Source organism: Phocoena phocoena, chromosome 7, assembly GCF_963924675.1.
Source record: "Phocoena phocoena chromosome 7, mPhoPho1.1, whole genome shotgun sequence".
NCBI lineage: Eukaryota > Metazoa > Chordata > Mammalia > Artiodactyla > Phocoenidae > Phocoena > Phocoena phocoena.
In genome coordinates this window covers 40,380,757-40,452,845 of record NC_089225.1, presented here as the reverse complement: position 1 = coordinate 40,452,845, position 72,089 = coordinate 40,380,757, and the positions used below count along the sequence as shown (strand labels likewise).

Genomic DNA, 72,089 nt, shown 5'->3' with positions numbered 1-72,089 from the left:
TTCATAAACACTAACCAGATCTCCCATAGACTTGTGGCAAGGCTAGAAGCTGAAACAAATATTTAGAGTGTAATTTAGGAAGATTAATTCTTAGATAAAGGCAATGATCCAGCTGTTACATAGAAGTTTCTGCTTATAAGCTTACTTGACCATTGTTGAAATACTCAAGCTATTCACAAGACTTCACTTGTTCATTAAAGGAATAGTCAGAGACCATGATTTAAGAATTCTCCATTGGAGAATGGAGATTAAATAGATTTAACTCTTCAATGGGAATAAAATATAGTACAATTTACTATGCAGGTATATATGCCTGTGAATATGAAGAGAATAGTGATGTTCTTAAAGATTAGGTGCCTAAATAATGATGGAGACTCATTTGGGATATATGAATTCAAATTCCGTATGTTCTATGCCCAGGAATTCAGCAATTTTTCATTTGCTGTCTTCTGTCGTTCTCCAGCCCTGCCATCTAGGTAAACCTCACCTTCCTGAGCAGGTTTCAGGACTTTCATTTCCTTCTCATCTCCTTCAACACTTGCATTATATCAGGCTGTTCACTCAACTGTACTACAGCTTTACAACAGTATCCTAACCCTCCACTCAACCTCTCAAGATGTCATCAGATAGGCTGTTGGCAGTTCCATGGGTGGCATGGGCCATGGACCTCCCAAAGGCAAACATCCTATGTATGTTCAGCTACAATCCATGCCTCCAGATAGGTTTACAACTAAAGCCAGAGGGCGGGCTATCTGTTCTGGGAGGCCCAGAGGACTATGCAGTGGTAGGAGAAAGGCCATTGTGACTCCTGACTTAAATATACGCTCTAGTATAAATGCACAACTTATACCTCACCCGCACTCTGCATCTTTCAAACTAATTGTTGGGCTTGGCCCTGCAAATATAGAAATGGATGAGACCTGATCCTATCTTTAAGGACTGTATAGCCCAGGAAATTGACACTCTGAGACAACAGGGTTAGAAAGAAACAAAACAGCACTTGTATTTGAATAGAGAATGTCTCCAAAGTGCAGAAAAAAAAAAAATACTGAAAAATTGAAATGACAATTAAATCAGCTGAAGTAGTTTTTTTTTGCCTATAAAATGACCAAGTCAGACTATAACAACATCCACTCTGTAATAAAAGCTAAAGCTTCACATATATGTCAGCTCCTACAGAAAGGGTAAACACTAGCCTTTGTGGCTTTGACATTCTGAAATAAGGAGGGTTAAAGTAGTTATATAGATCTACAGAGATTTTAAAGTAAGAAATTTCCAGATAATTAAATGATTCAGCTTTTTACTGGCCTTTAATTTATAATCTCACTTGTGAATCCATGGAAAGGCTGATTTAAAAATTAAGACAGCTTTTAATTAGGATAGATCATTAAGCAGGACCATTTGTATTTGATTCAAGGAATCCTTGATTACAACATTGTTACATATTTTACCCTAATCTCAGAAATGTGTCAATATGTATGTTAAAGTAACTTTCACTGTTTATTACTTTTAGACTATCAATAGCATATAACCCAAAATTGTCTAAATTTATGATTTTAATAACTAAAAAAAAAAGTCTCAGAAGCACCTAGGCAGGCTGTACAGAAAGGAACAAAAAGCCATCTTCACACCTGTACAATAACACCTTCCCAAGACAACGGAGAAACATCTGAAGAGATTTAAAGAAAAAAATAACTAAACTATTTACACCTGGACAAGCTGTCTTTCAGGCATCAGGGAACAAGGAAGAAATTCTTAGGTGTGCATTGTCTCAGAAAATAAGGTACCGTGCAGTTATAATCTGGAGAACTCAGAGATGATTCAAAATTAAGATTTAAAAAATGCAGAAGTAGTGATATGAAAGAACTTGCATAGTTTTACTTACATAGTGTGGCCTTCTTTCATTAATCCCATTGAAAATGTGACATCAGATCAGTTCTGCAGACTTGGAACAATCTTAATCTTCAGTGCTTCCCTAATCTGTTCTTTCCTCTTTTTTCTTTCTCTTTTCCAATTACCTGAACATGAATGTTTATTTGCAAGTCTGTACCTCTCAATTTATAATGAACCTCTGTCCGTGTTTAGTGACAACCTAAAATAATACCTGTTGTTCTCCAGTTTTATCACTTGTTTAAAAATGATAAACAACTCTGGTTAATGATTATACTTGTTTATCTCTGATCCTTCCAAAATATCTCACTAAAATAAACATAAAGGAATAAAAAAAAGGTAAAAACTCACAGGAGGAAAAATAATGTGAGAAGAAATGAGTGAAAAAAGGAGGTCAACAAATTTGAAAGAAGGAAAGCAGATGGATGACTCCTGAGAAGGCTTAGGAATATACCAGGTACCTAAAAAGCTGGGAATAGTGGCTGGAATTGAAAATGGAAAGAACAGCCATTAGCCTCTCATATCTTCATGCCACACTACCCAGTGACACAGCTACCCACACACATGACCACCCCATCTAGGGAGCTATCACCCTCCCAGGGAGGTTCTCGGTTTATGGATGGATCTCCTTCTATATTTGGCAAGAACCAGAGATTCATTTTCCAGAAGAATTAAACTATAGGGAACCCACACTAAGACAAAAGAGAATGGGAAGTGAGCCCCTGCAAAAATAGAAAACAGGGGGAATATATGAAATTCCTGTAAAATATCAAGACATCTAAGTTCTATTCCCTGTTCTGTACCTAGAAGAGATCATCAGACAGGAAATTGGAATGTGTGGTAGGCAGAATAGTGACCCCCCCCCAAAGATGGTCCTAATCCCCCAAACCTGTGAATATGTTATGTTTCATGGCTAAGGGGAATTAAGGTTGCAGATGGAATGAAGGTTGCTAATCAGCTGACCTTAAAGTAAGGAGATTATCCTGGATTATTTGAGTAGCCCAAAGTAGTCAGAGTGTCTTTTAAATACGGAAGACGGAGATAGAAAAGTAAAAGTCAGGGTCAGAGTTATAAGATATGAGAAAGACTTGACCAGCCATTGCTGGTTTTGAACATGGAAGGAGGCCATGAGGAAAGAAATGTGGTCAGCTGCTAGAAAGTGGAAAAGGCGAGAAAACCAATTCTCCTGTAGACCTTCTAGAAAGAAAAATAGCCTTGATTTTAGCCTAGTAAGACCTGTTTTAGAATTCTGAACTACAGAAGTATCAAATAAATTTGTGTTGGTTTAAGTCATTGTGGCAATTTACTACAGCAGTCATAGAAAATTAACACAAAGGATCTGGCCCAAATAAAAAGCCAACAATACTGACATTTGGACAGCTAGGTCCCTCTCCTTTCACCCTGCAGCAGTGAAGCCTCAAATCGGCCACATCCCTCTCACTTCACATCGCCTCACTCGCATACACATGCACAGAGCCTCCAATTAGCATACAGAGCTTCCATCTAGAACCTAAGAGACAGCCCACTATCCCCAGGAACGTGAATGCCACCTCCAAAATACAAAATAGGAGTACATATTTTTAAAAGATAAATTTGAATGCAGAAGAAACAGAAATGTGGAGGACAGAAAAATTGTGCTTAAAATGTATAATTAATATAATCAGAAAACTAAGTGACATATTGTGTCCATAAATCAAGAAGAATATGTTATTGAAGAAAAAGAAGTAGAGAGGAAGAAAAGAATAAAAGTTCACAGAAATTAAAAAGCATGTCAGCAGAATTTTTTAAAATTAGTAGAGTGTTTAGGACATATAGTTGGGGAAGTCAGCCAGAGAAAATAATATAAAAGGCAAAAAGATGAGCTACAGGAGAGGAAAAATAAGAAAATCAAGCATGCCAATACAGGAGATACAAAATCAGAACAGTAAGAATTTGAAAGAGAGAGAGGCAAATTGATAAAAAGAAATGATCAAAGAAATAATATAAGAAAATATCCTGTTACTGAAGAACATGTTTCTGCAGAGTTCTTGGTACAATGAATAGAAAAAGACAGACATCAAAGCTCACAATAAGATTTTAGAACACCTGAGACAGAGGTAAGAACTTCCAGAGAGAAAGCGGAGACCACATTCAAGGAAGGGTAACTGCAAACCCAGGATGCCAGAAGAGTGGAGAAATGCCTTTATTGCACCAAGAGAAAATGTTTAGTCTTGAATTACCTACCCACCCAAACTATCAATTGAATGTGAATGAATAAAAATTTGTCAGACAAGCAAGCTCTCAAAAAATGGCCTTCCAGTGCATGATTTGCTCTACTAAATGAAGGAGTACAGTGAAAGAGGGAAGAATCTTTAGAAAATAGTCAACACAGAGTAGTGAGGGGAATCCCAGGACAACAGCTATGCAGAGGACCTGGAAAGCGGTTAGTCTGTGTCCCTGGAACAGGAGGACAGTTGGGATGAGGTGATAGCACAAAAAAAGTAAGCAAGCCAGCAAGCCAGAGGAACTTGATATGTTTGACTCTATTGATATGTTTTTCATTTCAGTGGGAGAGTTTAATTTTTAAAAATTAATATTAAAAATTTGGGGAAGTTAAGTAATGTTAGATGTATAGAAAATAAAGAAAACTTATAATAACAACAACCAAGTCAGACAGTAATTCACTCTGGAAGGCAAAGTTATAGAAGAAAGGAAGTATCATCATAATAAATTACATACTCATCTGTAAACAATATTTATATGGACACAGCAACACAAACAATTTATGTTTATTTAACCAAAAATTGTGATATAATATTTGGAGGATGAGAGGAAGAGTGGAAGATTGCTAAGTACTCATATTCTAGAGTTGAGAGGTAGCAGTTAAAGTTTAAAATCAATAACTATAAATGGCACTAAAAGCATTAGGACACATGCCAGTACAGTCTCTAGAAGATACAGCAAAAAGAACTGAAAGTGGTTATCTCTGGGAAGATGGACTAGAAGTGGATCCACTAGGAGAGGTGGAGCAGAGGACTTCTGTGTTTGTATTTATCTTTTAAAATTATGTGCATATACTACTTTGATTTTAAAAATTAAAATAAAAAATGGCTAAACTATTTACTAAGTTGTGAGCCACACTGAGAGAATTATTACATGTTGAGCCCCTCCCCTCCCCTCCATAAAACAGAGCTACATATAGTAATAGTGGTCACTTTTATTGCTAGGAAGCTTGAGTTATGAGTTTCACATCTTTAAAACTCATATTGATTACAAGTCATTTTTTTTAATTGGGAAAGACTAATAAACCATCCAGTGGTAAATATTATCTGTCATCTAGGACAAATGAGCATTTTTTTGTTAATTATGCTTAAAACATAAGTATAAATACCTTTCCTCAACTATATAAAACAAATATTTGATGCATACTAAAAATTAGAGATGGTATTTCAATGAAATTTCTATTTTTGTCTTACTTTCTGCCATGCATCCTTTCTTTTTACTTTACACTTCTGTATTTTCCCATTTTAAAAACTTGACTAGGGCTTCCCGGGCTTCCCTGGTGGCGCAGTGGTTGAGAGTCTGCCTGCCAATGCAGGGGACATGGGTTCGTGCCCCGGTCCGGGAAGATCCCACATGCCGCGGAGCAGTTGGGCCCGTGAGCCATGGCCACTGAGCCTGCACATCTGGAGCCTGTGCTCCGCAATGGGAGAGGCCACAACAGTGAGAGGCCTGCGTACCGCAAAAATAAATAAATAAATAAATAACTTGACTAGATACTTCTCTTATAATCAAGAAAGGTATATATTAGCTTAAAACTCAATTTAAAATGACATACAAAATTTGGTATATAACAATATACACACACATAGGAGAAAGACGATAACGCTAAATTTTAATGATGGTTATCTTCGCTGGTGGCAATAAGAGCCTTTTCTCCCTTCTCATTTTCTATATTTTTCAATTTTCAATAACAACAATTTAGTACTTTTAAGTATTAAGTAAATAACATAAATAACATTTAATGCTGGAAGCTTCTTTCATTTTAACCCAAACTACTTTAATGCAGGCAGTAAGGGTATGTATAGGAGGCTGCTGTATGCAGGTAGCCAATAGCAAGTATATTTAGGAATAAAGCTATGGAAGGGCCTGTGGTAATTCCTCCAACTTCAATTCTCCTCCAGCCCATTGGGTGGCAGCCTTTTGGTTTTGTTGGGATTTACAGCATCTCCAGCTTTGGGGACTGGTCCTGGCGTGTTAAATTGATTAGGGTAATCCCATTTCCCTTAGCACCGGCATTGGTTCAGGAACAGATGCATCATGGCTGAGCCAGTCAATGCACGGCATTCTCTGGTCATAGTCACTGGCTCAGGGGTGGTCCAAACTCCTTAGGACTGGAATTTGGCTCCTGGTTTTAGGAACTGCATTCCTTCTCACCATGTGGATCTCTCACTATGTGCAGCCACATTGAAGAGGTAGCCCAGAGACAAAACCAAAACAGAGAGGAGGGTAGAACAGAAAGAATCATAGAAAATTAGAGCCAAGTCTGTTTAAATAATACCCTATGCCCAACAAAAGATCTAGACTTTTCACTTATCTGAAACAATAAATCACCTTTATTGTCTAAGCAGGAGTTATCAAACTTTGCAAACTAAAGTATTTTACCTAACAGCATAGGAAGAGAAAATTTTGAGAGTTTCATATATACCAGGCACATTACACATGTTATCTCACTTAATCTGCACAAAACCACTCTGTTACATTTTAAGGTCAGGAAACTAGTGATAGTAATGATGGTAAATTACCCAAGGTCAAAACCCACAATAGTTTTGCTAACTTTGATTTTGCTAAGAACCTTGTTTAAAAGTACCATGTTTTATCACAAGAATTTCATAAAAGGAAGAACATTCCAGTAAAAAATTAAGATAGCCATGGTCTGAGAACAAAAGACAGTCCTTTTCAAGAAAGGACTGTTGCTATCACGACACAAATATTTTCACTTCAGCAGGTGAAAGCTCCGTCATGGGTGGGTGCTGGGCCAGCTGCATAAAATGTCATGTTCTGATTCAGCAGGACTTAAGGTCTGGAAATGGAGTTTTTCCATAGTCCTCCAGGCAATTCTGATGAGTAGCCATGGTGAACTACTCTTCCGGGAGACATAGGTATACTTCAACTGGAACAGGTCCCTATTGCCTGCTTTCCCCACAAGTTTCTTTCCTGTTCTCCAATCTGCTTCTATTTGCACTTCAGGCTGTACACCTCAGCCTGGCAGATCCACGAATCATGTCTCCTCTGGCCCTCAGTTTCTAATAACTAAACATCATTTCTCTTTCTCTTGTTGCCTCAGAGATTACCTTATTCCATTTTGATAATTGTTTTCTTATTCAAAACTGCTCAGGGAAGAAAGGAAGTCTCTATGAGCCATCAACCACAAGCTCACAGAAAGGAAACAGTGACATGCCTATTCCCAGAGACCTCACACCTCAGGTACTTACCTTGGAAGGTGAACAGCAGTTCAACCTGATCCAAAATAATTTATGATTGCAACCTGCATCAATAATTTTATCTATGTCATATTCTTTGGAGGAATGGGATTATACTGCATTTTGAAAATAAATTTAGTGATTCATATGGTCTGATGATAATACAATTCAGGTCACTAAAGAATTGTTCAACAATTGATGCTTTCTCTGTTCTTTTTCCCACAGTTTCCAAGATCAAAGACTTATTGTGTTCATTTCTAGAGCTCAGCTATTGTTCCCTTTCCCTTCCTCTTACTCTCTCTCTAGCCCTTTTTCTCCCTTCTCCCTCCTCTGCACCTTGCCTCTGCTACTGATATTTCTGGCATCTGTCCCTCACTCTGTTAACCTTCCCAAAGTGAGAAGATCTGATTATGTTTGTCTGTCATTACCTAATAAGTTGCATTCCTACTGGGCAGCTTTTGGCTCAGGTACTGATCCCTTGGTCTAATCAATAATGATCACGGTAGCAGGACTGGTTTCATTCTAAACACTCAGCTTCTTTTCTCCAAAGGTTTTAGTAGAGGAAGTGTAGCTGGCAAGTTCTCTGAGGCTCCATAACCCACTGAGTACAGTCTGGCTTAGCAAACACCTGAAAACTTCCCAAGCAAGATTTGGCTAAGGAGAGAAGGAGAGAGCAAGTAATCATGCGTAATGACTGCTCTATCTTTCTTCTTTAAAATGGGGAAATGGAAGTATTGTCTAGATCTTCTCAGCCACATGTGGGGTGAGGGGTTGGGGGGGAAGCCCGGACAGGTATTTATTTGCAAATTTAACAACCTCAGAATGAATTCCTGAAGGTGTGAGAACTTGACTCCCTGCTTTCACTTGTCTTCATAGCGTGATGTGACTCCCGTCAACCTCTGCAGTCTCTTCTCTCACTCTTCCACACATACAGAATGCCCAACTCTAATTATTTGCAGTTCTCTGATTGTTCCATACACTTGCAGAAGCAGCTCCCTCTGCCTTTTCAACCTTTCCAAACTTTATTCACCTGGCCCACTTCTACTTGAATTCCAGATTCAACATAAGCATGATCTCCATGAAGTCTCATGAGTGTTCTTGGTAGCTTCTGTGGGAGACACCATTCCTTGCCAATGAAAGGTCATTCCTCTTTTTATTCTTTCAAATGGAGCCCCAGGTTTGTTCAGAAATCAGGCAACAGTCTCTAGTTCTCAGGAAATATGGCTTCAGCAGCTGGTCCAAGGACTGTCATGGGACCAATTTGGAGCCAAGAAGATGTTAAGAGAAGTCTGTTGAAGAGTTTTCTCTCCTTGATGAGAAGACAATGTTCAAGGATATTGCCCACACACCTCCTGCTTCCTGCATTTGTAACATGCTTTTGCTGAGACAAGGGTGCCAGAACACTTTTATGCTGCAGCCATCATTTGACATTGAGGAGAAGGCCAGTGGCATTGCAGAGATAGCAGCCTTAATGTCATTAAGCCACTGAGCGAAAATGTGTTGATGCCACTTCTAGTTGATTTTTTTGTCACTTGCAGCTAAGAGCATTCCTAACTGCTACCTCCTCTGTGCACATATGCAATCACTGAAGTGTCCCCGTCACCGCCTTAGAATCAGTTCTGCCTGAGAGTGAAAACACCTTCACTCTTAAGGAGTATTATATCAATGATGACAGGAAAGCATCTGTAATTGGGTATATGTGGGCACATGCTTACAAGGCCAATAAAAATAAGGCAGCTACACTGGCAAAAAGATCTCAAGCTATCATTAAGTGGTAGAGTTTAGTATAAATCCAAATTGACCAGGCAAATTATCTTTGCAGTATGCCTGCATACAGAAATATGAGAAAGAAAATTTTTAGCTGAGTAGAAATAAAAAAAAAAAAAATTCTGGTCTAATGATTTTCAAAGTCTCACAATAAGAAGACCAAACCTCACATTATGGGAGCCAAAAATCATCCATCATCAGCTATATATGTTTCTTGGTCTATATTATTTCTGTCCCAGACATTGTAAGTCTGGACTTCTCCCAGAGAAGAGAACTGTCATCCTGTCACATGATTGCAATTGGCAAGTCTTACCAAGAAAGTTTGGCAGATTCTTAGAACAGGACTAACATATGTTTTATATATGTGTGGGTAGGTGTATATATAGCCATCCATCTACATACATATATGTACACTTATTTATTTATAAGTCTTAGTTAAAGTTAGAAAAATTAATTTAGATGCATATGGATAAGTCACACAAATTAGCACTAGTTTAAAAGGAATTAGTGTAAATCTAAAAGAAATCATTCTGATTTTTTGAAGTAAAAGTGCCAATGCCGATTTTAAAAGTAGAACATCATGTTAATAACTTTTATCTTTAGGTTATTGCTCATTTATATCAATGATTCATTCACTCATTCAACAAGTGCTTATGAAATCAGCTACAAAGACACATACAAGACACAAAGTCCTTGCCCTTGAGAATCCTATGGTCTAGCAATAGACAGAAAAAAAAAAGGAAATAGTTCATTCATTCAATCATCCGAGAAATCATTATTGAGGATCCTCTATGTCTGTTACATGTGCTGATAATATGAAGGTGAAAAGACAGAGAAGACACCTGCTTTCACAGAGCTTATGTAATACTGGGGTGAGAAAAACAGTAAACACACACCATCAACATATATACACATAATGGAGTGATAAATGCAATGTAGAGACTTCAAATAGAATAAGATAAAGAGTACCTGTGTGACTACTTTTAAATATGTGGACAGGGAATACTCCTCTTAGAAAACATTTTAGTGGAGGCCCAAGAGACCACTGGAAGAGGATGTAAGGTGAAGTGAGGGTCTTTTTGCTGCTACTGTTGCTACTGTTGCTGTAGTAGAAGAGTAGTTGTTGTTGTTTTGTGTGTGTGTGTGTGTGTGTGTGTGTGTGTGTGTGTGTGTGTGTGTGTTTGAGAAAGGAGTTACCGGAGGTGGTTTATGACAATGGGAGTAATTGAGTGAAGACTGATGATTCAGGAGAGGATGATAGAGAGATAACTGAGAAATCGAGACCCTGATAAGGAGAGGGGGAATGGGATCCAGAGCACAACTAGAGGGGTGTTGCAGTTGTGGCAGCAGAGATGATTGCTCTGTCGTAAAACAAAGCAGGCAGAGGTCAGGCACAGAGGGAGGTAAGTAAACAGTTTTAGGTTGGAAAGGTAAAGGAATTCTTATCGAATTACTTCCATTTTCTCAATGATTTATGAAGCAGTGTTATATGCTGAGAGCATGGAGAGTAAAAGGGGTTAGGAGATTCAAGGAGTAAAGACAAGATATTAAATTATCATTTTGAAAAGTGGGAATGTTAAAGTCCTATAAAAGTAATGTGATAGAACTTGACTACTGCAATAGTTAATTTTATGTGTCAATTTGACTGGTGCCCAGATAGTTAGTTAAACATTATTCTGGGTGCATCTGTGAGGGTGTTTCTGGATGAGACTAACATCTGAATCCATAGACTGAGTAAAACAGACTGTCCTCCTCAGTGTAGTGGGTGTCACCCAATCCACTGAAGGCCTGAATGGAACAAAAAGGTGAGGAAAGGAGAATTCACTCTCCTACTGTCTTGGAACTGGGACATTGGTCTTCTGCCTTTGGACTCTGGACTCAGTCTTGGACTAGAACTTATATCATTGACTTTCCTGGTTCTCAGACGTCTGGACATGGATTGGAACTACACCATTCACTCTCCAGGGTTTCTAGCCTGCCAACTATAGGTCTTGGGACTTCTCAGACTCCATGATCACCTTATCACCCTATCTATCTACTATCTATCTATCTATCTATCTATCATCTCTCTGTCTACCATTGGTCTCTTTCCCTGGAAAATCCTAATACAACTACCCGTCTGAGATTTATAGCCAGCATTTAAGGTGATACTGGCTGACATAGCTATTGTGTCTTCATCAATGTTCAGTTGTTTAGGTGTATGGGGACTATTGGGTGAAACCAGGGTTGCAGCTCGGCCAGGTGAGAGAGGGTGGCAGAAAGGAGTGAAGGGTGTTGTCAAAGAGTGGCTTTAATATTGTATTATATGAATGTATTATATAATTTAAGCTGGGTACAGAAGGAAGAGAGGATCTGGGGAGGGCACATTGATAGTGATACAGTCACAAACCCAACAGCTTGGAACATCTTAATGAAGTCAAAATGTTGCTGTGTATGTGTACCTGGTTTATTGAGCTGTTTAGGAGAGAATGGCATGCTTGAACTTGAAATTTTGGAGATGATGGATTTACTGATGATCACAAGGTCAAAAGTATGACCACAGGAGAAAGTGTCTGAGGATGGCTGAAGAATAACATCATTCTGTCGTAAGGTGGGGAGGTCCAGAAACTGAGAATTGAAGGTACTGGATGTATCATCCACGTGGATGCTGAAGTCAGTAAGAAGGAAGTCTAGGAGAATAATGGTAGAATAATAAAAAGACTGTGATCTAGGTGCTAACTTTATCAAATAACGAAGGCAACTGAGTTCTCTAGAACTCAAAAAAGCGGGGGAGAAGGTGACAAAGTCTGATGGCACAAACTTCACAGAGCTGAGGGTTTGGAAGGATGAGGCAAGGAGAACACTGACTCCAGGATCAGACCTGTAGTTAGGTAGGATGTAAAAGAAAAACAGCCCATGCTGACTACAACGCATCAGAAGTGATTTCAGCAGAGCACATCCAGGTTTTACTTGGAGCAAGAAAGCAAAGAGCTGAAGCTGAGGATGCACACAGGTCTGGTGCAGCTGGACTCAGCTCCAGGTGGCAGAGCAGACGTGATGGCAGCAGAAGTGAAAGAGCAGGTCAGGTGAGTGGATGTACAGAGTCAGATGAGGATGAAGCTCTAGGCTAGGGGTCAGCAAACTTTCTCTATAAGGAGCCATCTAGTAAATATTTTAAGCTTTGCAGGCCAGATGGCCTCTGTCACAACCACTCAACTCTTTTTGTGTGTGAGAGCAGCCACAGACAATATGTAAAGAAATGGGCTTGGTTGTGCTCCAGTAAAACTCTATTCACAAAAACAGGCAGTGGGCTGGATTTGGCCCATGGATTAAAAAAAAAAAAGAAAAAAGATTAGGTAATTAAAGTGAGCTTGAGTTCCTGATGATGTTTGAGGTAAGAGGCAGAAATGTGGGTCAAAACAGGTGTTTGACACCTTCCTAAAGAAGGATAGCCACTTTAAGATGGGAGGTGTGAAGCTACCAACATCTGTTGGCATCTGCAGCTCCCAGGTGTGTCAGCTAGGGATAAGAGAAGACCTTGACATGCAACTGTTGAGATGGGCAAGAAGCATTAGTTTTGGTGGGGAATCTGCTTTTGAGCAGCCCCAGTGTAATCCAAGATGGTAAATGGGTCTCATCTGGAGCTAAAAGCTTGAGACTACCTCTTCTCCAGGATGTTCAGTGCTGTTGACTCCAGTGAGCTGACTCCAGTTCAAGGAGAAAGGGCAAAGCAAGGCTTCATGTAGGTAGAAACACATTGAGTTTCTAAAGAACGAAGATACAATCATTGGTAAATATGGGAATGGGCAAGGTTTTCTTACTCCACTCAGGTCTGTATCCCCAAACTCAATCACTAAGTAGTCAATTCAGGTTCTCCAATGTTCAAAGATGATCCAGCAGCTTCCAAATATCAACCAGGCTTTTAGATTTTGTTAGACATCAAATTGTATTTTTGAGGGCCTGGTGTTTTGCATCAGACTCATTTAGAGTCACTCACCAGTCACTCATTATGACAGTACCTTGAACTCAATCTGTAGAAACAATTTTAAAAGATATCTGGCCTGACAAAAAAAGAATGAAATATTGTCATTTGCAGCAACATGGAATATCATACTAAGTGAAGACAGTGAAAGACTAATATTGTATTATATCACTTATATGTGGAATCTAAAAAACAGTACAAATGAGTTTATTTACAAAACAGAAACAGACTCATAGAATAGAAAACAAACTTATGGTAACCAAAGGGGAAAGGGGGGGAAGGATAAGTTAGGAGTATAGGATTAACAAATAAACACTACTATATATAAAATATATAAGGAATAAGGATTTACTATATAGCACAGGGAACTATATTTAGTATCTTGTAGTAACCTCTAATGGAAAAGAATCTGAAAAAAATATATATATATATATGTATGTATACTGACTCACTTTGCTGTATACCTGAAACTAATACAATATTGTAAATCAGCTATACTTCAAAAAAAAAAATTCCTGGATTGAAGTTGACTGCAATACTAAGTAAACTCTTTACCTAGAGATGGTCTCTTGGATGTTCTTTTTTTGTGTGTGTGTGGTTTATTTTTTTGCGGTACGCGGGCCTCTCACTGTTGTGGCCTCTCCCGTTGTGGAGCACAGGCTCCGGACGCGCAGGCTCCGGACGCGCAGGCTCAGCGGCCATGGCTCACGGGCCTAGCTGCTCCGCGGCATGTGGGCTCTTTCTGGACCGGGGCACGAACCCGTGTCCCCTGCACCGGCAGGCGGACTCTCAAACACTGCGCCACCAGGGAAGCCCCAGGACTGTGTTTTAAGAGCGTACTTCATTTGCTCTTACTGAAGAAAACCACAAAAAATGGTTTGATTCAATTAAAGTACATTAGTGTGAAAACCTTTTTCCTTTATTTAAGCCATCTCTTCCATATAGGAAATATATATTGTAATCAAAGACATTTCATGGTGGATTAAATAAAATTTGATATTCATTTAGCAATTATTATATGCAGAGTCTTGGGAAAACAAACCCTTACATATTCTTGGTTCACAGGCATATTTATATAGAACCTATATTTGAGACCAAGAAAAAATCAACAATGAAGAAATAATACTTGAATATATATTGATATAAATTATGTAAATAATAATAGCAGTTCCCAATTAATGAACCTTTACTATTTCTCAGCATTATAGCAATAATTTTACATGCATTCATTTATTTACTTCTCACTACAACCCTATAGGGTGGATAATGGTATCCCATCATAAAGATAAGTAAATTGTGACCAACAGCTAGTAAGTGTCAGAGCTGAGTTTCAAAACTAGATCCATTTGACAGCAAAGCCTTTGATCTTACTCTGTTTCTCATTTTGCTTCCGCAACACACATTTTAAGCTGGGTAGAATCAATAAGTAAAAGCCTGTTATTGTTGGATATGGATTTTTGCCACTTTTGACAGACAGAAAGATATGATATTTCTACTGCTGGCAATAGGTCTTCAAGAGTTCCTCTTAAAAATGCAAATCTGTACTATTAGAATAACATATTAAAAAAATAAACATTTTTAAGCTCTTAACACGTGTGTCCTTGCAAAATCATAAAGTAATGGGACAAGGGCAGATATGTTTTGATAAGGTTAAGGAGTGATAGGTATGGAGTAAGGGAGGAGCAACCCCAAGCAGGGGTAGCAAGCACTACCTCCAGGAAATAGGCAGCATGAAAGAACTGGTATGTATGGTAGGACTCCTAACAAGGGACAAGATGAGAGAACATCTAAGACAAGATTTTATAGCTCCATAATTTGCACAAGGCCAATATTGCTGCTTCTATTAAAAAATTCAACGGTATGCCATTAGCAAGTATGATAAAATTGATTTGTATGAATTCAAAAACTATAGTAGCTGCTCTAAGCAATGACTGAGTTATAATCGCTATTGTCAAAGAGCTTATAATCAAAGAAGCATTTTTTTCCCTCTTTCACACCTATTTGCTCCACCATTCTTTACACTATGTCAGATTTTACCCATGGTCTCTTGCAACATGATTCTGAATTAGCCTTACACCCAGACCAGGGATGCTAAAAGAATTGATTGCTAATCAGTTCTGCTGCTCCTTTTCATTGCAGTTACAGTCTTAAGTTAGTATACTCGTCAATATATGACTCATTCGCAAAACGTAACTGCAATTTTAGTTAAATACTTAGTTACCACCATTGTAATGCTAATAATTATAAGGATGATGATGATGACAATAATAATAAACTGAAGTGGTTTTAGGGTTAGAAATGTGAGTCTAAAAATGCTATCTTCATGATCTGTGTTTATCCTACATCAATAATTTTGCATCAAATTTGCTCAATTTACAAATCAAAAATAGATTTTTCTGTCAGCAAAGACTAGTCTTGTATCTGAAAATCAAGCACAGCTTGTACATCATCATTAACCATAAAGGCTCTGAAATCAGAACTTAGCTGCCAATTTTGTTGATGATGCATGAGACGAAATCGAGTACAGCTGGCTCTTCTGTCCTATGCTAGCTCTGCAGTACTGACATTAGTGAAAAATCTGTTTGTTTTTTGTTTCGGGAAATTAAATAGCTATGACTAAAATGCAGCAGAGGGAACAGATATATCTGGGTAATAAACAGGTTCTATTTTTATTTTTATTTTTTCCCTTGAAAATTCACTTCGATTACCGCAACACTAATTTGACCAACTGCAATGACTTCAAAGAAAACATGAGAGACTTAAAAAAAAAAAAAACAAAAACCTAGAGGAACCCTTTTTTTAATAAATGGGGACCAAATTACAGAAATCATTTATAATTTAAAATCTGCTGAGTAAATATAATTTTCTCAATGATTATTCCTCCTAATAGAGTGTCTATAGGAAGATTACACCTTAAAAAAATAGATTTATTTGCTGACATGTCAACTGCCTTATCAGAATAGGCACTTCATATGATTTAGGCCCAACTTTAGTACCTTAGTGGTGGAGAAATAAACCAATTTCTAAATATTTCCTTAAAATGAGGAAATGAGAGAATTTTCAATAAGGCAATATTAAGTTAATGGCATAAAACTAAGTTCTAGATCCCTAAATTTATTGGAAGTTGTTGAATCAACGAGATCCTCCAGGCAAGCATTGAATATGGTGTGCCAGCATGGGGTTGAAGTAAGGACTGAACACACACACGTTAACTGCCACTACTTCAGGAAATCCTGTGAAAGAAATCTTAAGGACATGTTTTTTAAGACACACACCCACAAAAAAAAAAAAAAAAAAAGGAGGAAGATAGGAGATAACAGCAACATACTTTTGAAAACTGGGAAATAAGTGAATGAAACCTGAGAGACTTAGCAGAACTCAGAGAGGGGAAACTAAGCTAGTAATGGGGAAAGCTGAGAAACATCTCCATTAATACAACAGAATTCTCCTAAGGTTCAGGAAATAATAGCCCAGGTACTTCCAAAACTGAAAGTGAAGGAGGGAAGGTCAGTGCTACAGGAGTATTCGGTGAAAGCTGACTGAGAAGCAATCATCTCCTTTGATCTCCTTCCCAGCCTGATGCCAGTCGGAGACTAACTCTCCTCACCTTGGAATAAGGCCCCGTGGTTATTTTGGACTAATAAAGGCCAGGCACAGTTGAAGACTTGAATATTCTATTGAAAACACCACCTCAAGCACCTTCCCCACTCAGCTCCCAGGACACTGGCAGCCAAATCTTGACCCTCCACGAAGCAGACAGGTGGACTTTTCTCTAGTACCTGGCCATGCCACCTAGGAAGACCTAAAAGTATTGCTAATGAGGATGCCCAACAAACAGCCTTCCCAGATCACCTTGCAGTAAAGTCAAGATTAGTGAGCTCCATATGCATGTATGCATTCAGAGCTCCCAATCAGCTTGTAGTTTTTCATTCTTAATCGAAAGCAGAAAATCAAGGATTATAAGACATCTGAGAAAACCTCTAATATGGAGGAGCTGGGGGCTTAGGGAAGGAAGGAATAGGAGTTGTTATTAAATGGATACATATTTTTAGTTTAGGAAGATGAAGAAGTTCTGGAGGTGGATGGTGGCGATGGCTGCACAACAATGTAAACGTACTTAGTGCCACTGCACTGTACATCTAAGATTGGTTAAAACAGTAAATTTATGTTATATATATTTTGCCACCATAAAAATAAAATATATAAGAATGTCAGTTGGAAAATAAAGGTGAGGAATTTTCTCAAAAAATATAGCAGAAACGAAATAAAAACAAGTAGAAAAGCGATAGGAAATTGAAGGACCAGTCCAGGAAGTCTAATATATAATATATAATGAATATATCTTCAGAAATGGAGATAAAAGAAAGCATACAAGAGGAAATCATTAGTGAAATAATTCAAGAAAAGTCTCCATAACTGTAAGACATTAATTTCCAAAATGAAAGGCCTATTCAGTGCTCAATATAACAGTTGAAAATAAAATCACATCAGGGCATATCATTGGAAAAGTTTAGAACAATGAAGACAAAGAGAAGATCACCAAAGTTTCCAGAGAGGAAAAAATTGGGTCAGAAATCACAATGGCACCGTATTTCTTAACAGTAAGACCGGAGCAATGCCTTTAAATGTCTGAAAAAAAGTATTTCCCACCTAAAACCGTATTATCAGTCAAACTGTTAATTAGATTAAATAATTTAAAGAGATTTTCAGAAATGTAGGATCTTTAAGAAATTACCTCCTAGATACTCTTGTTCTGGAGCTATTGGAAGATATATTCTTTTTTTTTTTTTTTTTTTTTTTTTGCGGTACGCGGGCCTCCCACTGTTGTGGCCTCTCCCGTTGTGGAGCACAGGCTCCGGACGCACAGGCTCAGCGGCCATGGCTCACGAGCCCAGCCGCTCCGCGGCATGTGGGATCTTTCCGGACCGGGACACGAACCCGTGTCCCCTGCATCGGCAGGCGGACTCTCAACCACTGCGCCACCAGGGAAGCCCAAAGGATATATTCTGCGAGAAAGAGAATGTGTGTTGGCAGGGAGGAGGAGTTGGGGGGAACACTAAGAAAAAGAGGATTACATGTGCCAGATGGAACAGGGACTCCAACACAAGAGAAAGGGGAAGAGAAGCCCTAGATAAAGAGGACAGCATTACAGGCTAACTGTGGTTCACCTTGCATACAGGCCAAACTCCATACTGGACCTCCTTAGACAATTTTTGGTGAGGACAGGGCAAGGCTCTTTATCCACAGCCTTCCTTCCCTCCACACAAAACAGCTAGCTGTGCATAGAGAAAAGTGGTAGAATTAGTTTAAACGATAATGGTATATGAGGCAATAAAAGAGTATATTCCTGACTTAAATTGTTACACTGAATGCTGTCAGCCATATTTGCAAGAGCCTTCTGATCCCTGCAGATGACAAGGCAGAAGAAAATACAAATCTGCCTAAATACATTAAATTCTCTCATATGGACATTCTCCTGCATAGGCGTCTGTACGTGTGTGTGCTTGGTGTGTATGTAAAATCTCTGAAGGGATATACAAGAAGTTGATACATATTTACTTCTGGGGAAAAAAAGTGGGGGGCAGGGCAAAGGGGGATGAAGAAAGCTTACTTTTCAAGATTTATCCTTTTGTTCCTTTTGAATTTTTATCACAATTCAAAAATGAATAAATTACATTCTTTAAAAAAAGTATAGTTTTAAGCAAGAAATTCAATTTCTAGGAGTTTATACTAAAGAAATATCTATCCTTAAACCAAATGATGTAGGTGCAGGGATATCTTTGTGTTAGCAAAACTTTGGAAACAACTTAAATACTCATTCACTTGGTACTGATGAAATAAACTATGTATATCCCTGCAAGGGAACAGTATGCAACTAGAAAAAATAATTTAAAAGCCCTTTATGTACTGATAAAAAACTGTCTCCGAAATAAGTGATTAAGGGAAAAATAGACAAGATACATACTTAAAAGTGTGTGTGAGCTCACATTTGCTTGTATACATGTAGACTATGTCTGGGAGAAAATACAAACATTTTATAACATTAGTTTAGCCTGAACTGCATGGCAGGGGAACAGGGATATGACAGAAATTATTCTCTGTACATAATTTTGTACCTTTTGAACTTTGAGCCATTTTAATATGTTACCTTTGAAAACCAAATTGAATTAAAATTTTGAAAATGTGGGGCATTTTTAAATAGCCTAGATTATTTTCATCTCGATCCTTTCTTTTTTCTCTCTTGCAAAACCAGTATGAGATCTTTCATCTAATGATAACACTCTGGTTGTAGTTCTGCAATGCTTAAGAAATAAAATCTGTTACTCCTGCTGGGATCAGATCAGAACAGTTGTCAGCATATGTGGGCAGCAGTGGGTGAAGAGCTTTTGGATTTAAGGCATATAAACGAAATACCAAAGTTGAATGTATTATAACAACATTGTTGATATAGGAGAAATCTTATACTAGTGTCACTTATGAAGACATCAGTGATGTACTTCTCTATGACACAGATGAAGACAAGACTCTACATATCAGCTTCATGCTATCCATTCAATCAAGACAGACCAAAGATATGAAAAGAGAGGGATAATGGGAGCTCCAGACTGGATTTCAAAGCTATGTCTGGGTCCCTTTTCAATAGCATGACTTACTGGGATAGAGGAGCATATTTTCTGTTTCCTCCTTTCTCTTCTACATATTTATAAACCATCACGCATATTAGAAATGTGGGTATGAACTTAACTCTATAGAAGACTTCTTAAAATGCTAAAAAGAACTAACTTTCAGGAAATTAAGTGAGCTTTGTGTGTAAAAAAGCCCCCGATGTAATGTGATAAAGATAAGGTGCAGTGGTAAAGATCCTTGCCCAAGAATTGGTCCATTTGTATCCAATGGTTCAGAGACCCCACCATGCTCTCTATCATATCCCACGTTACTCTCTCTGGATTCATCTAGGATCAGAAATATTTGATGAGATTATGGAATTATTAAAAAAGCATATCCCACAAGCCTTTAACTATATGAACATTTAACTGACAGATTTTCCCAAACAAAACTGACAGATTTTCCAGGACATCACTGCTTCCACTGTGTTGCCATCTGTCTCAATACTGAAAACTTGAGTAATCTTTAAGTGGGTAAATCTTTAAATGGAATCCTCTTAGCATGATAAATGACTTTAATGGCACCTCTTAATGACTTTAGTGGCACCCCTGCTAGCTTTGAATACCTACGTCTTCAAATGAAAGGTGCAACTTTCGATAGAAATCCCAAGGACAGTAAACAAGCAGAAAGAAGGTTTTTACAGGAGGTTTTGGCCAAGCACTGGGGAAGGTCAAGGGCCAGAGCTCTTTAGAAACACAACCACGGCAGTTATGGGCCAGGCCACGGCAAGGAAGCGACTGGTGACAGGAGACGACATAGTCAGCTGTTGCCAAAATCCAAGTAAAAAATAACGAAAGGTGAAAGAGCAGCAAGGAAATAGATTTTGAGGGGAAGGGAGTGTGGGGATACAGTGTTTAAAAATGGACCGGAAGCTCTGACACCTCTGGCAAAGAAAGTTTTTGCCCCACTCTCCTGAGTTATCTGCTCATTCATAGCTCTTTCAGGGCCTTGGTCTCCTCCACGAGCCTTCAGAGGCCACCACTCACTTCCCTGCTGCTTGTCAGAAGTAGGCACCACAACCCTGGTCTCAGGGAGATGCCATGTGCAGAAGGTTATACTTCCCAAAGCTGTTCTTCTTTTCCTTGATTGTCCCATACACCCACCACTCAAGTCTGTGCAGGTGTTAATAACGACTGAAGGTTAGAAACAAATGAAGGAAACCACAACATAGAGGACAGATTACAAACTGTTCACTAAATAAAACTTCCCAACTGGTCAAAGGAAAAGAGCAACAAAAAAACTTACTACTTACACAGAGATACCCTTAAGAGCATATCCCGAACTCCTAGCCTTTCTTCCTTGTCTCAAGTCCCCCGTCTCAAGGTCCACTGTTATTGACTCTCCCCTTAGAAAATACCTTTCTTCACATCTCTACAGTACATATCTTTACCACCTTACGCCCTACTCATGGCGTTTAATCTCATGGAGGGTCCAGCCCCTTTCCCAGTCAGTGCAACCACAGGATATTATTTGTAGCAACACCTTTCCCAAAGCCTGAATTAGGCAGTATGAAATAATACTACAGAGGTCACTAACAGCACAGCCCCTGTGGAATTTGCATTTCAATCTGTACCTATTGGTAGCAGTGAAGATTTCGCACCTCGTTCTCCTTGCTCATCCACTGGATTCTACACATACATATCTCCCAAAGGCAAATAATAATTATCAAAGACAATTCACATTAAGGAAGAGAAAAATTTTCCTAAAAACATAATCTGCACTGAGTCTACCCTAAATGGAGATAACTGGCTACATTTTTATGCAGAGCTATGTTGATTCTCACTTTGTTCATCCTCCTGCTTCTAACCTTGCCCAGATTCCTATAGGTCTGTAAGAAACAGGATGCATTACATAACCTTTTCAAGTGACAGCAACTCCCTTCCTACACAAAGATGTTGAAATCATGGAATTATTAAAGACTATAGATATAAATGTCGTGTGTGTGTGTGTGTGTGTGTGTGTGTGTGTGTGTGTGTGTAAGTTGGTGGAGGGTCTTTTTCCAATTATAATTAGCTTGGCTCTTTCAAGCATCTGATTTCATTTGCTATTTGAACTCATAGTTTGGTTCTTGGCTATAATAAAATATTCTGTAATCACAAATATTACATAGTTCTGGGGAGCAAACAGACTTGCACAGGAAATAAAATACTTAAAGGAAAAGAAGGTCTTAAATTTGCAAAAGAGAAATTTAAGGGAGCCAAATTAAAAAAATGAGAATTCTTAAATTTTGTAATATAAGGTTATAGTTTGTGCAAGAATAAAAAAGAATGCTATCATATGATGCGTTCTGATAAAATTTAACCTTTGACTCTCTTAAAATGTATCACTTTGCTACTCCTGTTACTGTGGTAAATATTTTAATTCGCAAGGATTAGGTGGACTCTAAGATTCCAGCTCTAAAAATCTGTGACCCCTTCTGCTTCCACATTCATTTATTTCATGTATTCAATAATTTCCACTATTCACAAATAATTGTAGATAGCCTAATGGCCAGGTCCTAAAAATTCCAAGATAAATTAGAGAGAATTCTTGCCCTCATGGAGCTTGGTTTAATACAGAAGTCAGAGAAATGAACAAAAAATTGCATATGGGTCACAACAGAAGGATGGACACAGTGTGACAAGTGATCAACTTTAGAGTATGTGGGTGGGAGGTATAATAAGCAGGGTAGTGTTGGTGTCAGGCAAAATTTCACAGAAGCTAAAGCCCCTTAACTGGGGATTGAAAGGTAGACAGTATGGGAAGTTCATTCCAGCCTGAGGAAAGAGCTAGTACAAAGGTACTGATACATGAAGCAACACAGGTAATCTGGGATTAGTCTAACTAATCCTGTTAGTTGACTAGGACTGGAAACTGAGGCTGAGTGAATTAAGAAATAAAGAGGTGAGAGATGTACAGGGACCAAAAAGGCTGCTGTGTTTCATGTCTCCAGCTTTTACCACTAAACTTTCTGTTGTGGTGGTAGAGGGTTTAATGTCTCTGTGGCAAGAAGAGTCTCATCCTCCCTCAAGGTTTAACCCAAAATGGGCATTCCCATTTGATTTTGACATGCCACTTCCTATGTGATAATATGAAAGCTCTCTCCCCCTGCCTAGTAGTAGTAGCATAATAAATTATATCCTAAGTGTATGCATCAGTATTAGTCTTCAGGTAAGTTCTGTACTTACTATGCCCCAGCACTAAGGCCCTGAACAGGTAGGTATTAGGGATAAGTGTATCAATTAGGAGTCTTTCCAATGCAAATGACAGAAAATTCAATCCCAATTGACTTTAGCTAAAAGAGATCTGATTTACTCACATAACTTGAGAGTCTGATAGGTCTTACTCCAGAAACAGCTTGATCCAGGCTCAAATGTCTTCAACACCCAATTCCCCTCCATCTCTTGGATCCATTTTCTCTGTGTTAGCTGCATTCTCTCACAGACTCTTGCCTGTGGTAGCAGTTTACATCTTTCCATGCTCAAGCACAGAGAACAAAAAATGGGAGAAATCGTTCCTGGTGGCTCCCACACATGTCCTGACCAGTCACTGTGGCTACTTGGGGTGCTGACTGGTCAATGGGAGGAAGAACTAACGTAATCGCTGGTACAGATGAATGAGGTCCAGGTAGTATTTGTGTGATGATTAATCTGCCATGACACACCTGCAGGCTAGAACCATGATCTCAGGGGACTCCTTTGCTAAGTCTACCCTGGATTCTGTATTTCAGCAACTCCTCCAGTATCAGCTCCCAGCTCCTTGCTTCTTCCCCAGGAATCATTGAACATGCACTGTTTCTCTCTCCCCTTCTGCGTGCCTGTGGGTATCCTCTTCCAAGATTCAGGAAAACCCTTTTCCCTCTGAAGGTCCTTCAAGATACTTAGTCTGTGTCCTGAAACCCTCTTCCCTGAGAATTCAGGATTCTATAAAACAAAGCCAGAAATACACATAGATTACTTTTGTTTCCCTTTCTTTTTGCCTTTTCTTGGGACAATGAATACCTAGCAGGAGACCTGCTTACAGAGGTGGGAAGGGAGGAGAGAAGCAATAGCAGAAAATACAGGGAGAAAAAAAAGTGCAGACATAATTTAGATTTCAAAATATTATCCCAAGGACTCACAAACATGGCATTTCAAATTGGTAATACAGAAAGTTTCAGGGTTTTTTTCTTTTCTTCTCTATTTTCCCTTTCTCTCTCTCTCTCTTTGATATGAGAAAACAGAGAGACCACTGGCAAATAAGCTGGTGAATGAGTACCCCTTATACAGGATGCGTGATGTAATTGTCTTGACAAGTATTATATGCTACTCCTCTTTTTAGGATGGAATTTATATATCAGTCACAGCTAAGTATAGCCCTGTTCTGACTAATGAACTGTAAAGCTTATAATATTTTGTGTTTATAGTTTTGAATATTATGACCATGGCAAACTGATTTTTAAAAATGTGTTGGGTTTCTTTCTGCTTTTTTGAGGACCGAACCCTTTATTAGCACTTCTAAATAGCACATTTAAAGTAAAGAATTTCTAGCAAAAGAAAATCAAGGAATAATAGAGTTTTCCATGTATATCATCCAATAATGCCTTTCAATAGGATGTATAGAGTCAGGCTCCAAGCAGAAAAACAGAAACTGCTCTAAGTAATCAACAAAGGGGGAATTTAATTCAAGGAATTTGTAAAAGCAGGTGACAGAAGGGAGAAGAGAACCCCCAAAGAGGACATGGATTCTGAATAGGATAAAGCCACTGTGATTCCTAAGCAGGAGGAATAAAGGGAAAAGGCAACGTTACTGGAGCCCAGGGTCAAGTCACAGGGCATTTGGCAGGAGCTAGAGCAGGGAGGCTGACCTTGCCCATCCTCCAGCTCTCTCCTTTCCTGCTCTTGCTTCCCACTGGTCCCACCCAGCTGGCAGCCCGTTCCTAAGGGAAGGCAGGGCCACGCTGCTTGCAGGATCAGCTCCCCTGTGATATAGACCAGAAAGGGGGAGAGGAGAGCCAGGAATGGATCAGAGAGCAAGCAGCCCTGGGATCCTGAAGACTCACAAAGGATTTTTTTAAATTCACTGTTAACAAATCCTGGTTTGATGTTATAATTTATACAGGAGGAACAAAGCTCTTTATAATGGATCTCATCAAGGAGTTACCAAAGGCTGTACAGCTTGGGGATAAACCATTAAAATCAGGAAAAGAAAATAGAGGGCCAGTTATGTATGTACGTTCATATTTTGAACTGATGTTGGAAGCCCTGTTGATTTTGCTGAATTTAGTCAACCTTCTTTTTAAGAACACTGCCTGCCTTAATTTCTTGGCTTTTTAAATGCAGAAAGCTCCTAGCTCTAAAACTTTGGTTACCCCTTTCTTTTCATTTGAAATACTGAGAATCCACTATCACTTTGTCGGTAGCTTTCTGTTTATCTATTTAAAGGTTACTGAATTTGCTTATACTATAACTTCAATGATATTTTCCAAATGAATTTTCTATCACCAAAACGATACTGCATAGGAAAGGGTAAATGTTTGTGCTCATTTCTTTGAGGCCTCGACCTGGCTGGCACAACTCTCTAAACATAGATCAAGATTAAATGAGTAATAAGGCAAGAGTGCACAATAGTTTCTTTAATAAATTTTTCAATACTGTTACCGTAGAGGAGTCTTTTCAAAGGATTTAACTTCAGGTAGACAGAAACTTTGGAGATATTAATATCCACATTCTAAAACATTCACTGTTTAAAACATTGTAACAAGTTTTAAGGAGATCCAAATAAAAGATTTCCATATTTTCAGTCTCCTATTTTCACAAATTTCAGCATGATTGTTCTGGATTCTTTTTGTTTGTTTGTTTTCTTTTGCTTTGAGAAAACTGGTTGTTTCATTGTACTTCTACTGGTCCTAGAACTAAGCCTTCTTTCATCTCTCTAAAATTGGTCATGTTTCAATTTTAGCCTGGATATTCTAATTCTCATTCTGTTAAACTTTTAAGGGTAAGGATAATGGAGTATGGAATTGGTCACATGAAAAAAAGATAAGAAATAAGGGAAAGAGTTTCAATTTAAAACTATGTGACTTTATTCCTGTCCTGTGGCATGGACATACATACACTACCAAATGTAAAAGAGATAGCTAGTGGAAAGCAGCTGCATAGCACAGGGAGATCAGCTCAGTGCTTTGTGTCCACCTAGAGGGGTGGGATAGGGAGGGTGGGAGGGAGACGCAAGAGGGAGGAGATATGGGGATATATATATATATATATATATATATATATATATATATATATGTATAGCTGCTTCACTTTGTTATACAGCAGAAACTAACACACCATTGTAAAGCAATTATACTCCAATAAAGATGTTTTTAAAAAAATGTGAGAAGTTGGAAGTTTCAGGAAAGTAGCAGTGAAAGAAAAATACCTCTTTATAAGCTACAGAAGAAAGGATTTTAAGACAAAATTAAATTAAATCAGAGATACAGAACATTTTATGGGAAAGGGGGACAGATGTGCTTTTGGAACCGGGAAAATACTGGTTAACTTTTAGTTGTGATCGCACTTTGGTGGTGTCTATGTGAAGCAAATGCTTTGGCTCCAAACTTGTTTCTGCCGCTTTTATGTTTTCTCCCTTCACCAACCTGGAGACAGGAGAATAAGGCAAATTCTGACTCTCTGGTGAGGGGTCAATCAGATGACTTTTGCTTGTCTCATAAATACTGCTCATTGATAAACAATTTAGTGTCTTTCAATTGAAAACTTCCTCCTAAAGACCATACAAGCCAGGTTTGGGGGCAAAATTGGAGAAAGTGGTCCTAGTACATTTTGCTACTCATAATTTATTCACTCACATGGTGAATATGATGTTGGAAAGGGCCTAAGACATCATCAGACTGTAATTGTGTTTGCTGTCATGTGAATGGAGCAAAAACTGACAACTATTTTTCCCTCTTAATATAGTTGTAATCGTGCAGGTGAATTCATTCTTTTTCTGAAGTGGCCTCAATATATCTTCTCTCTGAAAAAATGTACAAAATAAGAAACTGCAAGAAGACTGAATTAGTTATTCTACATTTGGTTATCCTTTTCCCATGAGACACTGGGTATTCACATTAGTAACTTTATACCTGAACACAGTTATATCCTTTAAAGTCCTAGAATGCTAGTGTTGAGAGGGGCTTAAAAACCACTGGTCCTTCATTTTGAAGATGAGGAAACTGAAGCAGAGACAGACTGCGATTTCTGCAAGGTGGCACAGAGAGATACAATGAATATAGAATTAAAACCTGAAAACCGGCCCAGTGAACCCTTCATTACACTACTTTGTCTTGTGAGCCAAGAACCACTTCCTCAGCCCTTTTAACTCACTCTATCCATGCCTGGTCACTTCAAAACTTTGCTTGCTTCTGCAAACTATGTATATCGGCATCCCAGAAAACGTGGAGTTCATATATCTGAGATCTTCTGCTCAAGAGGAACTCCTGTCTTCCTAGTCCATTAATTGATGGTTCCAGGAAGACAGACTGCTTCCAGTTGTACCTGGGCACCTTAATAGGGAGGAGTGTCCGGGTGTGGGACAGAATGGCCTAAATATGCAAGCAAGACAGAAAGTCCTCAGAAAAAATTTACCTATACAAAAAGCCCCTTTTAAATGGCAGCCTTGATGAAAGTCTAAGACGTTGAAATATTATAGACTTTGGAAAATTCAGATGTTCTGCGTTCAAGGCCTCTGGTATGTTCAAGGCCAAAAAGACATGCAAAAAGGCTCTGGGACTGAGAGCATGAGTCCTGGAACCCATGCCCAAGCTGCTTCTACTGGGCACCCTTTATACAACTCCCCAAATGAAAACAGTAACATAGGCCTGGCCCGACAAAAACCTAGATAAATAATTCCGGTGGATTTTAGGAAAGGAAGAATATAATCCTGATATAGGGTAGGATGTAGGCAGAACCCTATGAGATGCAAACACAGGCATATACTTTAAAATACGCTAGATCAGAACGTTTAAGAGGGAAGTGTTGTGTTTTGTTTTCAAGTGAGCGTTTACTGCCATAAACACACCCGACCTGTATTAGAATGGGTGTGGGAAAGCATCGGAGCAAGCATCAAGTTGTTTAAATCAGTCTGGGAGTAAGTAACACAGCGACCCATTCGCCAAACTCGTCGCCAAGTTCCCTCCCCCGGCCCGTTCCCCGGTGTGTAAGCAGCAGCCCTCCCGCCCCGGGTGAGAGCGATGGGTCCCAACCCCCGAGTCTCCTGGCGGGCTCGGGGGACTCAGGCTCTGCGAGGTCTTTCCCACACGCGCGCTCTGCTCCGGGGAGGGCGGGCCGGGGCGGGGACAGGGGAGCGCGGCGAGAAGCTCCCAGGGCGGCCGAGGAGGAGGGCGGCGGGCGGTTTCATTGTTTCCTTTCGCCCTCCTCCTCCCGCGCCTCGCCCCGGCGTCACTGGAAAGCAGCCCGAACCGCCCGGCGGCTGGTTATTTATAGCGCGGGCTGCGCGCGCGTCACGGAGCCCGGCCCGGCTGACGGGGCCGCTGACGCGCTTGGCCGCGGGGCCGAGTCCGCGGGGCTGCACGCCGGGCGCCGGCGACAATGGGCTTCTGTGTGTGCAGCTGCCGTCGCCGCTGGGGACCGGGGGGAGGGGGGCGGGCGGCCGCTCCCCCACTACCCCTCCCTCTCGCCCGAGACCCCCGAAACGTAACCGGCCTCTTCTGCCCCTGGCCGGGCCCCGCCCGCTGCTGCTTTTTTCTTTTCTTTTTTTAAAAAATTTTATCAGTTCTCCTTGCCCCAACCTCCGCTTCCACCTCCCCCGCTCCCCCTTCTTGGCCCCCAACATGACGAGAGAGTGGGATATAGCCGGCCGGGGGCGACCACTTTGTGCGTCCCGGGGAGCGGGACCCGCCCAAGGCGCGCCCAGCGGGGGACGCGGTGACCGAGGGGCCGGGAGCGCCAGGCAGGTAACGTATCCTGGACCTGGAGTGGGGGCTTTGTTTGGGGTCGGGGGAGGGGACCTGGGGTGGGTGTGGACGCCGGGCAGCCCTTCCGGGTCTCCTGTCTCCTCCCCCGCTCTCCGGACCCCTGGCCTGCCTGCAGGAAGCCAACCTGGGTGTGTAGCGCGAAGAGCGAAAGAGAAACTTCTGCGTGACTAGCTGAGGCTCCTCCGGAGAGGCCCGGATACTAGAGGACCCCCGCCCCCCTCCGCGCAGGCCCCCCCCCTCCGCGTAGGCGCCCCCCCCCGTCGCCCCTCCCCCGCCCACTCCCACCCCTTGCTTCCCTCCCAACGCCGGGGACATCTGAGTCCTCCCCCCGCCCCCTCGCCGCGGGTTTGGTCTTCGCCCGCCCCCGCCCCGCGGAAGGAGGGGCTGGCGAGGATTTTAGGGACTTCCTGGGATGCGGAGAGCAGCTCTGAACCGTCCCCTTTCTGCAGCCGGTAGCTGGGGAAGCAGGCTCCGGAGCCTCTCGCACGTGGCAGGCAGGCAGAGAACTTGCTGTGCCTTCTAGGAAATTGCAGTCGATTTGTAATGCAGTTTCGCTAATTGGGAGTTCAAAATTAAACTTTAATAAAGCATTTGTGTCGTCTCGTCTAATTGTGAACGCTTCCATCCGTCCTGGTACATAGACTCTAAGTCTCGAGTTAATGGCGCTAAGCTAGATTCCCCCCCCCCCCCCCAAGTACAATTCCGTCAGCCGGCGTCGGCGCAGCTGGATTTCAGTTAGGTACAGATGTGCTAATGGCAGCTTAAGCACGGATGGGCAGATAGCATACGGAATGCAACATGTTGCCATATGGTTCCTTTAGCCTTTCACCTCCAGGGATATCAATCACGTATATTCCGGGAGGAACTTAATGGCTCTCTGAACGGCAAAATGAATTACCTGGTACAATTTATATCCCTTGACCTGATACGTTATAACAACAGGAAGGTAGCATCTCACAGTTTCTGTGGTATAAATTGAACTACAGAGCTACGTTTCAGATTTCGTAACGTCTATTTGTAGTTTGAGGGGCTCTGTCACACCATTCTGCTGTAAAATCCGTTTCTGTCTTGCCCCCCTCCCCCCCCACCTCTGACTGATAAAGTTTAGCAAAACTGTTGTCTTGGCAACTGCCAATCAGCTGACCAAATACTAATCGATGTGGGTATGGAGAAATGGAAAATATGATTTCTAGAGCTAGGTACTTAAGAGCAGTCTTTAGGAACACCGTACTTTCTGAATCAGAAAATTAAAGGACTCCTAGGAAAATTATGTATTCTGTGAGTCGTTTCAATGTAACTCCTAACGCCATTTATTAACTATTTGAAATTCTGCTTTTTTATACTTCAGTCATTCTTAAACTTAGGAAAGTAACTTATGGAAAAGTACTTAGAAATATGAAATATAAGAAAGATAAGAAGGACCTCCTTAGTAAACTAGTTTCTATACCCTTCCCTCCCCGCCTCCATGCCCTCAACTATGTGTGTACTTTGACTTGAATCCTGGATGTGGTAATACTGGTCGTTTGTTTTTTTGCCCCCCAAAATGTCAGTGACAGCATACTGAGGTCACTGTTAGATCCTAGTAGAATGATTCTGTAATATTTCACAGGTCTTCTAAAAAAATATCCTGGTGATTAATAAAATATTTAATTGATTGGCTCTAATTTCAGATTATAAATGTGGTTGTCTTTTACTGTATCCCTCCTTTTTCCTTCACTAATGAGGAGAGGCAACACTGAAAAACAAGAAATAAGGGTAAAAAAAAGTAAAATAATTTACGATAACTTTGTTTTTAAACTTTTACCTATTAAGGGATATCTAAAAGCTAGAGACATACTATCTTTTAAAAGATTTTGCATCCAACAATATGTGAACCACATTAGTTCATGTGAACTGATAAACTAGCGAAATACACAAAATGGACATAGTCTGAAAATATACATATTTTCAGTCATGCAAGTTTCATATTCATTTTTAAATTACAAGATAATATTTCTCCTTTCTTTCCTCTTTTTGTAATGGCTGATGATTTGTTACCTAGTGCTTGAGTTAGGGCAATAATTTTGATAATGATTATCAAATAATATAAGATCTTTTGTGTATGTAAATAGCAGAAAATTTTATACAGAACAAAATAAGATATATCTGAGTTATGGCAACCCTTACTGGAGACTGTTTTCGGTAATCTTTGAATGGCTGAGGTTGTATTTCTCTCTGTAGCGTCGGCATTCAATGGGTTTTAACCTTGATCAGTAGTGAGGTTGTCAATAATGACTCCATCTCCATGACTTCTGAATAGACAGTGAGTGTGTCCTTTAACCAGTCACACAGAACTCGCCTTATAAAGCTGTTATTGTCATGAGCAGATATTGCAGGCTTCTGTCAAGCCCCATGATTATTAACATGTTCTTCAAAAGCCAGGCTGAAAGTCCTGCTGTGCTTTATTTCCGAATTCAAGTCCATTAGTACATAAAATCCTAAGCAGCAATATTTGCTTTTTCTGAAGTTGTATTACATACATGGTGAATAATTTCGGGCCCATTTGTAGACAAAAACTGTGTATATTTGGTATACATATATAGTAGCAAAAACAAGATATGTATCTTGCATGACTTATTTTAAACAAAGATTTCATGGTTGTCCATTGTTACTCTAGATGAGGTGGCCGGCTGCCAAGGCGATCCCTATAGCTGGAAAGTAGTGGTATTGTTATTGTCTACCAGGGAATCACTTCCTGTTTTTTGAGCTCCCAACTTCACCTCCCTCTTTCAATATGGCCCTTCCATATTGCTGATCTGAGAATTTGTTTGAATGTGAAAACTTTTGAAAATGTGTTTGTATTGGTCAAGATTTTCACCAGAGTTTTTGGTTGCCTGCTGGTGTTTACAGTCTTAATCTTGAGCCGGAAGGTATATTTTCATTGAAAATTAAGAAATACTATTAGGACAAGGTATATTGCCCATGCTCTAAGTAATTTTAATTGTGATGTAATCCTAGATGCTTTCTATTTTTTTTAAACCTATGAATGTATTTTAAAATAGTTAAGATAGGACAGATTTATGCCTTTCTCAAGGCAATATGGGACAAGTTATGGGTAGGCATGAGACCTCTAATGGTACACTTCATTTGAGTGAGTGAGTATGGGTGGGGAGGAGAGCCATCAGGAAAGAGTATATAGTCCCACTGCACTGGCCCTGTTTGCTTTTCAAACTTAAAACCACATTGCTGCACTGGAAACTTGTTTCTCTCTTGTGTAGCCTTTCATTTAAATATGTTTTAAAAAAAACCTGTCAATCTGTAAATATTTAACCAGCCAAGCAGGAAACAATCTTTTATTCTCGACTATATGCAGCTTTGTTTTCACCTGGGTTAGTGTGGTGGCCACGTAAATAACACATAAAATTTTGATTTGGTGTTCCTTACTTTGAAGATGGACAGAGGCTTCTTTAATTAATCTTGCTCTATTTCATGTTCTGTATTCAGATATTGAAATACAGTATTTTTATACATTTATAAGATTGTGTTTGCATTTATTTAATTTATGTTTCTTTTTTTAAAGCGTGTAGCCTTGAATGTTTGTTCTGCTTTTTTTTTTCTTCACATCATTACTCTGGTACTGCTTGATGTAACTTGATTAGCTCCCTCCCCAGTCATGATTGGTAATTAAAATAGGCATTAAAATTAGTCACTTAGCAATTTTGCTGTTCAATTGGCAATTAAATTACTTAATTGCAATTAAAGTCCTAATTTTAATTGGCAAAATGATAGATGTAGATTTAAGATAATATGTATAAATACTTTAATAAGTGTCTATATAAGGATTACTTAATTACTCAACTTCAAGTTTATGCTGTTAACTTTAGAACTTAAGTGAGCGATGAAATTTATATTACATCTATTCAAAGGATATGGTAATTAGATTTATTACTTATCACTATAAGGGTCCTTGCTATAAGTTACTTTTGTAGTGTTAAAATTGTAGGCTTGATAATTGCAGAATTATGATAAAAAGGGGCATATATGTCTGTCATAATATATCAATAACATGTCTTCATTTTTTATTAAATTGAGAAGTTCCTATACGCCAGTTAGTCTGAGGGAAAAAAATCAAAAATGGTTATTTTACAATTAAAGGTAAAACAAAAACTAACCAGCTATGATATACATATGAAAACTGTTGCAAAGTGTATGTATTTTATCTACTAAAAGAAAATCCTATGTAATACTGTGGTGGTTACTAATGTTATCAGCTACTTCTAGAATTCCAAGTGTCCGCGATATATTCTTAGCATATAGCAACTTATTTTCAGAATCTTTAAAGTGTCTTTCAGGACTCTGTACATTTTAATGACTTCCATGTTTAGTGAAATCAGCAAGGAAATCTAAAACCAAAGTAACCCTTCCTTGCTTAATCAAGAAGAATTTTTACATAAGAAAATATTGGTGATTGCCAGGGGCTGGGAGGAGGGGAGAATGGAGAGTTATTGTTTAATGGTTATAGAGTTAGAGTTTTATAAGATGAAGAGTTATGGGGGTGGATGGTGATGATTGGTGCACAACAGCATGACTGTATATAACATCACTGAACTGTACACTTACAAATGTAAGATGGTAAATTTTATGTTATGTGTCTTTTACCACGACAACAAAAAGAAAATTTTAAGTGGTTAATTTAAAGTAAATATTTAGGAGATAGTTACTGAGAGTCAAGAGTTAGAGAAAAGATGAAGGATTTTTATTATGCAAAATACTTTTTGAGTGGCATGAGGTTTTACCATATGTTCAGTTTTAGAATTTTAATTTATAAGTAGATGCTTCTAGAAAAAAACAGTGCTGTTTTCTTCTGCACATCTTTCCACATTTCTAGAACTGAGTACTGTATCAAAGCAAGAAATAATTTTTAAAGTCTTTGCATTAAGTAGTTTGGAGTGAAAAATGGGCTGGGTAAAACTGAGCAAAGGCCACAACTACCCAAAATGTGAATTACCAGCTGAGTATTTGACTTATTCTCTAGGCATCTCATAAAAGAGGAGCAAATGATTGGTTGATTTAATATCTTATTAATGCAAGTGAAATGGCAAAGCAAATAACCAAAAACCGTCCATATTAAAAAATGATTTTGTATTTTCAGAAACTGAGTTTTTTTCAAAGTGGAAATTTCTTTCTTCTATCACTAATGTAAAACTTCCTGCTGAATGGCAACAAATGCCATGAAAATTGTCCAAATATAACTTAAAATATGTCTCATTTTATGCTTAACATAGGTTCCATTAATTAATATTATTGTGAAATGTCTTCAAGTTACCTTGATTCTTATAGCATAACAGGTATATCTGTTTACTGTATTTGAATTGTAAGAGCTAAGAGCTGCTCTGAGTACATTTTGGGAGAATAGTAAAATAAATCCCTAAAGACCCCTTTCCCATGCATTAAGATACAAAATCCTATGGAATTAAATCCATGTTTGCTTTCTAAATTATACCAAAATCTCAATTTTATTAAGTATAATCAGCCTAGCCTTGCATAAAATACTTTGGTTTAGATGTGAGTATGCATTATTTACACTGTTTTTTTATGAAAATATTTTTTCCATATATGTACAAATATGTTCTGCTTAATATTGGCTAATATCATAAAAGATAACATAGTAACATTATTTTCCTATATGCTTTTTCTGAGGTCATCTAATACTGTATATTGATAGAAATAATAATTTTGTAATTTGTTTTAGTTGGTTTCAAAAGAAGGACCTACTTATGGATAGGATCAATTTTATTCCCATTTATTATAAATTGTTAAGAACACCGACCTTCATTTGGGGTAACTTTATGTATTTATACATGGCAATAATTTAAAGTTATATCAGATTCTGAGCCCTGAAAGAAACATTATTGTCATTTTAATCGAGTTATAAAATAGTTTATATTCAAGAATCTATTTATGTTCAAGAATCTTGCAGGATTGCAGTCATATAAATGCAGAATTTCAGTTTCTTTTAGCCTAGAGCATCATTTGAACATTTTCTAAAAGGTTGTTCAATTCTACATTTTGATTCCATTATATGTGTAATTAAACCTCTATTCACAAAAGCATTCTCTTATGTACTAGCAAATACACCCACAGGAATCCTCTTCTAGACTATAATTTATTTAAACATGTAATCATAGGATTTTAAAACATGTTTTCATTTTTCCAAACTAAATGCCAAATTTGAACTGCTTGGTGATAAAATGAAAGATTTTATTACCATTTTGACTTTTTTTTCTCCCTGTGAGCTAACAGTGAGTTAAACATGGACAGGAGGAAATAAAATCTGTTGTGAACCTAATTCCAGTGTTAAACTGTTTCCCTTTTTGAGAAATACAGAAGAGAATCAAAGATTTGTAGTTATTTATGAATTCCAGCAGAATATGAATATTTTGGCCTGCAGCAAGCTCTCCTGGGGCTTGGCCTAAGTAGTAAATAGCTAGTTGTGTGTGTATATATGTGCCTCTGTGTGTGTGTGTGTGTGTGTGTGTGTGTGTGTGTGATATGTATCTTCCTGAACGTTGTGGAGTCAGGCCCCCTACTGACAGGATCAGTCAATTACAGACATTGGCCCTTCTACTGAGACTGTTCCATCAGAATCTGGTGGGGACACAGGAGTCTGGAGCTTTGAGCGAGGTCATTCTTTACACTTTCTAATGTCTGCTGGATCCTTTCCACCCCGAGCACATCTGAGCCCTACCAAAAATACCAACCCAAGAAATAGCTTACCCAATAATGTCTTTAAGTGAGTTTATCCGCCTTGCATCCGGTGTGTCTTCCTAAGAAGACACACTTCCTAGGAGCTAGAATAGGAATTTGAGGAAAGAGAAAATTCATACGGATTGTAGAATAGAAGGCAAAAAAAGTCACCTTTTTTTTCTCATTTTGATGTTGTATTTATTCAATCCATTTCCGGTTACTAATAATTGTTATAATAAGCTGCTGTGAAAACTGCGTCTCGATCTTGGGTGCTTTAAGACTTGAGCAAAGGCTCTGTTATCAAGAAGCCAGACTCGACAGGTTGCTGTTATAGAATAACCCAACACATTACAATGTTTGTCTTCCTTGGAGCTCACTTTAAGGACTCCAGCACATTTTTCCACTTACTGGGAGAGAATTTTCAAATTGCCCGCAGACTCAACCCAGGCTAAAGCCAAGTGTTTTTTTAAATGGTTTAAGGGAGGAGGAGCGTGTGGAGGGAATGTACCTACTTAGATCTGAGTATTGGTGTTTGGAGAAGGATGGTTACAACCTTAAAGTTCTCCTGGCCCCCGCCTTCCGAGGAATATATTAAAAAACAATAACCGCCACCCCGGCATGGCTGCGCTTGAATTTCCGACGGCCTGAAAATAGCTGCTGGGAGCCTGGCCCACCTCTGGGATCAAGGAAAGCTCCCCGAGGCCGCGCGTCCTGCTCCCTTGTGGAAGGGGAAAGGAACCCGGGAGGGCGCCACCGAGCTAGAGCTGCTGCTATTTTGGGCCCAGCCCGGCGGGTGCGTCAATGCCTGAGCCCCTGCGTCACCGCCACCCCCACCGCTTTCCTTCTCCCCTGCTCTCCAAACTCTCACTTTTTCCCTTTCGTTCGCGTGGAATCGTTTCTGCCCACAGGGCGCTGACGCTACCCAGCTCATGCTAATAAGCTATTCTTCGCCCTCCTCCTCTCATCCCCCTACTTACACACCTTCACCCGCCACCGCAACATTCCCCACCCCCACCCACCACACACACACACACACACACACGCACGCACACGCGCGCGCGCTCTCACACACACTTCCTGGTTTTATTTTTTCTCGCGCCCGCTAGGGCACCGCTGAGCCGCCGCGGTGGCTGCAGCAGCAGCAGCGGCAGTCGCAACATCTGGGGGAAACTTAAGGTGGTCACGTAGGTTTTCCCGAGGATGCGGTGCAGAAGAGCCTGCAGCTTCTCGGGGCAGCCTCGGGGCACCTGATGGCAACGCCTCTCCAGCCGCCGGGGAGCAGGAGGCGGCGGGAGAGGGCAAAGGCTGGGGTGCAGATTAGAGCTGAGTGGCACCGTAAGGCGGAGAGCTCCACGGCGATTTCGGCCCGCCTGTATTGGGAACACCAGGATGGGGGTGTGCAAAGGGGCCCCGAGCCTGGAAGCGAGCTACGCCGAGAGGGAGGGGCGGCTGGAAGTCTTCTTGGGCGGAGGAGGGGGACACCTCCGAACCCTCCCTCCCCCGTTAACTACCCAGCCCCATGGGAGAAGCCCCGAGGCCCGTCCAGCTCTAGCCCAGGAACCCGGAAGGGGGCTTGCTCCCGGGAGAAGCGGCGTTTCTTTGCTAGAAAGCGCCTTGCGCCCTCAGCTTGGGGGTGGATTGACTTGCGAAGCGGAGTCTGCGGCGGCTGGGGCGGCTGGGGCGGCTGCAGGGGTGCGGCGAGCTCCGGTCGCCCGCCGGGCCCCACTCCTGGGAACGCTGAACGCACATACCGTACGCCTCGCAGAGATCTAGACGCCCCCCTCTCCCCGCCGCTTCCCCCATGCTTAGTCTTTCCCTCTTGGCTCTCAGATTGAAGCTTCGAGAGCCCTTGTGCTTCAGAGGAGGGTAGATTTATTTCCCTAAAACTTGTGGAAAGACACGAGTTGATGGGCACCCAGGAGTGTCAAAGTATGAGAGTTGGTAAAAGGTGAGGCTGGGGCACCTTTCTGCAGAACACACCTGTTGCCCGGCGCTCGGCTGCATTGTCTGAGAAAGGAAAGTGGGTGACGCGTCACTTTGACTTTTGGGGTCCCTGAAGGGCTGGGTCACTGGCTACCCTCTCCTTTCCACTTCCCTCCCCACGCACCACGTCTTCCCTCGCACGTGAGCACTGCAAGGAAAGAAGGGAACATAGAAAATAGGCCATACCTACTCACTTCCACCTTGGAGTGTGTGTGTGTGTGTGTGTGTGTGTATGAGAGAGAGAGAGGGAGAATATGCTAGAAGAGAAGGCCGGGGACAGGAAAAAAGAGAAAAGAGGGGTGCACTGGACAAGGGAAATCCCACCCCAATTGCCTGAGTCCTCCGAGCGTCTCGTGTCATGGGACATCTGTACTCGCTTCCGCTAACGGGGGTGGCAATTGTGGGTGGGCGAGGTTAGCGTGCTGCCAGGCACGCCCCGTCTTGTGCGATTCCAGGTGCTGGCTACCTGGCCCACGCCTGGGTCCCCTTCCGCTCGGGCTTTTGTTGCACCCTCCCCCACCTGTGAGCTGCCGGACCGCCGCGGCGGCGCGGGGATTGGCCGGGGGTGAGGGGGGTGGGGGGGAGGTGAGGTGAGATGTCGAGGCTCTGTGGGCTGCGCAGACCTGAGTGGAGAGGTCACACCTCTTTCGGAAAAGGGAAAAAAAAAAAAACCTAGCTGGCTACCAAGGTGAACCCTGAACGGTTCCCACCTTAAAATCGGCCCTGCTCGTGACGTCAGGTCGGAAATATACCAAAGCGAGCGCCGGCCAGGAGTCTGGGGAGCGCGGCGGCTCGGCGATTGGGCGGCAGGCCGCTGACGCGCGCTGACGCGCGGAGACTTTAGGTGAATGTTGGCAGCGGCAGCGCGAGCCACATAAACAAAGGCACATTGGCGGCCAGGGCCAGTCCGCCCGGTGGCTCGCGCTAGGCTCCGCGGTCCCGCTCGCCTGCCCAGCCGCCGCCTTCCCCTGCTCCCTCCCCGCTCTCGGCGCCTCCGTTCCCTTCGCCCCTCTCGCCCACCCCTCCCCGACCCTGCCACCCCGACTCCCGGAGGGAACTACACTTTGGCCGAGTTGAATGAATGAAGAGAGGCACGGAGAACTCCTAAGTGAGTAGGTGCAGCCCGTACAGCTCGCGTTCTTTTATCCTTCTTTCTGTTTTTGCACGTCTCTTCTTCCCGCTTGTGTGGTGCAGGTTCTCTGGAAGTGGGCGCCGAAGGCGCGGAGCGCGAGTGGGGCCGGAGGATGGGGAGTAGGTGTGCGCAGCTACAGAGGGCATTTGTCGGAACTCCTGCTTTGCCACCCAACAGAGGCTTCCAGGCTCCTCATTGGTGGACGTGAAAGGGAGGCTTGCACAGTTTCGGGAGCTGTGGACTTAACACGCGGAAATGTGCGCAAAGTTTGCTCTTGGTGCGGAATTGATTGTGGTCTTTGGACACGTAGACTCCAAGTCCTGTGTATACGAGGGACCTGGACGCTGCCCACAAAGTGACAGGGAGAGTGAAAGTTCTTCAGTTTATGTGTTGCTTGGGAACTGTATCACCGCGGCTGGCCAGCGTGCCCGTGTCTCTTGGGTATTGTTGAGTGAGGAGGGGCGGTTGGTAGAGTGACCTGTTACTAAGTTGCTTGAAATTTCTGGTTTTGACATGTGCCGCGCTTGTGTTAGTGAGTTTGTCAGAGAGGCAGAGACAGAGGGGCAGACTATTTAGAGTAGTTATGAAGCTGCGAAGTTACCAGAGGGTTAATATCCAGCACAGGCATATCTGTCAAGGGCTGTGAGGGTCAAGAGTCTCCTTTCTTTCTACTTTTTCTGGTTACCCTCCCTCCTCCATGAAGCAAGATTATGAAGGGGGGTGGGGGAGGAGAACAGAATTGGATGTTTGGCTTTCTTTTTCATTAGTAATAAAGTCGTCTATGCTCTAGAGTGCCTTCCAAGTGGGAACATCTGAAAAGTACTAGGACACAAGAATGCCTTGTTCCAGCAAGAGGGCAGATTGTGGAAGGCTGGATAGGAAAGGTGCTCAGCTTGCTATGTTGAGAGGTGCTTCTAACACCGGTGCCACTATTGGATATGCAGCATTTCCCTCTCCCTGCAACTGACTAAGATGCTTCTGAAAAAATAGGGTCCCCTGTTTCCACCTCTTGGCCATTAAAGATGAAAGACAAATTTCTTGGAGAAGTGAATGCCCATTCACCTGGACCTCCAAACCCAGTGCTCCGTCAATAGCTCTTAGGAAATCCAGATGCTTCCATTAAGATTGCCTTCAGGGCTACCTGGGCCTTGCTAACATTTTGTAACTCCTAGGGGGTGAAGGAAGAGATTGTTTTCACATTTTATATTCTTGACTTATACTTCCTTCCCTGCTTCCTAGATGAAAAGCCAGTTTCACCACAGGAAAAAAAAATTCAAGAGAAGGTTCCAATGCTGTATTTTATTAAACCCCAGTTTCTTCTTATTTAGTTTTGAATTAAACTAAAATGGAAATGACACTCCCCTTGCACTGCCCCTAAACACCTAGTAAAGGGGCCAATTTATTTCATCATAAATAAGTACATGGAATACCTTTCCTTCTTCAGAGGTATTCTCTGCAAGGATCAACACAGTCAATGGGTGAAATTTTCTGTTGTTTCCAGCCATCTCTTTTAGACATTCATTTTAAATGGTGTTTGATAAAGGCTACACACTAATTTCCAATTAAACAATCAAGAAGGGCCTGCCTGGTGATACAGATGCCCAGCCAAATCTGTCCGGAAAGTCACCCTAAGGCTTCCTGTGTCTTTATTTCAGGGAGGAGAACTGCCAGGCTGGGCTCTCCACTGCTTTTCTAAAAATCTTGGAAACTTTGTCCTTCATTGAATTACGACACTGTCCACCTTTAATTTTCTCGAAAACGCCTGTAACTCAGCTGAAGGTTAGTGCAACTTCATTTTTTTTCTTTCCCTCCCCCGAGTTCCGTAAACGTCAAGAAACAGGGCAATGCGATCTTTCCCAGCAAACCCTGTAACTTAAGTTTTTCCCCCCGACCCATCGCCTTCGGGAACAAGTTTCTCATTGTGCAATTCAACTTGATTTCTGGATTGAGCTTGCTGAACCCGAGCTTCAGAGGAAAGGCTCATTGAAGAGGGATTACCCATGAAAGGGGGCGGAGGGGGAGGCGCTGGAAATATCCGGGAATGGAGACTGTAATAGCTTTCTAGTTCTGGGTCTTTATTGGATCAGTCTTTCCTTGTCCTGCACTGTTTTGCTCCTCAGTATTCGCACTCTCCGCCCTTCCTCTCGCGCCCCTACGTGCTCTCTGACCGCCGCGGGCTGCCGGTGTAGCTCCAGGTGTACCCGAGCCCGGGAGAAAGTGTTCAGTTGACCAGGCTGAGTGTATATTACCCTGTTTCATTTCCAGCCATGCCTTGTGTTCAGGCGCAGTATGGGTCCTCGCCTCAAGGAGCCAGCCCCGCTTCTCAGAGCTACAGTTACCACTCTTCGGGAGAATACAGCTCCGATTTCTTAACTCCAGAGTTTGTCAAGTTTAGCATGGACCTCACCAACACTGAAATCACTGCCACCACTTCTCTCCCCAGCTTCAGTACCTTTATGGACAACTACAGCACAGGCTACGACGTCAAGCCACCTTGCTTGTACCAAATGCCCCTGTCCGGACAGCAGTCCTCCATTAAGGTAGAAGACATTCAGATGCACAGCTACCAGCAACACGGCCACCTGCCCCCCCAGTCCGAGGAGATGATGCCGCACTCCGGGTCGGTTTACTACAAGCCCTCCTCTCCCCCGACGCCCACCACCCCGGGCTTCCAGGTGCAGCACAGCCCCGTGTGGGACGACCCAGGCTCCCTCCACAACTTCCACCAGAACTACGTGGCCACCACGCACATGATTGAGCAGAGGAAAACGCCGGTCTCCCGCCTCTCCCTCTTCTCCTTTAAGCAGTCGCCCCCCGGCACCCCCGTGTCTAGCTGCCAGATGCGCTTCGACGGGCCCCTGCACGTCCCCATGAACCCGGAGCCGGCGAGCAGCCACCACGTGGTGGACGGGCAGACCTTCGCTGTGCCCAACCCCATCCGAAAGCCCGCGTCCATGGGTTTCCCCGGCCTGCAGATCGGTCACGCGTCGCAGCTGCTCGACACGCAGGTGCCCTCGCCGCCGTCGCGGGGCTCCCCTTCCAACGAGGGGCTGTGCGCCGTGTGCGGCGACAACGCGGCCTGCCAGCACTATGGCGTGCGCACCTGTGAGGGCTGCAAAGGGTTCTTTAAGGTGAGCCAGGACGGGGGCGGAGGAGGCAGGTAGGGGCCCCCTAGTGCCCGGAGCCTCAGAGTGCTGGTTCCACCGGGGTGCAGGCGCCCGGCGCCAGCTGGCCCCTGCCCGTCCGACTCCCGGGGTCCACGGGGGCTGCCCTGCAGCCGCCCCTGGGCTGCGGCGGAGGCTTCTGGGTGCCTTGGAAAGGGAAGTAGGAAGACCGGGAGACCCGGGGTCGCGTCCCCCGCACGCAGCCGACCCGGCGAGCCCCCGCCCGAAGTTGCCGGGGCTGAGTTGGAAGAGGGTCATTTGCATGTGCTAGGAGCTGTCTTCTCTGTTCAGATTGAAATTGGTTAGGACAGAGAACCGTGTCTGAGCTAACCAAGTGGAACAGAATTCCCTATGGTCAAATTAAGTGATCTCTTTATTTCGCCATCCTGATTGAATAATCTTATCATTTTAAATAGAGAAGGTCTCTAAGGAATGTAAATAATATGAATGCCCACGGATTTGTATTTACTGAGCGTCTCCTTCTTCTCTTGGCATATAAAACACAGCAAGGAGCGGCAAGGTTAGCTCAAATGTTAACGCTATCAATTTTCGTCTGTTAAATGCCCTGGGGGAGGAAAAAGAGAAGAGAGAGAAAGAAAAGGAAAAAGAAAAAAATAAAAAGGAGTTGTGTATGTGTTTGTTTATGGGGAGGGTGTGTGGATCCCGGCCGTTCAGAAATTGTGTCTGGATTCCCTGAATTGTGTTGGATTTTCAAGAGAAAAGAGAATTTTTTTTTCCCGGCCTGTATTGTCTCCTTTTGCAGCGCACGGTGCAAAAAAACGCGAAATACGTGTGTTTAGCAAATAAAAACTGCCCGGTGGACAAGCGGCGCCGGAATCGCTGTCAGTACTGCAGATTTCAGAAGTGCCTGGCTGTTGGGATGGTGAAAGAAGGTAGGTTGGGGCCAGCAGCCCACTCCCCAGTCTGCGCCTTTGGGAAGCTTCTGCTCCTGCCCCCAACCCACTTCCCAGAGCCGGGGCGGGGGCTGGGGGAGGTCTCCTGCTTCCCTCGCACCGGCCTCTGGCCTCTACGACTCGGCAGCTGCCTGCTAGTCCATCCTGCCCTAGAGAAAGCCGCCAGGCCCTTCCCGCCTTTAACTATACGACCCATTGGGAAGACGACATGAAACAACCCCCCCTTTTTTACGCTTCTTGTCAGTATAAGGCTTTACAAGCCGTGGGGCGCTGCCCCGCCCCGCCGGGCGCCCCGCGGCTGCGGCCTTCCCCCGGGGAGGGGCCCAGGCAGCAGCTGGATCTTGCTTGCCCTCACCCGGCGATTCCTTTGCAGTGGTTCGCACAGACAGTTTAAAAGGCCGGAGAGGTCGTTTACCTTCGAAACCGAAGAGCCCACAGGAGCCCTCTCCCCCCTCGCCCCCGGTGAGTCTGATCAGTGCCCTCGTCAGGGCCCATGTCGACTCCAACCCGGCTATGACCAGCCTGGACTATTCCAGGGTAAGAAGCTGGCGCGGGGGGGGGATCCTTCGGACAACTGACAGATGGGCAGGACCCCTTCCCCACACCCATCACTAACCCCCAGGCCCAAGGGATAAAGGAAGCATGCGAGGCTGTGGCTTCACAGCTCTGGGCAGGGCCACAGAAGACAGATGGCGTTGCTAGGGCTGCAGAAGTGAGGACAGGGCAGAGGAAGGAAGAGAGGGTAGGCCACAGTGGTCAAACCTCTGTGAGGCCCCTTCCCAGCACCACGGTGCACACACACACACACACACACACACACACACACACACACACCAGTGCCTCTGATGCCTAAACCAGAGGCAGTGGAAAAGCCCCCGCTTGGGTTCTATCACCAGTCCTCCATGGAGATGATTTAATCCTCATTCTCTCTGGTGCCGTCAGAGTGAGGGATGCCTCCTCCCCGGTCAGGGAAGGGGAAGAGAAGGGGGTATAAGGAATGGCAGTGGGCGGGGAAATCAAGTGGTCAGATTCCTCTTTTACCCCAGCCATGAGAAATGTGTGCGCTTTAAATGGAGGAAGTGTGCCGGGCAAACCTAGAAGCAAACCTAGAAGCCACTGCAATTTTATTGAGATTTGCAAAGGGCGTCTCTGCTCGAGACCCACTCTGGGACTGGCATGAATACTAACGTGTCAATTGTTTTGTGGAGATAAGAGTGAACGTTTCCCAGGGCTGGTTGGCACCGTATTTAGTCTGTATGGAAATGGTAATTTACATATTTAAAGCAGCGACCTCATAGCACCATCCCTAATTGAATTAATTGCCCCGGAACATCTAATTTCCTTACTGGTCAGAGAGAGGTTTAATTGTTATAAAAACCTGGCTCCCCTACTAGAAACGAGGTTAGCAATTTCACGGGTTATATATTTTAGAGAACCTCATTAAGTGCTTTTTAAAATGAAATTCCAGTTCCAGGCGAACCCTGACTATCAGATGAGTGGAGATGACACCCAGCATATCCAGCAATTCTATGATCTCCTGACTGGCTCCATGGAGATCATCAGGGGCTGGGCGGAGAAGATCCCGGGCTTCGCTGACCTGCCCAAAGCCGACCAGGACCTGCTTTTCGAGTCGGCTTTCCTAGAACTATTTGTGCTGAGATTAGCATACAGGTAAATGGAGAGGGCGATCCAGGAAGGCTGGGAATGGAGGAAGAGAGGAATCAAGAAAGGAAAAGAAAGAGGAAAAGGGAAAGAAAAGGGGGAAAGAGAGGAGAACAAAATGGGAAATAAATGAGGGGTAAAGGAAGGAAAGGAGAGTAGATAAAAGGAAGAGAAGGGAAGGAGTGAGGGCAGAAGCCTTAGATGAATGGAATGGAGGTGGGATAGGGGGCATTCTTGATTGTTATGAAATTAAACCCTTTCAAGGTCCACTGGCCTACGTTTTATTAACTCTTTGGTAATTAGGTGCCTCTTAAATCCCTCATTTATTGCTCTTCAAGTAATTAGTTGTTTAGCTTTTCTCTCTCTCTCTTTTTCTCCCCCTCCCCCTCTCTTTGGTATTAATTGCAGGTCCAACCCAGTGGAGGGTAAACTCATCTTTTGCAATGGGGTGGTCTTGCACAGGTTGCAATGCGTTCGTGGCTTTGGGGAATGGATTGATTCCATTGTTGAATTCTCCTCCAACTTGCAGAATATGAACATCGACATTTCTGCCTTCTCCTGCATTGCTGCCCTGGCTATGGTCACAGGTCAGTACCACAGGCACAGGGCACTTCTCCAGAACTGCCCAGTGGGATTCGTCCCGGTTTTCCCTTGCTGCCTGCCGACCCTCCCTGGTCCTGTCAGCTAGCTAACTGCTCGGTGCATTCCTCTTTTGTTTCTGGTTGTGTTTTCTGCAGAGAGACACGGTCTCAAGGAACCCAAGAGAGTGGAGGAGCTGCAAAACAAGATTGTAAATTGTCTCAAAGACCATGTGACTTTCAATAATGGGGGCTTGAACCGCCCCAACTATTTGTCCAAACTGTTGGGGAAGCTTCCAGAACTCCGTACGCTTTGCACGCAGGGGCTACAGCGCATTTTCTACCTGAAACTGGAAGATTTGGTACCACCACCAGCAATAATTGACAAACTTTTCCTGGACACTTTACCTTTCTAAGACCTCCTTCCATGCACTTCAAAGAAACTGGAAAGAAACCTAAAACTGTCCAGAGGGGGCAAGTCACAAGGGCAGAGAGATACCCCTGAGCTGCCTCAGCTCTAGCCGGCCCCCACCCCTTCCATACACCTTGGCCCATCTCTAAAGAAAACAAACAAACAAACAACAACAAAAGCAAAAACTGTTACTATTTCCTAGCCTGCAGGCAGAACCTGAAAGGGCATTTTGGCTCCGGGGCATCCTGGATTTAGAACACGGACTACACACAATACAGTGGTATAAACTTTTTATTATCAGTTTAAAAATCATTTTATTGTTCAGAAGGAAGCTTCTTAATGTATGACGGAAAACATTTGGCCATGTTTGGTTGTTGCAGTTAAGACAAATGTAATACACATAGACACATACACACACACCCACATCGTAAGGGGACCCACAAGTATTGCCCTTTAAAAGACTTCAAAGTTTTCTGCTGTAAAGAAAGCTGTAATATATAGTAAAACTAAATGTTGCGTGGGTGGCATGAGTTGAAGAAGGCAAAGGCTTGTAAATTTACCCAATGCAGTTTGGCTTTTTAAATTATTTTGTGCCTATTTATGAATAAATATTACAAATTCTAAAAGATAAGTGTGTTTGCAAAAAAAAAAAAGAAAAAAGAAATAACCACAAAAAAGGGACAAGCATGTTGATTCTAGGTTGAAAATGTTATAGGCACTTGCTACTTCAGTAATGTCTATATTATATAAATAGTATTTCAGACACTATGTAGTCTGTTAGATTTTATAAAGATTGGTAGTTACCTGAGCTTAAACATTTTCTCAATTGTAAAATAGGTGGGCACAAGTATTACACATCAGAAAATCCTGACAAAAGGGACACATAGTGTTTGTAACACCGTCCAACATTCCTTGTTTGTAAGTGTTGTATGTACCGTTGATGTTGATAAAAGAAAGTTTATATCTTGATTATTTTGTTGTCTAAAGCTAAACAGAACTTGCATGCAGCAGCTTTTGACCGTTTCCAGAGTGCTTATAATATACATAACTCCCTGGAAATTACTGAGCACTTTGAATTTTTTTGTTTTTTGTTTTAATGTCTAAGATTGTCAGTTAATATATTATTTTATGTTTGAGTAAGAATTTTAATATTGCCATATTCTGTAGTATTTTTCTTTGTATATTTCCAGTATGGCACACGATATGAGTCACTGCCTTTTTTTCTATGGTGTATGACAGTTAGAGACGCTGATTTTTTTTTCCTGATAAATTCTTTCTTTGAGAAAGACAATTTTAATGTTTACAACAATAAACTATGTAAATGAACAGAATTTTGTCTTCTTTCTGGGTTAGGAAAAACGATGACTAAAGAGCAATATACAATAGACAGAGTTGGCGATTGATCTGGGATAGGTCACTTATTCAGAATCTGAATTTCTGACAGTTTAGACCTATTCTGGCAAAAGGAACTGGGAAACTGAAGTAATTATCCAGAGAATTCTGTACAGTATTTTTCCTTAACCGGAATTTTCCAGTGTGGCAACCTACATTTATCAGAATCAGGTGAGAATATCTCAACTCTTCTGATAACTTTGCCAGTAAGTGCAGCTTTCAGAAGAGAAGTTCAGGAGACCTGACAGCTTTTGAAATTTTGCAAGGTTCGAAGTCCTATCAAGCTTTTGTCTTGCACAATGTTTAGAAAGTATCTTTTTAAGACTCAGAAAGTCAATGTGGATTTGAAGTGTATTAAATATAATCTCTGATTTCTCCCACTCCTTGTAAAGGATCTTGGAGGAAGAGCCAAGCATTTTGGTCCCTTTGGGCCTTGGGGTCAGTGGTCTTTGGCATAGAGCAGAACAGTAGAGGCATTTCTTACAACTTTTTGTTTTCCTCCTTCAGTGAATAGTGATGAGGTTCAATTTGCAGTTTTAGAATAATATTTCCGTCTTAAAAGTTTCTCAGGTAAAGAACAAAATATCCATTTGTCAGGTCCTGGGTCTTGTCAGATACAAACAAGTTATACCAAGGTCTCTAGGATTCCACCCAGCACCAACTTTTAGCAAAGAAAGTAACTAACACTGTAGAAGCCACTTCTGGTACCAGCTTCCTCTCAGCGACCTGGTCCATGGTGGGTGGAGGTCCAGCCAGTTTCGCCTCTGGACAGCTGTGAATTCACAGAAAGTGCAGGATGGAGGTGGTTTTCTTCGTTGGCCCTGGTGGATTTCAACTGGCCTCCAGGTCATTGAAATTTACAGAGCGTGTTATTATTTTTAAAATGCAGAGTTAGAACAGGAAATTTCCAGGAGAGTTCTCAGGTTATTTTTACTTTGCCTTTTCTTCCTTAAAAAAAAAAAAAAAAAAAAAAAAAAAAAAAAAAAAAGGACGTATTTTGCGGGTCGGGCAATAGAGATAAGGCAGGTCTCCGTGGTAATTTAAGGTTATTTTCAAGAGATGCGTTTCTCTACAGGTAACTCAGGGGCAAAAGTGTGTGGCCACGTAAGAGATTAAATAATAAGCAAAATGTCCGATGTCCTTGCTTCCTTGAAAAGATGGGGCCTGCCATTTCCTTTTATTTTCACAACTTCTGCTCAACTAAAGCCGAACACTAATAAGCAGAGAGAAAGAGAAAGCTCTTTAGAAATGCTGGGAGTCTGCAGAGCCGTCAGCAGTCGTCTCCCAGGTGTCTGCAGCCCCGAGACAATTACATTCCGACTCAGAATCCTCGAGAGTTGAACCCAGAAACGAACTCTGTTGCAGGTTCTCCCTTAAGGAAGCCGCTGTGCATCACCCGAGGCCAATGGGGCGTCAGGTAGTGCGCCTCCCGAGAATTTGGGGTGAAAGGAGGAAGGGATGACTCTCTCCCATGCCCGCATGCAGACTGCACCGGCTCCGCGTATATTTAGTTGTAATTCCTAAACTGAAAACTGGCTAGTCCTTTTTCTGCTTCAAAGTTGCCGAGTCAATTTCCAACTCCCGGCTGCGCACCGGGTTGCGCGGGGAAAGAGCCTCGCACGCATCTATCCTGCAGCTTCCGGTATCCGTAAGGCTGAGGACTTTGCCGGTCCCGGTCTTTCTAGGAGTAAAGCCCAAGAAAAGCAAGAGACACGATGCGTTGCAAAAGGCAGAAGTTTCATGGAACTCCTATAGAAATAGATTAAAACTTTATAATGGGGACTTCATATAGCCCTCCTCTCCCCAAGTCCTCTTAAGAACTTCAGTTATTGTGTGTTGTTTCAGCAATGGAAATATTTTATCATTGTTCAGAAGACATGACCATATACTTCTCAGCTCTGAAAGAGGGCCTAATTTTAAGTCTTCACGGTGTCTAGACCCACGTCGAGTGGTTACTTAGAACGCCCTGAATTTATGGAGAGTTACCCTTTAATACAAAGCACGGGTGAGCAGCTCTCCCGCCTGTTACTTGGTGGGCTCCGCTTCTTTACCGTCCAGGCGACTGCCACAGTGTCTCCAAGAACCCAGGCGGCCCTCGCTCTGACCTTCCGCTTTTGGGGAGAGAGAGAGAGAGAGAGAGAGAGATTGAATTTCTGGTCCTGATTCTAACGAGAGAGATAGCCTGGTCCAGAGAGCTGATAGCACCCTGCGGTGACAGCCGCACCCAACGACCTTACCTTGTGTATTTCATTTTGGTGCTCAACTCCATCCCTAGAGAGTTGGTGTGCCCCCTCCAATGAAAATACCGGTCATAAGTCTTATGGGACACTGGTTCTCAGAGTGCAAGGAGCCGGACAAGGAGAAGCAGATATTCCTGCCAACTTAAGAATGTCGCTTGAAGGTTCCATTTCACTTTGCCATGAGAATCTCTCGGCATTATCTGCGCTTCAAAGCTAATAGTCAATTACCTAATTGCATGTTAAACCTAGGCGTGGGCAGTGAATACTTCCAAGATACAAACACGTCTGTGAGGGAAAAGTTTTATTTCATTGCAATATTTTGATCACAGAGTTTTCCGGTACAGGATACATTACCATCGCGCCAGGCCCTATCCAGGGTAGCGATACCAGGGCCCTTCCAGGCATGTCGCGAGATGCGCATCTTTGCGCCACCATCTCCCTGCCTAACTCCGCACTTGCGCCCGTTTCCTTTTTTATCCGCCGCGCGGCAGCGCGGAGGTGGCTGCGGGGAGTGAGGGCTGGGGTCTCCCGGGCCGGCATCGCTTCTCTCGGTGAGGGAGGCTCCTGGTTCTGTCTCGAAGCCGTGTTGCTCGCCGCCACCTCAAAAATGGAGACAGGTTCTATCGAGGTGGGAGGGGAAAAGAGGGTATCTTGTCCCGCGGATTTAAAAACTTTTTTTTTCAGTATTATTTCGACGGTTGAACAAGAGGTCTGGGAGTGAGTATCTCTAAAACATCCTCCTCCAAAAGGGGTTTTAAGGCTTACCCCCACCCCCGCCCGTGCCTGCTATTCGGGAACAGGAACTGTCGCTACGTGGGCGCGCCCGGAAATTCCTCAGTAGTCCAAGCCTCCTGTGCGCCCCGCGAGTTTTAGAGTCCCACCGGGGAGGGATGGAGTTTGGGGTCCCAGCCTAAGCCCAGTCAACGGATCCTCCCCACGGTTCTCAGCCAGGACTAAAAAGAGCGCACCCGGTAGCAACAGTCTTCGGGAAAGGTTCGGCCAAGATCTGTGCATCTGGCAGAACTCAGCCAGGGGATCGCGTTTAGCAAAGCTGCATGTTTTGGGGTTCAGTTGATACTGGCTGACTTTACTAGTAAAGCAAGATAAGAACTCTAAACAGGACCGTCATTGTTTTGTAATTCGTTTTTAATAATAAAACAAACACGCACAAATCCACGTTTCATTTTTACTTTTGAATTTTACTAGAAACTCCAAATTGGGTATTACGCATAGCCATTTAGGATGGTGAGGCTGTCGTTTAAATCCATCTTCCCTCAGTCTTTCTGTTTCCTGAGCACGACTGGAGACGACCGCTGGGGCCGCAGGGTCTTTGCTCCGACTTCCTAATTTTGCGCTTCTTTAGGGAAAGTCTCACTTCCGTCGGAGGGCGCTTCCCGGAGCGGGACAGCGGGGCCCCACCCAACGCTAGGGACGTAAGGAGGTGGCCGCACCCCTGGTTCTTAGCCGCGACGTGCGCTCCCTGCCCAACAGACAGTGGCGGGAGAACTCCGGAGAGCGAGGCTCCGGCAGCTCACTCCCTACCCCACGCCCTCCCACTAGGAACCCCCCACCACTCTCCCAGCGTGGTCTGGTTTTGAGGCCCCAGAATTACTGGAGAGGACGTGGCTCCGTTTGTGGTTCGGGGGTGCGAATGCGGGGATGTACGCGCTCCAGCTCTGCCCGAGGCGTTTTGGAGACTTAGAATTTGACTCTGCAGGTTGCAGCAGGAGACTTTGCCCAGGGAGCCCTGGACCAATTAGGACGAACTCGCCCGGGTTAACTCTGTTTCCTCCGTTTCCTGCCCTGCCCTCCCCAGCTGCTCCTTGCTTCTTTCCCAGCTGTTCCACGTCCCCCAGGGCCGGAGGCCGCAACAGGTTCCAGTCGCCGCGTGGCCAGGTCCGGTGCGACAGGGCGCGAGCACGTGCGGCCGAGCGCGCCCCTGGCTTCCCCTGCACCCACAGATCAGTGGTCAGTCTTGTGTCTCCCCTAGTTGTGAGCCGAGCTGGAGCGTCCATCCACTCCAAACTGGGGAAAATCTTTTTCCCCTGGTTGTGGGCTCACAAATAGGAGGGGCAGAGGCGCCGGGGCGCGAGTCGGAGGCGCATCCGCCCTGCGGCAAGGGGCCCCAAGCACCCCCCGCACACGTGTGCCCCGCAAGTGTGCTCCCAACCCCGAAGATCCGAGGAGGCATCGTGCGCGTCCGGCTCTGCTTTCAGGTCTCGCACCACGGGTTGTGAGCCCTAGGCCCGCGCGCCGGGGGATGCGACTCGTCAGGTGGCCAGATGAGTGCAGCGCCTGGAGGGGCCTCAGGACATCCAGTCCGCCTATCCGCCTGCCGCGGGCGCGCTCCTTCCTCCCCTAAAGACACCGCCGACTGCGGGCTGCTGGCTGTCCTCTTCTCTGCTTAGCCGAGCTCTGTAGTCCTCAGCTGGACCTGACAGAGCACCGAGCAGGGACCCGGATCCTTGGAGGGATCGGCTTCCACGCTTTCCTCCGCGTTTCTTCTTCCTCCAGTTGATCTCTCTTACTCCTATTTCTCTATATTTCTAGCTAAAGTTGTGCTTAGAGAAACTAGGATTTCCAGGACACGTGCCGCCAGTCCTAACAAATAGTCTCCGAGTTTCTGTTAGAGACTTCCCTGGGGCAGTAGAGGGTGGTCGAGGGGCAGCTGCGCACGTGAGAACTCCGTTGGATACTAGAAGGGCTTCTAGAGGGACTGCTCCTGCTAAGAGAAGCTCGGGTTAACTATCTCAAATTAACTTGGACTTCTGAAGAAGGTACGAGGTAGAGAGGGAGAGAGGACTCTCCATCAGTAAGCTGCAAGTAGGCCAGTGGTTTTCAAACTGAGGGTCCTGACCCATTAGTGGTGTGTAAAATCCATATAATGGGTTACGATCAGAATTCTCTTTCAAAGAAATAAATGAATAACAGAATAGAAATCACGAGTGCTTTGTACAGAATAGCCAAAGTATAAAAAGTCTAAGCATTGTTAGTTGAAACTTTTATTGGCCCACGGTATAGAACATATTTATGAGTGTGGGTCTCAGGTAAAAAGTTTGAGAGCCATTGCTGACGGAACAGACTGTGCCGGAAGTGAAGGAGGGGGGTTGCCTGTACTGAGAGATGGTGATAAGGGAATTTCAGCACTGTGGTTTTGTGGTCAGTCTTCTCTTTTCTGTATGTTTTATTTATTTTTTTGTCCCCCGTCTCCTCCGTATTCCTCCCCAACTCCAACGAAATTCCACCTCTCTTTATCCTCTGGCCCGTTGAGTGCTTGGAGCCCGGCTGGCCATTGTGAGTAAGGACCAGGGGACAAGCACGCAAAGCCACTCCCTTTGCCTTTTCCTCAGCAACCTAGCACCTGGGAAGAGAGTAAACAGTGAAGCAAGTCGTGGGGGAGGCTAGAGAGAGGGTAGGGGAGTGACCATTACATTGTCCATTCACCACGTGCCTGGCCTTTTCATTTATTGCCCAACACTGGGAAAGAAGCAAAAGCTTTTGAGGGAAATCGGTAGAGACAGGGATGGGTAAAGATAATGAACCTTACTGAGAAAGATCAGATGAGTGGGGACTGAGGAGATGGAAGAGGAAGGGGAAATTTGAGGATTTATTTAATCGAAGTGCTAGAATTGAAGGTAAGTAGAGATGGGAAAGAGGACTAAAATGCCCTAGAAATACAGGATGCCAAGGTACCAGCAATAATATGGATGGGCTTCAAGAAAAAAGAAGAGACCGATAAGAGCAAACAGAAGGGGCACATAAAGGATGCTGGGTGTGGGTGGGCAGATATAAGATGGAAGTTGGATGTGGAGGCCATAGTAAAAGGATTATGTAAGGAGAGGGTGGCTTTAGGTGTGGGAAACCTTGGGTTAATGGGGACCATACAGAGGTTTCAAGTTATGTCATAAAGGAATTAGAAGGAACAAAACCATTGACATGGAAAAGTACTTCCCCTGTCATTCCATTCTAACTAAGGGGTATTGAAAGCAGGCTTGTTTCTTAAGGGGTGCTGCAGTCTCCAGTCTGGGGTAATGTGGATTCTTTTCAAGATTCCAGCCAATGTGAAAGGCAGTACCAAATGGCAGATGAGGCCATGGTTTCTGAGATTGTGCCATCACAATAACTCTACCTGCCACGTTGCAAGGCTAGATCTCATCTCATGTAATCCTCTCAACTCCAGCCTGTGAGGTTCGCATTGTTGCTTCCATTTTACAAATGAGATGAGACTCAAAGGTACTGTCAAATATCTTGGCTTCTAAGTACATGGAATAGCTGGAATTTGAACTCAGAACCAGGACGACAATTCCAACTGCCTTGCTTTTGTGCTACCTGGCACAGAGGGATTGTACCTTTTTCTCCCATAACTTCTGCCAAAACTGACTATGAGCTTCTGTTGAGAGTTGAGAATGTTGTGTTCAGACTTCTGGAGGGGAGAACTAACATGAAATCGTAGTGGGTAGTGATAATAGTACATTGCTCTTCTCTCTTATTTATGAGAATAATCCCTTCTCTCAGAAGGGATTATTTTGATTGTGTTTTGATTGCTTTCACAATTAATGCGTGAAGGAGTTTTGGGCTGCTTGCTTTGCTGCCCAAGAAAAGAATGGGAATGATTGCTGTATTTGTTTTTGTCACCAAGAAAGTCGTATTGAAGGTAATATGAGAAAAATGTTTTTCCTCCTCAAGCTGTTTGAATTTCCTTTTATTAATCATCTGATTTTTAGCCAGCTTCTACATTTCCTATCAGGAAAACCAAATTGTACATCAGTAAGTTCACTTTAGTCACAGCCCCAAGCAGACCACTTTGTAAAAACTGGCTGTGCACGAGCCATTCACTCTTTCTCTGACTTCTCCTGTATTTGTGGTCTGCAATGTTTAACTGTTATGAACATTTTCTTAAAAGCTGCTCTCACAGTCCACCAAATGGCATAAATGGATTTTGCTTAGAGTGTCCAGTGGAGAGTAATATTTCTCTAGAAGGCTATCTGCATCCAAGTTGGCATGGTCAAAGGGCTGCAAAACTAGTCTTATTATGTTACACAATTTATTAAAATATAGCACTTGACAAACAAAATATCGTGGATTTAGGTCAGCTGTTTGTTTATACAATAGATTTTGTTCGTCTTTGACATTTAATTTAAGCTTCGCTTATCTGAGGGCTGGGAATAGGATAAGTATGTTCTGCATGTGTTATGCTTCTTGTTTTATAAAACATACTTGTCTGCAGCTACCCGGAAATAATTCACAATCAGTGACTTAGGACAAGGAAGCCTTGTGACATGTTCTGAAAGTGCCTTTCTGAAATGAAGTTCTGAAAAGTTGAATTATGGAGACCCTAACAGCGGTCTTTATTTTTGAGGAATGAAGACAGCTACATTTGCCTTCTTGGTCTTTTGCTGAATTATCCTCCCTGTATAGTGAATTGATACAGCTAAAAACAAGCTTCCAGAAATCCATAATGTATCTCTGTGATGCCAAGAATCTGTGTTCTGTGTAATTGTCCCACTCTCAGCAGTGCTGGGCAGAATGTGGCTGGGCCACATGTGTGGAAACAACATCAAAAACATTTGACACTTCAGTGACTTATTTTTAATATATCTGAGAAAAATGAAGTCTGTTGCTGTAAAATCTGCACTTGCAGATGTGTTAGCCCTAAATAACCTTTAAAATTGGTCATGGTGTGGTGGGAGATCTTGGTATTCATGAGTGTTTTGACATGTTTGACATTTTATGTATGGTGTACTGCTCTGTCTTGCATTTTTTCCCCCAATAGTGCATGTTTTCCTACTGAAATGCAGCTCTTGGTGTTTATATTTGGGGTCTATAAGTCTCCTTACTGGATGAATGATTTGTTATTATTTATGCAAATAATGTTTTAAATGAATTAATTTATTACTGGTTTCTATGCTATGGCCAGAAAAAGAGAGCTATATAAAGAAGAGATCATTTGATTTTTAGTTTTAAAAGAAAAAATATATTTGATATATGTCAAACATACCAAATTTGCTACAGTCCTGGATTAGCACATAAGGAAAAGCAATTCTATGGGATGATTATGCTTTCAGAAGCTGAGGAATTTGTGTGCCAGAATCTGGTGTAATGAATAGAGGTTTTGAAATCTGTCTGAGTAGCATTTAAAATTGTCCTGTATTCATTTATTTTTGGAAGGGATGTAAAGTATCTCTAGTAGGGAATTGCCAATTGAATTGAGAAATTTAGGTGGCCTTGAGGTAAGTATACTGTAAAAAATCTACATGCCTAAATATAGATAGGATCAGAGATTTCGACAGCAATCTCTGAATAAGACATAGATTTGATACTTTGGTCATCTTTCCCTGTACCATCTTCTATGTTAGTTCTACAGGTAGAGCTGAGTAAATGAGTTCAAAAGATTCAGTGAATGTTTGGTGAGGAATTTTTTTCAAATTTATGAATAACATATTACAAAAAGGATTACCATTTGTTTTCTGAGTGTTGGAAAAGGCAACAACTTTGACTGAAAATCTTCTGCTATCACTTTTACCTTGTGTGATAAACATGGGTGCTACACAAAGTCTGTTCTAATGTCTATTCAGACTTGTCTAAGGATGGATGAATTTGGCTGAAAGTTTTGTAATTCAGAACTAATAAGTTGCTAATTACTTTTTCCCCTTTAAAGTTGATGTTGCTAATAATGTGACTTCCCTTTAAATGTTATTCTCTTTAAGACTGTAGCTGACTCTAAGGCTTTGACATTTTTTTTTGTCCCAGATATTTCTCCTGTTTTTAATCTCCACCTGTTGTCACATGCCAGGACCGTACCGTACCTCCAGGTGGGAGGACAAAGGGGCAACTTTCTGTGTCCAGGGTGTCCGTGCTGCTTTTCCTCTGGAGTGGAAGTTTTATGTGCACTTTCCTATGTACCCTGTCCCTGGGGACTAACACATCACCTCCATGACACACACGGCAGTTGTGGCTCGGGGTTTAACAAGAATACCATAAGTTTACTTTCAGTTAGCACAAGTATTTAATGTCGCATCTTGCAATTCAAAGGGTATCAAGAGACCAATTTGCACGCTATCTGCTACCTACTGGTATCCTCCAGTTTCTCTTCTGGACTCACAAGGCCTTACGTCTTTCACATCCCTTTGAGGATCTTTCTGAGCAAAATTTCTTTCATAAAACACAAAACAACAGAAAACTTTAACATGAAAGGTGCAGTGCTGTTCTTTTAAAAATAGTATTTTGATTTGTAGAGCAATGTGAATGATGAGAGTCTAACACTAACAAGATTGTGAATCTCATTTCCAGTGTTATGAGTTAGGAAAAATGCAAGGCTTCTCTTCAATGTGCAGTGTGTTGTATGTTTAACGTTGCTTTCATCAAAATATGTACTGTTGATTCATTCATTACATATCTTGTATGTACTTAACAGAAAAGCAAGAAAAAGAAAATCAAGTGCTTGTCTTTCCTTGAGTTAATTTCCCTTAACATGTATTCAAAACAAGCATTCCAATGTACCATAATATAAAACAGTTATGGAATTTGATGACTATAGGAAAGTTGGTGTGGGTGAGAAATGCATCCTTCATTAGATTGCAAGTAGCAATGTATGATACAGAAAAGGCAAGGTACTATAAACAGGAAGCTGTAAATAAGCACTTTTTTCCTTTCTGTAACTAGAATACAAATACTTGCATTATGTGGACATATTCATAAATTTTGATGATAACTTAGTGAAACAGGACCATAAATATGGAAAGTAAGCATATTGTTAAACATATATGATTTTGCAATGAATGCTTATTATTCTTAAAAGTCTATGTTCCTATGGCTTTCCCTTAGAGAGATCAATCTCCCGCTACTATGAACAACCTAATCATTTTTTTTTTTCCTCCAGCTGATAACGGTAACTTCCAAAATTGAAGACTGAACTGCAGCAAACTTAACAACCCTCTGATCAAATTACAAAACTGGGGACTGAAAAGAACACGAAACCTGTGAGAACAGTTTCACAAAACCTTTTCTGAAATCTTATGCAGACTGACATGAGCACTGTCACATGTGCTGAAAATTGGTTGAAAGAGCGTAAATAAAATGAACTGTTGTCTGGCAGTAAAGCTGGCTTGTGTGGAGTGACTCACTGGGGGTGCTGTTATAAGGCTTGTATTTAACCTTATTATTAATAATCCTTACAATGGGCAAAGATCACATTAATTACACTCACAAATGGTACAGAATGGAGAACTTGGTGAGACCAGAGAAATACAGAGGCACAAAGAGAGGTCAGGCATACACAGGGAAAATGAAGCACTTCTCAGCTGAGAAAGATGAAAGTAAATATGTCAATACATGTCTCAGCATAATGGATTTGAAATACAGAGTATGAGTGCAAGCGAAAAATTTGTAAAATGCTAATGCTCGGAGTGAAGGCTACATAAAAAGTTCGGTAGAAATTGTCCACGTAAAATTAGAGCCAAAAAGATAAAAAGCTTGTGTGCTTTTAAAGCTGCATGCTCTGTTCTCCTGATCAGAACAAGAGAGGTGAAAATCCTTTTCTGAAGAAAGGATTGAGGAGGCAGTGCCAGAATCCCGCGTGCAGTCTTGAACTTCCCAGCGCCAGAGGGATGTTGACAAATTGGACAGATTTCAGAGAACCACAACAAAAAATGATTAAGGGCTGGAGCAATTGACTTAGGAGAAAAGATTAAAAGAACCAATTATGTATTGCTTGTCCAAACAAGACAAGCAGTAGAGTGGGGAGGAGACAAGAAAACCATGTATGATTATTTGAGGAGTGTAAATACCAAGGTAGGAGTTGAATTGCTTAGATGGGTCCAAGGTGGTGATAACTTTGAGGTAAGGGGAAGAAAATAAGTAAAGAGGGATTTGGTAGATTATCAGAAAAATAATTTGCACGATGTTACTTGTAAAATAATGGAGACAATTTTGAGGAATTAGTAAACTGTATTGCATTATTATTATTATTTTAATGCAAAAAGGACCACTTATTCACTACTAGAAAAACTTTGAGATGAGAAAGAGGAAAACAAAGAAAAAACAATAGTTTACTTCAAGTTAGAATGTGAAGAATTTTATATGTAGTTTAAATTAAATATGACACATTCAAATAAAGGTCAGAGTGAATCTTAAATGAAGCTATCCTAAAAATAGAACCTTTCCTACTTTCAGAGGTCTTCTTCGCAGTAGATCTATTCTTGACCACATATTCTATAGTAAGCTAACCCTACCTTGGTTAATGTAATAAGAGAATTTTAACGTTTTCTTTTAGTAAAATATTCCTCTCATGGAATTGTTCTCCTCATAATGGAAGTGATGCTGATGGAACACAACCCAGTATCAAACATGTAAAAGAAGCAAGACATGCTCTCATTTATCTTTTATTAGTATTTTTTCTGGCATGCCCCTCTGAAACTTGGAGCAGCTTGGAAGGGAAAAGTACAAATGGAATGAAGTGGCCACTTTAAATGATAATAAGCAAGGAGGTGAGGGAAAGGATATTACAAAGCATCTTGCTCTGGAAGCCAAGCAAAGGAAAATATTTCTTCCAGTGTCAATGAGAAATAGAAACAGATCTAAAAATATTAATGGCAAAAAGAAGTAAGTGAACTCAAGGCTCATAAGGACCTCCTGCTTTCCCTGTCGTAGTAAGGGAGTGATTTTTCTGTGCTAGAAGATGCAGCATGTGAGGCAGAGAGATGCAGAAAGAGAATCTCATTAACATGAGCTCTCCACTCCCCATGCACTTTGAAACTGCCTGCTGTCAGGCTGCTGAGAAGCCAACATATGCAGGCTTCTAGGGGTGCCTGCTGCAAAAGGCTGTGTGTAATTATTTCTGGATAGGATCCTATGTATGATTCCACGATAATACTAACTTATAGTCTGTCTCTATTTGAACTGATATTTCCTATATGCCTAATTTAAACTTCTAACAGTAAGGTATCATATTGGGAGCACACAGGTATTTTCTCTTAAGCCGCGTAGTAAACGTTGATGTCTGGACTCTGGTGGATTTACTGTGCTGATTGGAGAAAAAAAAAAAAAAAGCCAACATTTGTTTGTACCTTTTTTTGATATGTTGTTATAGCTTGTGTCAATTATGGCCAGTTGGTTTTATCTGGAGTATCTTTACATTTCTAATGGGTGTGTTTTATACCAAAACTCACCAGATAATTTTAGTTTCAAGATGACATATAAAGTGTCTGTGTGGTGCCTTCTTAGTGTGCCGCAGGAGATCCCAACTGTTCTTCTTCATTATTTGTTAAAAAATGTTTTAAAAAATGCATTACCCTAATAAAAGTCAATGAACTATATTTACTAGACAGTTTTATTAAGTGAAAAGGATGCTATAAGATTTCAGTAGATTTCTTTTTCATTTTGTAAATGGTTATAATTTCTGATTTTATTTTAGAAAACTCTTCAGCCTGGAGATTTAATCATTTTTGCATTAAAAAGCGATAGAAAAGAGATTACACAGGTAGACTATGCTGTAAGCAAACATTTATAATTGCTAAACTGCTTTACTTTTGTTACTGTTAATGATTTAGTGGAAAAATGATCTTACTTTCGCACAAAAAATTAATTAAAGTAAACAAAGCTGCTATCATTGACTTTTTCTTGTAAAACTAATGATAAACTTTTCTAATGAGGAACATTTCTGCTGTAACTGCGCATTTAAACATACCATTGTTGGGCTTCCCTGGTGGCACAGTGGTTGAGAGTCTGCCTGCCGATGCAGGGGACACGGGTTCGTGCCCCGGTCCGGGAAGATCCCACATGCCGTGGAGTGGCTGGGCCAGTGAGCCATGGCCGCTTAGCCTGTGCGTCCGGATCCTGTGCTCCGCGACGGGAGAGGCCACAACACTGAGAGGCCCGCGTACTGCAAAAAAAAAACAACAAAAAAACACTGTGGATAAAGGAGGGGTTGGTTTTTATTTTCAGTTTTATGATTAGCTTATTTCAAACACTCTTAATTCTTCTGATCATTTAAAGGAATGTTGAATTTTAGATTATTTTATTTAACCTAGGTTCTACAACTAATGGCGAAGTCTTTTTATTATTCTAATTTGTTTAATAATCAGGAATTTGTTGTAAGTGATATTAAGGTTTATTTTTAAATTAATCAATCTTTTTCTTTTTTAATCTCGTCATGGCTCCACAGTGGAATCTTAGTCCTAACCCTCCCATTTGCATGCTAAACCTTTTATTTAGATTAATCTTTATATTATTTTGAGCTCAGGTTTTTGACCACAAGACTTCCTGACATGATTATGCTTTTCTTTTTCTTTCTGTGCTGTTTGTGTTTCCTTTCAGTCTCTTGTTTGAAAGCAGAGGACAAGTCCAAACAGGGCAGAGTGGTCATGTTAAGGAAGGTGAGAGTTAGACAATGACAATGCATAAATGAGTTGTCTAGATCCTTGCAAATTCACCAGATCATTGCACAGCATGTGAATTTTCTTTGGATACAAGAACATTATTATTAACTATGACATAACGTGTGTAATCTTTATAATGGCTACTTTGTGGATTAGATTGATTTTTTAAAATAAATTTACTTTATTTTTATTTATTTTTGGCTGCGTTGGGTCTTCGTTGCTGCACGCAGGCTTTCTCTAGTTGTGGCAAGCGGGGGCTACTCTTTGTTGCGGTGCACGTGCTTCTCATTGCGGTGGCTTCTCTTGTTGCAGAGCATGGGCTCTAGGTGCGCCGTGGGCTTCAGTAGTTGTGGCTCGTGGGCTCTAGAGCGCAGGCTCAGTAGTTGTGGCGCACCGGCTTAGATGCTCCCGTGGCATGTGGAATCCTCCCGGACCAGGAATCGATCCTGTGTCCCCTGCATTGGCAGGCAGATTCTTAACCACTACGCCACCAGGGAAGTCCCTAGATTGATTTCTAGGGAAATAGATTGAGGCAGTTAACATCTGTAGTCTTATTAGGAAGTTAAGCACCTGTCTGTTTATAGAATTGTAAAATGAACTTAAAGTGGTCTCACAAGGTTGTCTAAGGCCATCTTTCTTTCACTTGGCCAATCTTGTCTTGCTTCCTTTGCATGTCAAAGACAAGATCCCAGTTTATCTCCAAGTGCACAAAGGGATTGTGTCATGGAATGGGGATTTGAAAAACTTTTTAATGAGCATTTTAACATTAGATGCTAATTACTTTGAATATGCCATTAAAAGGAATGAAAGATTTATCTTTTGATAGTTTTCTGGTACCTATTGAAAATCCTTAGGCACTCAAGTGTTTTACCCCATAGTGCATTAACACATTTATATTCCAGATAAACGTCTCAGAAATGACTGTTTTTAGGCCCACTTTAGGAAGGGCATATTTTGCATATAAAATATTATGATACAGTGACAGAATATTATAGCATTTAGTGAATGATTTCGTGAATACTCTCCCAAGTGTTTTCAGGATGCCAAGTGTATCTAAATTACATTATGTACATTTGGCTTACTTATACAAAATGTATTTATTTATAGAAAAAGTAGTTTTTTGAGATGATTCTTTAACATATGTGAATAACTACCATTGATTTTTTTCCAAGGAATAAGATGTCTTTGAGTTGGTATGAATATGAGAGTTTTTGACAATGGTTGCTTAACACTTTCTTCGTGGGTTTATAAATAATGACTTATATTCTAAAGATGTGCACAGTGCAGAGGAAACGCTTGAGGCCGTAGACATATATTTATTACATATACAGATACCAAATTGCTCTGACACTAATTAGGGCATAAATAATGGCATACGTAACCAAAGGCAAGCAAAACATTGGTTTCGTCATTAAAGTAAAACTTACTTCTTTGCAGGTTCCAAGTTCATGTTTAAAGCAGTCTAGGTCAGATAGATAAAACATAAGCAAGTAGACCTATGCACAGTGCCTGGTCTTTTGTCGTACCGAGTGCATCGAACTCCCACTGAGAGTCTAGGATCTGGAGGCTTGTGGAACTAGGGAGAGTTGACATATTTAATAGAGCAAACCCGTGTCTTAGAGCTTTTTAGTTTCCATAGGTGTCTACAAGATTCTGTACCTATTCTGCTCCCATCGTTCTTTTCTATTTGGAGGTTTTTAGGGAAGAATGAACCCACCTTGTGCTGATATCAGGAGCCCTTCAGGAATTAGATTAGTTGCTTATTTTAAAGCTCTATGTTTTAGAAAAATAAAGGGAAGAAGCAGCCTCCAGTGGAATTATGGCTTTAGAATCTTTTAGGAGTACCCTGGGGAATAGTTCTGAACATTTGGATATAAATGTGGGAGGTGACTAAATGCAAGATTATAGCTATTCCATGACTCAAGAATCCAATGCATTGTATCATGTACAAGGTACGGTGAGATTCGGGGCACTTCCTGTGAGCATTGAAATAAAAGTAGCAATCATCGTAAACAACCAAACAACCGAACAATCATGCTGAGCGTTGCTAACTACTAGCTGTGTTACCTTGAGCAATTTACCTAGCCTATCGATGCCTCAGTTTCCTCATCTGTAAATGAGATAAAAATAGTCTGACACACGATGAATCCTCAGTAAGGTGCGGTTATTTCTATGGCCACCATCTCATTAGGCTCTGAGAAGAGAAGCACTTTTAATTTCAATGCCACCTTCCACTCTAATTAATTTTGCAGTTGTACTTGGTGGTTTGTAATACTGTTCAACGTGGAGGGCCTTTTTTACGTTCATCGAATTGACCAATCTTGACTGCAAATTCTCTATGTGCTAGTGTAGGGATGCTGAGAATACAAAGAAGAAAATCCATAGTCATTGCTCTCAAGTCTATTATAGTCATATAAGAAGGACATACATGAAAACCACCACTTTTGGCACAGTATGTTAATAACTCTACACAAGGACCTCTAAGCCGTGTGTTGGGATGGAGTACCCAAGTATCCCTGCGAGCATCTCTTGCAGGGGAAATAGGAGTTTACTTCGAAGACAAAAGGGAATGTAAGATTAAAGGCTTGGAGATATGAAAAGGCTAGGGTTTTCTGAGAAATGCTGGCATATAAAATCTGAGGGAGAAGATATTGGCAGGTGAGGTTAGACTGATAATTAGAACCTGGATTCTACAAGGCCGTATAAAGCAATTTATATTTTATATTTTGACCAGTTGGCAATTAATGAAACTTCAACTGGGAAGTGAAATCATCTGATTAAATTTTTATAAAGATCACTCTAGCTAGACACGGAGGATGGATTGAGGGTGAGAAGTTGCTTTAAGAAATAACTAATGTGGAACCTAGAAAATAGGTACAGATGAACTGGTTTGCAGGGCAGAGGTAGAGACACAGATGTAGAGAACAAACTTATGGACACCAAGGGGGGAAAGTGGCAGGGAAGCGGTGGTGGTGGTGGGATGAATTGGGAGATTGGGACTGACATATATACACTAATATGTATAAAATGGATAACTAATAAGAACCTGCTGTATAAAAAAATAAATAAAATAAAATTCAAAATAAAAGAAAGAAATAGCGTACGTTGTAGATGTCTAGAGAAAAGATGGGTCCCTAAATTAAGGCAGTGGCAATGGGCACACAGGGAAGGAGACTGCGTCCAGTCTATCTTGGTGTCTGAGGTGCAGGGGTGCTTCAGCCTCACCCCTCTGTTCTAGGATTCTCTCAGTGGTGTCTTGATCTTGAATAGATGTTAGCTATTCTTGTGAGGGTGGAGCAAAGTCAGGAAGGATCTAGATCGCCATCTTGGTGATATCATTCTCCTCATTCGTTTGACACTGGTTACTTATGGGGAGGTGAACAGGACTGGGAGAGGGTGAAGAAAACTTTTCCATTTTATTATATAGTCTTCCACATTGGTAATTTTTTCCCCCAGGGACCATGTACTCATGGATGAATTTTATAAATTAAAAAAATTACTAAATTTTTCTCACTGTCAAATAAAATTAACCTAGGGGCACCCACTCCTCATTGTAATCCTGTGGGCTTGGAATGTTTTCTGTTACTGCAGTTTATACCTTAATAGTTGTGACTATCTTAACTTGAGAAGTAATTTTCTTTTTCTTTATTTTTTTTTGCAGTACGAGGGCTTCTCACTGTTGTGGCCTCTCCCGTTGTGGAGCACAGGCTCCGGACACGCAGGCTCAGCGGCCATGGTACACGGGCCCAGACACTCCGCGGCACGTGGGATCCTCCCGGACCGGGGCACGAACCCGTGTTCCCTGCATCGGCAGGCGGACTCTCAACCACTGCGCCACCAGGGAAGCCCCCTATATATTCTTATTTGCAAACATGATTCAGCCTACTATTTTATCTTGGAAATAAATACATTTTGTACTCATCTAGCTCAGATTATGTTTAAGAACTTGAAGAATCACTGAAACCCTTCTGATCACTGATTTAAATGTAATAACTTTGTGCTAGTATTTATCAGCTGGGGTATCCTGAAGCGTCGTAAGTGGGCTGCCTAATTTTGATCAAATATTTTCTATGATGTTACAGTGCTATTTGTCAGAGCTGGTTTTTTTTTTTTTTTTTTAAACAAGACTTTGTTTTCTCAGAGCAGCTTTAGGTTCATAGCAAAATTAAGAGGAATGTACAGAGATTTCCCATACGCCTCCTATTTCTACACATGCATAGCCCCTCCTGTTATCCACATCTCCCACTAGAGTGATACGTTTGTTAGAATTGATAAACCTACATTGACATCGTAATCATCCAGAGTTCGCAGTTTATATTATGGTTCACTCTTGGTGTTGTACATTCTATGGGTTTGGACAAATGTTTAATGACATGTATACATAATTATGGCATCCTAAAGAGTATTTTTACTGCCTTAAAAAACCTGTTTTTTGCCTAGTCATCTCTCTCCCTTCACCTCAACCCCTGGCAACCACTGATCTTTTTATTGTCTCCATAGTTTTTCCTTTTCCAGAATGTCATATAGCTGGAATTATACAGTATGTATAGCCTTCTCAGATTGGCTCCTTTACTTAGTAATGTGCACTTAAGTTTCCTTCATGTTTTTTTCATGGCTTGATAGTGTATTTCTTTTTAGCACTGAATAATATTCCATTACCTTGATATACCCTAGTTTCCTAATCCTTTCACCAACTAAAGGACATCTTGGTTGCTTCCAAGTTTGGGCAGTTATGAATAAAGCTGCTATAAACATCTGTGTGCAGGTTTTTGTGTGGACATAAGTTTTCAGCTCTTTTGGGTACCTATGAAGGTCTGCAATTGCTGTATTATAGAGTAAGAATATGTTTAGTTTCAAAAGAAACCATCAAATTGTCTTCCAAAGTGGCTATATTAACAGTTTTGCATTCCCACCAGCAAGAATGAGAGTCCATGTTTCTCCACATCCTTGCCAACAATTGATGTTGTTAGTGTTCTAGATTTTGGCCATTCTAATAGGTGTGTAGTGGAATCTCACTGTTATTTTAATTTGTGTTTTCCTGATGATATATTATGTAGAGCATTTTTCATATGTAAACTAGGCATGAAGTAGCCAGAGCATTGGTGTTAGAAGGGAATGATAGGGAAGGCAATAGAATGTGAGAAATATTTAGAGAGAAAATGCAATGTAACTTGGGGACTAATTTGCATTAGAGAAAATGTAAGAGGGAGGAAAGAACAACTAACAAATTAAGAGGCTTGATAAATGGAAAATAATGCTATTGACAGAAATGTGAAACAATTTCAATTCAGGTATCTTGCTTTGGAAAGTTAATCATAGAATTTGAAAGTATTCAGTGTGAAATAATGGTGAAACACCCAAGTGTTACTTCTCATTAAATAAATTGATACATGAATGTTTTTCCAAGGATCAAATGATAGAGTTAGATTGTCTTAGGGAAAATTGTGATTTTCTGCCTTGAATTTTATTTATCCCAACATAACTAAATATATCTGTGTGACTTTGAAGGAAAGTTATTCCAGACAGACCATCCAAGAAACTGTAGTTAGTTAACAAGACAAAAGTGCCTCTGAAGAAGCATGACCCTAGCATAGTGGTTTCTTGGTAAGAGGGATAGTAATGGTGGTGATCATGATAAGGCTTTGACGGTACAAGGGAGTGGGCATGGATATTAGAGAGGATGATGGTGGTTTATTAAATGAAGAATGGATCTATATGGGATATTATTCTTTATTTCAATAGTCTGCTGCTCAATCAGTCTTGCTGATCTTGCGTGCTTAGAATAATGCACAACAGAAATGGAGATATGAAAACAGATGACATATGACTGTGGTCTTGTAAAACAATCAGAGTTTCCGTGCTTGCTTAGAAGTTGATGATAACTAAAAGAAGCCACCTACTTTGAGACGGAAAAATGTTCCCAGGTTCCATTTTCTTACCTTGTCAAATCATGATAGAATTTAAAGTTTGGAAAATAACATTATGGACATTATTTAACTACATGGAAAGTATATGAAAGGGAACATGGTTTTTCTTTAGCAGATATACTGTGCCCTACTACACTCTTTACCCGACAAGTCATATATTATTTTTTTAATTTCTTGCAGTTTATAAGCTTTAAAACAATATATGAAATAGAGCCTGGGGACCCCAAAACACTGAAGCTAGGGTTCATAAAGCATTTATAAGAAAATGCTGATACAGCTCTTGAGGCCATCCCTGTTAACCCCCTGTTACTATAGATGTCTGAGGAGCATTTTAATATGCCTATTAGCAATGTAAGTCTATTTCATTTTTGGGTCAAACGGCCAAAAGAATATTTCTTTTTTTTCTTTTCTTCTTCTGATTGCCCTACGTGGGCTGTAACTAGCTGAACATTTACAACTCTGAATGATATAATGCAATTAAGACTCTCTATAACATTCTAATTTGCATATCTCATTATATAGAGTGACATCATTAGAAGACATGTGTTGAAGCTTTCGATTATGATATGTGAATGTATTATGGGATGAATATGCTTTGCCGAACCAAGATTGTACAGATTCACAGGCATACTTAGGCTAGCAGGTGCTTCTTGAGCAAGTAATTTCTATGAGCGAGTGCCAATCATATTTTTTATTTTGCTTTCCTTCTTTATGAACACAAGCACAAAAGTCCAAAACAAGGTGTAAATACTATAAAATAGAAGTTTTAGAAGACAGGAATTATTCAAACACAATTAGCTGGGCTCCTTAAACTGTTTGTCCCTTCAGAGCTGCCCTTCCATTTGGGTTTGGCCAATAGGAGGCACCAGCAGTAGAGAGAGCTTGAGGTTTTTATTTTCCTGGCTTCTTCCATGGTGGACCAAGATTTAGCAGTGACTGCATTTGGAAGAGGATCTCCATGAAATGAATGAAGCTTAAGCTTCAGAACCACTCACAAATGCAAGGCTCTTTCCAAGGTACAGAGAGGGGTTCCAATAATATTTGTACAATCATATGTTTTTGTTAAAAGAAAAAAAAATTCTGACATTAAAAAGTATTTTTGAAAAGAAATTTTAGAATATTTCAATAATATATCACAAGTTTAAAAAATCTAAGCAAGGGTTTCCCTGGTGGTGCAGTGGTTGAGGGTCTGCTTGCCGATGCAGGGGACGGGGGTTCGTGCCCTGATCCGGGAAGATCCCACATGCCGCGGAGCGGCTGGGCCCGTGAGCCATGGCTGCTGAGCCTGTGCGTCCGGAGCCTGTGCTCCACAACGGGAGAGGCCACAACAGTGAGGAGCCCACGTAATGCAAAAAAAAAAAAAAAAAACTAAGCAAGAAATCTGAGATTCCTGATTCATCACTAAACACACTTGTTAAAAAAAAGAGATAAATTAAACAAGTAATGAAATATGAAACGAAAATGGTAAGTTGAGTGATTAAATCAGTAGAAGGTATTCTGATAATGAGAAATAGAACAAAATTTTTTCAGATCTTACTAAAAGCTGTACTTCACTTAGAGTAAGAAATAAATTATGAATAGAAAGAATGAATAGGCTCTTGAATTGTTTGATAATCTAATTAACAAAGAAGAATGAATCATACAGACACATTGGAGAAAGATATAAATTTGTTGATGCTTTGACATGAATTACTGACATTGATAAAGATAATAGAAAACTCACAATAAGACACCATAACGAGGACAGTTAGGACAAACTGGTTAATGACTATTGTCAACTCAAACAGTATTTAATACTCATTGCTACACAAGAAAACTTGAGATGACCTGAAATCTTATAGCTTATATATGACAGACACTTGATGGAAGAAGGTTTCCAAAATTTGAGTACAAAACAAAAAAATTACATAAACATTAACAATAGGAATTGTGAAGCTATATATTGTAATAGTTGATTCTAAATGAACAATGATGAAAAACAAATTTCAATCCATCATGCTAGAGAAAATACTTATTTTTTCCCTGTTAAAAATCGATCCTAAAATTTATATGAAGAAGCAATCAGAATATGTAACCAAAAGAAGTCAGATAAAAGATGCTTCAAAACTGTTTCTCTTAGTTAATAAATAAAATAATTACTTTCTAGATTTTGCTATGTTTGTGGTATTTATTCGACTTAAAAATTTTGAGATTTTTTTATTTTAAAATATCCACATTCATGCCTAATTTTATATTTGGAATTTTGATTAATTTTTTCTTAAAGTGGGTACTTTAAATTATATAAACTTAAGCCCTATAAAACCTGAATCGTGGTCCCTCTCCACATTATAGCTCTAACTGAAATCTGGTGACAGCTCTCTCACCTTGACTCTTTGGGCCTGAGGGTAGTAACCCTTTCCTGATTTTATGATTCCCTGAGGAATTCATCATCTTTTGGGTTTCCTTAAACCATGGTTTCTCAACCTTGGCACATTGATGTTTTGGCTGGATAATTCTTTGTTATGGGGGCTGTCTTGTGTGGTGTAAAATGCTTAGTACCACCCTTTGCCTCCACATACTAGATTCCAGTAGCACTTCTCAAGTTGTGACAAGCAAAAATGTCTCCAAACATTGCCAAATATCTCCTGAGGGGGAAAAATCATCATTCCCAGTTGAGAACCACTCTCTTAAAACCTTATAAATGGTCCCTTTGATTAAAATCCCTTTGATTACCCCTTTCAGCCTGCCATTTTTTTCTAAGACAATTATCAAAATGAGAGGAAGAGATATGAAATTCTGAGAGAGGTTGAAAATATGTACTGTATCATTTTTTTCATTAAAAAAACCTATGCATTATATTTCTATATGTGAAGTAATAGTCTGAAGCAAATTATTTCTAAATGCTAAGTTGCTTAAAAGGAAGAAAAATATGCAAACATATAACAAATACAAAAAGGAAAAAACATTCCAGAGAGGAAAAAAAAGCATAATGTCAATGTGGTGAAGAAAAATAACTGAAAATAATTGAACCTGCTCAGAAGATTCAAGTAAATAAAACAAAGAACATTATAGAAGAAACAAAAGAGAGGTAGGTTTAGATAGCACTTTCAGTGATGGCAAAGTGAAGGGGGTTGGCAAATCCTCTTCCTTCAAATCCAGCTCTTGTTTTTTTGCAGTTGAGTTGCAGGAGTTCCTTATATACGGTTGACCCTTGAGCAATGTGGGGGTTGGGGACTCCAACCCTCTGCACAGTCAAAAATCAGTGCACAACTTATAGTTGGCCCTCCGTGTCTGCAGTTTCCTATCCATGCAGTAAACCAACCATTGATTGTGTAGTACTGTAGTATTTAATATTGAAAAAAACCCATGTATGACTGAACTATCACAATTCAAACCTGTGTTGATCAAGGGATAACTGTATTTTGGAAATTGTTAACAGATATATGGTTTGCAAATTTTTTTCCCACTTCGTAGGTTACCTTTTCACTCTGTTGATTGTTTTCTTTGCTACACAGAAGTTTTTTGGATGGATGCAGTTCTGCTTGTCTTATTTTTATTTATTTATCTTCTTTTTGCTTTTACTACCTGTGCTTTTGGTGTCATATCCATGACATCATTGCTAAGACCAATGCCATGAAGTTTCCCCTATGTTTTCTTCTAGAAAGAAGTTTTACAGTTTCAGGTCTTTTAAGTCTTCAATCTATTTTGAGTTGATTTTTGTGTATGGTGTAAGATAAGGGTCCAGTTTCATTCTTTTGCACTTGGATATCCAGTTTTCCCAGCACCATTTGTTGAAGAGACTTTTCTTTCTCTATCGTGAATTCTTGATGTCCTTGTTGAAGATCAGTTGACCTTATATGTGTGGATTTATTTCTGGACTCTCTCTTCTATTCCACTGGTCTATAAGTCTGTTTTTATGCCAGTACCATACTGTTATAATTACTGTAGCTTTTTAATGTATTTTGAAATCAGGAAGTATAATGCTTCCAGCTTTTTCTTCTTTCTCAAGATTGTTTTGGTTATTTCAGGTCCATTATGATTCCATAAAAATTTTAGAGTTTTTTCCTATTTCTGTAAAAAATATCATTGGGCTCTTGATAGAGATTGCATTGAACATGTTGATCACTTTGGGCCATATGGATATTTTAACAATATTAAGTCTTTCAGGGCTTTCCTAGTGGTGCAGCAGTTGAGAATCTGCCTGCTATTGCAGGGGACACGGGTTCGAGCCCTGGTCTGGGAGGATCCCACATGCCGTGGAACAACTAGGCCTGTGAGCCACAACTACTGAGCCTGCATGTCTGGAGCCTGTGCTCCGCAACAAGAGAGGCCGCGATAGCGAGAGGCCCGCACACCACGATGAAGAGTGGCCCCTGCTTGCCACAACTAGAGAAAGCCCTCGCACAGAAACGAAGACCCAACACAGCAAAAATAAATAAATAAATATTGTCTTTCAATCCATGAATGTGGATGTCTTTCCACTTACTGTGTCTGTTTTAATTTCTGTCATCAGTGTTTTGTAGTTTTCAGTGTACAAGTCTTTTATCAATACTTCTTTAGTTAAATTTATGCCTAAGTATTTTATTCTTTTTGCTACAATTGTAAATGAAACATTTTTCCTAATTCTTTTTCCAGATAGTTCCTGATTAGGGTATAGAAATGTAACTGATTTTTGTATGTTGATTTTGTATACTGCAACTTACTAAATTTGTTTATTAGTTCCAACAGTTTTTTCTTGGTGGAGTCTTTAGGGTTTTCTATACATACGATCAAAACCACAATGAGATATCACCTCACACCTGTTAGGATGGCTACTATCAAGAAACCAAAAACAACAAGTGTTGGCAAGGATGTTAAGAAGTTGGAACCCTTGTACACTTTTGGTTGGAATGCAAAATAATGCAGTCTCTATGGAACAAAAGTTTGGAAGTTCCTCAAAAAATTAAAAATAGAACTACCATGTGATTCAGCAATTCCACTTCTGGGTATTTATCTAAAAGAATTGAAATCGGGATCTTGAAGAGATATTAGCACTCCCACGTTCATTGCAGCACTATTCACAATAGTCATGATGTTGAAAATATCTAAATGCCCATCATTGGATAAATAAATAAAGCAAACGTGGTATATACATACAATGAAAAGTTATTCAGCCTCATAAAAGAAGGAAATCCTGCCACATGTGACAACATGGATAAACTCTGAGGACATTATTCTAAGTGAAATAAACTTGTTACAGAAAGACAAATACTGCGTGATTCCACTTATATGAGGTATCTAAAACAGTCAAATTTATAGAAGCAGAGAATAGAATTATAGTTCCCAGGGGCTGGCGGGGTCGGGGTGGGGGTATGAGGAACTGCTAATCAGTGGTATAAATTTTAGTTACGCGAGAGAATAAGTTCTAGAGAACATGGTGCCTATAGTTAACAACACTGTATTGTACCCTTAAAAATCATGTTGTGTTCTTCCCACAGTTAAAAAAAAACTTTAAAACTGGATAAAATTCTCAGAAACAATCTCTAGAAATTAACCAAAGGCAAGTAGTGAATTGAGAAATGTTTGTTTACAAAAAGCTGCTGAATGTTAGGTAAAAACAGTGGGAGTTTGTGGTGTTCTTGCCTGGGGCTGTTTCCTTCTCAGCCATCCTTCCCCACTATTCCTCAGGCTGGTTAGTACAGTAATAAAACCAGGGCAGGGCTAGCTGTGAAAAACATCAGATTCACTGCCAGAGAGGAATGGCTCTACTTGGAGCAGAGAGCAAAAAAACCCCAAGCTCATTGGTGTTGTCAATAAAAATAGGAAACTTGGAAGAAAATGAATGGAGAAAACCTACAGTTCCCCTAGGCTAGGTGATAGCCCTGTTTAGGCAAGAAACAGACAAGCTGACAAGCACAATATTTAACTGGAAGTGAGATAGT

General features: G+C 41.3%; 1 protein-coding gene across 3 annotated transcripts; it reads left to right on the top strand.

The window, feature by feature from the left end:
• The first annotated feature begins 28,358 nt into the window (after positions 1-28,358).
• NR4A2 (nuclear receptor subfamily 4 group A member 2) lies at positions 28,359-45,908 on the top strand. 3 transcript variants are annotated; one of them, XM_065880026.1, is made up of 8 exons: positions 28,359-28,663; positions 40,181-40,304; positions 40,791-41,656; positions 42,453-42,582; positions 42,977-43,140; positions 44,072-44,274; positions 44,674-44,852; positions 45,003-45,908. In XM_065880026.1, exons 3-8 carry the CDS (start codon positions 40,793-40,795, stop codon positions 45,257-45,259), a joined length of 1,797 nt encoding a protein of 598 aa, XP_065736098.1. In that variant the 5' UTR covers positions 28,359-28,663; positions 40,181-40,304; positions 40,791-40,792; the 3' UTR covers positions 45,260-45,908. The 3 variants fall into 3 exon arrangements, 2 of the variants coding, with proteins under 2 accessions (XP_065736098.1, XP_065736097.1); XR_010656040.1 differs by lacking the exon at positions 28,359-28,663 and adding an exon at positions 38,269-38,501 and having other exon boundaries at positions 44,795-44,852; XM_065880025.1 differs by lacking the exons at positions 28,359-28,663; positions 40,181-40,304 and adding an exon at positions 38,471-38,501 and having other exon boundaries at positions 45,003-45,259.
• Positions 45,909-72,089: the final 26,181 nt, after the last annotated feature.

What these genes read in the sequence shown, in the direction of transcription:
- NR4A2 (XM_065880025.1), top strand. Translation starts at nt 38,471, where the DNA reads ATGAATGAAGAGAGGCACGGAGAACTCCTAA. An exon ending in CCAGCCTGGACTATTCCAGG is followed by an intron (nt 43,141 to 44,071) that starts GTAAGAAGCTGG and finishes ATGAAATTCCAG; the next exon opens with TTCCAGGCGAACCCTGACTA. An exon ending in GTGCTGAGATTAGCATACAG is followed by an intron (nt 44,275 to 44,673) that starts GTAAATGGAGAG and finishes TATTAATTGCAG; the next exon opens with GTCCAACCCAGTGGAGGGTA.